Here is a 72,089-nt window from a genome sequence, read left to right on the forward strand (position 1 = left end):
GATGCTGCCCAATATTTGGTAGATTCGGAACTAGTAACAAACTAGTCGAGGGTAATGGATAAGGAAATAACTCCTATGAGTACTTGGGTCTAGATATGGAAATTGGAAAGTCATAGGTCATTAACCTTAGTATTACTTTCATTTTAAATAGGTTCAGGAGACGACGAGGCGAACGTGTAAGAGTAATCCGTAAGAGGTATGTGAAGCTATCCTTCTTTTCTTTTGGCATGTTTTAGACTTAAGTGATTGATATGCGGAATGTGGGGATAATTCCATTCATAGAACTCCAAGTATGATTCATAATTCTTATTCACTTTTTGATGGTAGAATTCCTATACTAGTTGAGTTATTGCCTCTCAAGGCTTCTATATGATGGAGAGTAGTAAGTATATGAAGTTATGTCCTTTCTCTTGGCGTGTTTTGGCATAAGTACGTAAAGTTACCCTTATTTCCTCTTGATATGCATTTGACATAAGTGTGGTGCTATGATGGTAAGGTAATTCAATAAAAAGGTTATGATACCAAGCCCATGACGGGCTGGGTACGATATATGTGAATGATGACTCCATGAGGAAAAGTAGAGACTATGTAAAGCTTATTCTTTCTCTTCTTTTGGCATGTCCTAATTGTAAGTAAAATATGATACAAGCTCGTGGGTAATGCCACTCTTAAGTCCTAAATGTAATTTGTATCTCTTATTCACTTCTGAATGTCAAACTCTTGTAGTAGGTTGAACTACTTCTCTTGAACTCCATAGGTTGAGAAGTACTAGATACATAAGCTCCTAGTCCTAAGGATGATGTGACGAAGGGTATCCCTGATTCTATAAACTGTTAGTATTACTTTAGTACATGTATAGGTTTCCCGAGATCCTAAGTGAAATAGGCCTTAATGGCATTTAGAAGGCACTCGAGATGGCTATACTACTATTCTGGTCCTTAGACAATAGCTTGATCTTCTTACATTGTCGAGTCTCTAATAATGATTTAAATTGTATATGGTTACCAACTACCTTACTCGTGTATACTATAATACATCTTTCACCGAGTCCCATAAAGGACCGGGTACGGTATATGATGATTATGACACCGAGTCCCATAAAGGGCCAGGTACGGTATATGATAATTATGACACCGAGTCCCATAGAGGGCCAGGTACGGTATATGATAATTATGACACCAAGTCCCATAAAGGGCCGGGTATGGTATATGATAATATGATGACACTGAGTCCCATAAAGGACTGGGTACGGTATATGATATACGGATCAGGCCGAACATTCCTCGGTATTACTATATGATATACGGATCACACCGAACGTTCTTTAGCATTATTATATAATATATAGATCGGGCCAAACGTTCCTCGATATTATTATATGAGATAGCACTAATAATATACAGATACTTATGATAACAAAGTGATGTAGTCATTATACCAAGTCCCCAAACGGGACGGGTACAGTACGTGATGATAGTATGTACGACCTTATGTTATAAGCTATCGGTATAGTAAACGATTAGATGTCACACTTGCCCCTGCATCCCTACCCCAACTGTAATTTACTTATGATGTCTATACTTTACATACTCAGTACATATATTGTACTGAACCCACTTTTCTCGGAAGGGCTGCGTTCATACCGCAGGTACCGATGCACACTTTGGGGATCCGTCAGCATAGGATTTCAACTCAGCAGTTCAGAAGCATTCCATAGTGCTGGTGCCTAGTTTTGGTATTAAACCTCGATATATATTTATTTGTTCATGGGTACGGCGGGGGACCTGTCTGGACTTATGTTACTATTCTTACTCTTAGAGTTCTGTGGATATGTATGTGGTTTGTGTATGTGTATGTATGTACAGTTGTGTCAATATGCTACGATAGCCTCATCGGCTTATATATTATCTTGCCTGTTGTCACACTATGACTTAAACAAGAGATAGGTTTACTTATGGTTAGCAAGGGTATACACGATTGTCTAGTTCGGGCACCCATCGCGGCCTACGGGTTTTGATCATGACAGGGTTGTTCGTTCATGTCTAAATATTCAGAATAATCACAGTGTGGAGTTCCTAAGAATTCGTTCAAAGCACAAATGGTAAAATGGATAGTTTTACCTCTAAATTATACCTTATTGCTACTAGACAATTCTGTATTCTAATTAGCATAGAATTCTCGAACAAGAGTCAAATTGTACTCACCTAGGTCCTCAAAGATGTATTGAAGACCCAAATTGTACAGTATTTCATGAACTTTGGGAAATTTCGCTTGCAGTCTGCGCTTGTTGACATATTCATCACCAATGTATTTCACCTCCTTTTGGGTTTCAAACTATTTCATCCCATGCTCCTCTATCGTTGACTTGCCGAACCAGTGTGGTGGAATTCTCGAACTTGTTAGTTCCGCCGATGAAGAATTTCCTTCTTTTTGGGATCTTTTGTTACTAAATCCTCTTTCTAGTTGTTTGACTCTAGGTTCCATTGAAGAAGATGAAGAAAGAGTTTATAGAGAGGGAGAGTCGGATTTGGACAATGGTGGGTGTTTAGTAAAGAAGAAAAAGTGTTGTTTTGGTGGTTTTTAGTAGTTGTGTGGGATAATGTAAATGGTGAAGAATAGTTTTTATAGGAAGATTGGTAGTGGGAAGATGAAGAGGAAAGGTTGTGGGAGAGTGAAGGTCGGAATAATGGGGTAGTGGGAGGGTTTTGGATGTTTTAAAACGTTTATTTGTGCATTTAAACCCAAACCTGACACTGACGCATTTGTGACACGGCACTCCAGCATCACACCTACTTACAGAAAATCTAAAATCAGGCTTGGCACGGCGCACCAGTATCATGCCCGTGAATTACCCCTTGGCGCGGCACGCCTGCAGAGTTCCAAACTTCTAGGTTTTAAATTTTTTCTTCTTTTTTCTCTGAATCGGCTCCTGTCTATCTGCACATTAACTACACTATTAGAAACGCAAGCACGGTGGGTTGCCTCCCACCTAGCGCCTTAGTTTTGGTTGTGGCACGATGCTTTAAGTATTTCTAACAAAATTTGTTCACACAATCAAAATCTATTTTAAAAGAAAATTTACAAACTTCAAGTACTATGTTACAATATAAATCATGGGTTGCCTCCCGTATAGTGCCTTATTTACCGTTGTGGCATGACCCAGCTGTTGCTTCACTCATTTTCCAGTTCAATGGATTCGTCCACACAGTTAACATCCTCACCAAAGCAATGTTTAACTCTTTCTCAATTTACCAAAAATATAGACGTCTTCATTGCATTCCACAATTCCACAGCTCCATGTGATGTCGTAGCACTACTTTGAAAGGTCCACTCCATTTGGATCATAACTTTCCAAGAAAGATCTTGAGCCTAGAGTTGAAAAGGAGTAACTTTTGCCCTAGTTCGAAAGTTCGAGTGATGATATGTCTATTATGCCATCGCTTTGTTTTCTCCTTGTAGAGCGTGGCATTTTCATAAGCATGGAGCCTAAATCTTCCAACTCGTGCAATTGGTCAAACCTCTTCCATCCTACAAACTCTTGATTAAGATTAAGATTCTTGATTGCCCAGTATGCTTGATGTTCTAACTCCACTAGCAGGTGACATGCTTTACCAAATGCCATATGGTAAGGGGAGGTCTCAATGGGTGTTTTTTATGTTGTTTGGTATGCCCAAAGTGCCTCATCTAACTTCTCTGACCAATCTTTCCTTTGTGCATTCACAGTCTTTTGTAATATCTGTTTATACTCCTATAACAAAAACACCACCTTTTGTTGTTTCGGAATTTCATCATGTTGTGGCGTAGCACCTATTTAGTATTCACTTGCAACCCTTTCATCAAATGATAAACTAACACCACCCTGTCCCTTGTCACATCAGACATGTGTTTACCGGGCAATAATACACTATAAATTTTTTTAACCACACCCTAGACTCGCAATTTAGATGCACATATTGCAATGTAGAGTGTCTCCTAGTGTCTTTCACCCTATCCCATCATGCAGCAGAATTAACACTGCACAAGGTGTGACATAAGTCTCTATATGAGGGTTGTTCCTTCATGTCTAAATATTTAGAATAATGACACTGTGGAGTTCTTAAGAATTCGTTCAAAGCACAAATGGTAAAATGGATACTTTTAACTCTAACTTCTACCCTATTGCTACTAGACAATTCCATATTCTAATTAGTATAGAATTCTCGAACAAGAGTCAAATTGCACTCACCTTGATTCTCAAAGATGTATTGAAGACCCAAATTGTACACCATTTCATGAACTTGGGGAAATTTTGCTTGCAGTCGATGCTTGTTGACATATTCATCACCCATGTATTTCACCTCTTTTTGGGTTTCAAACCATTCCATCCCATGCTCCTCTACCGACGACTTGTCAAACCAGCGTGGTGGTAGTCTTGAAATTGGTGGTTTTGCCGATGAAGAATCTCCTCCTTTTCGGCATCTTTTGTTACTAAATCCTCTTTCTAGTTGTTTTCCTCTAAGTGCCATTAAAGAAGATGAAGAAAGAGTTTATAGAGACAGAGAATCAGATTTAAACAATGGTGGGTGTTTAGTAAAGAAGAACAAGTATTGTTTTGGTGGTTTTTAGTAGTTGTGTGGGATAATGTAGGTAGTGAAGAATAGTTTTTATAGGAAGATTGGAAGTGGGAAGATTAAGAAGAAAGGTTGTGGGAGAGTGACAGTCAAAATAATAGGGTAGTGGGAAGGTTTTGAATGTTTTAAAATGATTATTTGTGTATTTAAACCTGAACCCGACACTGACGCATTTGTGATGCGGCACACCAACATCGCACATACTTGTAGAAAATCTGAAATCAGGCTTGGCGCGGCGCTCCAGTATCATTCCCATGAAAGGCTTCTATTGTTTACCCCTTGGAGCGGCGCGCCTGCAGAGCGCCAAACTTCTAGGTTTCAAATTTTTTCTTCTTTTTGCTCCGAATCGGCTCCTGTCTATATCCACATTAACTACACTATTAGAAATGCAAGCACGGTGGGTTGCCTCCCACCTAGCGCCTTAGTTTTGGTCGTGGCAAGGCTCTTTAAGTATTTTTAACAAAATTTGTTCACACAATCAAAATCTATAAAGAAAATTTACAAACTTCAAGTCCTATGTTACAATATAAATCATGGGTTGTTTCCTATGTAGCGCCTTATTTACCATCGTGGCGTGACCCAACTATTGCCTCACTTATTTTCCAATTCAATGGATTCGTCCTCACGGGTAACATCCTTACCAAAGAAATGTTTAAATCTTTCACCATTTACCAAAAATGTAGATGTCTTCATCGCATTCCACATTTCCATAGCTCCATGCGATGTCGTACGCACTACTTTGAAAGGTCCACTCTATTTGGATCACAACTTTCCTGGAAAGATCTAGAGCCTAGAGTTGAAAAGGAGTACCTTTTGCCCTAGTTTGAAAGTGCGAGTGATGATGTGTTTATCATGCCATCACTTTGGTTTTTCCTTGTAGAGCTTGGCATTTTCATAAGCATGGACCCTAAAGTCTTCCAACTAGTGCAATTGGTCCAACCTCTTCCATCCTACTAACTCTGGATTAAGATTAAGCTTTTTGATTGGCCGGTATGATTGATGTTCTAACTCCTTTATGGATTCACAGTCTTTTGTAATATCTGCTTCACCTCTCTCTTGGATACCTCGACCTACCCACTGGTTTGCGGATGATATGATGTAGCCACTTTATGCCTCACCCCATACTTAGCTGAGAGATTCTCTACTATTTGATTTATGAAGTGTGACATTCCTTAGCAACCAAGTCGGACACCCCTGATATGAATTTACTTGTTCGAGCACGTGGAACGACAACCATTGAAGGAGAATACTTGGATAGCTTAGTAAACTTGAGGGCATAGTCCCTCATCCCCATATTACCTTGTCGAAGATTTATGAACTCCAACACTTTAGCCTCCCTTAACTTAATTGGGAAAACGTGATCAAGGAAAGCAAGTTTGGAAGCTTCCCATTTGATAGGACCTTCATCCACCCTCTTCGACTTCTATTGAGTATACCATAGTTGAGCAACACCTTTGAGTTGGTAAGCCGCCAACTACGCTTTTTATTCCGAAGTCACCCCCATAATACTCACTATCTTGTAGACCTCATCAATGAACTCTTGAGGATCTTTATCAACCTTTGAGCCATGAAATTCTGGAGGATTCATTCTTGCAAAGTCCCTTACTCTTGAGGCTCGAGTAGGAACATTACAAGGAGCCACGACACCTTGGTTGGTCACTACTCTAGCTAGCATAGTGATAGTGGTTCAGAACTACGTCTTAGTCATTTGATCCAGTAGAGGACCATTGTCTTGAGGAGCCGGGGGAGCTTGAGCTTCATTAACATTCTCTCCCCTTGGAAATGGTGGCCTTCTTGGAGCCATTTTTCTGAAAATCGCAAAGAAAGATTGTTAGGGAAAAGAAGTCTTAACATAAACTCTATAGCACGACATGGATCATGAAAGAAAGTGAGAATTCCTAAATGTCTCATAGCCTCCTACTCATAAGTGTGGCGCGCTTCACACCCATGAATAAGACTCTACTTGATACGGCATGTTGGATACCCTAGGACACTTGGAAAACCTTATGCTCTGATACTAAGTTTGTCACGACCCGACCTAGGACCTAGTCGTAAACGAAGATCAAAACCCCGAAGGGATACGACCAAGCCTCTTGTACATAACGTAAGCATACATAAGGTGAAATATAAAAGCAAAAACATCATAAGAGAGTCTAAATAATGAATTGAAATATGAAAATGTCTTATGACAACATAGACACAAACATACGTCCAACTAGATGCCTCTAAATATGAGTATGGGCGGGGGCAAAGACATGTCCTTAGCTCACCCTCAATACATAACATAAGCAAAAGTCTTTTGATAGGAAAGCAGTAAGTAAGTTGAAACTAGTACCCGATCAATGAGGACTCACCACAACACCTTCGAATAGGAATGTCTACTAGTTACGTGGATGATTAAGATATTCAACCTCAAACCCTGCATTAGTATGTTGGAATGTACTAAATATGAGGGCGTGACATGCAACATAAATCATGAAATGCAACGGTCAAGTAAAACATGTGATAAGATGGAATACATAAAGTCATGAGAAAATCATATTGACCAAAGCATTTAAAAACATAAATTCAAGTCATAACATACTCAAGAAATCATAAATATGTGGGATAGGAACCATAACCTACAATAAGACCATGTAATCTATAAGATGGAATCCGATGATACCCACATCGAGAAGGAGGAGGCTACTTTGCCAGGGTAGAATCCTAATCATGAACATGTGCTATTTGTGGATCCTCTGGCTAGGCAATAAAGATAACCTACGGTGGTACGTAGTGTATGAGACATGAGGCTACTACTAAGGCTTTTGGTAGGGCCCCCACCTCAAGTCCACACGGTGCTAAGTTAAATTCCACGGAATACATACATAACATAAGATCATAATATCATATATCATAGTCATGATCATAGACTTGAAACCATAGAGTAGGTCAATCTCATAACATACTTGTAATGTGAGAATTGTCCTTTCATCATTACAATCATATTTTCATAATCCATATCATTAGGACTTAGGTCACCATATAGGATCCTAATTCACCTTAATTCATAACTTGTATATAATTCCATAATTTGAGACATACTTATAATTGATGATCATAATGGAAATACATAGTCATAATTAATACTTTAAAAATTCATGACCATAGCTTGTACTTGAAATTTGGGTATAACATGGATGCATGATCAATTGACTTGAAATTCATGAAATTAGCTTGAAAATATGCATGATCATAAACTTTATATCAGACCATACATAATTCATATAGATAATATCCTTTAGAAGTATAAATTAAAAATACTTTTTATTTACATCATGAACCCTAGAAATGAAAATAGGAGAATTAATAGAAAAACTCTTCAATTTAATTCAATAACCATCAATTTATATCAAAATAGTCCCATAATTATTCTTTAAATAAAAATTCATGCAATTGGAATAGAGATCACAAAATCCATAAAATACCATACTTTAATTTGATCGAAAACCTTGAGAAATTGATTGGGCTTCATGGATGAAAGGATCCATGAATCAATACCACATAACTTGAGTGAGAACACTAATTAATTTGGAAGAACTTGAGAATTTTGATGGAGAAATTGAGTAAATTTTCTTGAAGTTTTCAATAGAAACCCTTGAGAGCCTTTTTGTAGAGAGAGAAATATTTGATAGATGTATTGTAGTAGAATGATTAGAATTAGAGGTTTAGGTTAATTTATAGAGTTGAATTAGGTCCTAAAACGTCTAGGTTCATTAACTAATAATTTGGAAAAAGTCTAAAACGCCCTAAAAAACTAAATTCGGTCAGAAAACCTTTCCAGGTCCACGACGTGGTCCTATTGTGGACCACTCAGCCATAAGCTGTCCCCAGGTCCGCGACGTGGTTCTGTCACGGACCACACTGTTTTATGGTTTCTTCAAAAATCTATGGGTGCAAAAAATCCACCGAGACCATTTTTCATCAGTTTTTAACCCCCTAATTGATATTCCGAACTCAAATTTTCCCAAACAATTAAGAATAATGTGTTACATGAGCGGCCTATTTCCAAGGAATTCTTGAGGTATTTTGTAGGCATTTTTGAGGGGTGTTACAAATAGTTGTGGGATCACTAGGTCTTCATAGGTTGTAATGTAGGATGATGGACGGATAAGAACTATTATTTGGTAACGTTCCAAAGCACTTCCATACATTACACTTATCAATTGTTCCACTTCAACCACCCATTTAAGCTTACCCCTCCTTATTGCTTACTTTGTCTCTCAAACGTTTTCTCTTTTATATTTATTACAAGATGCATGTCTGTTTCAACATCAATACCCTATTGCATAAGCTTCATATTCTTTTATTATTTTGCTCCTCATTTGTTTCTTTTTCAAAGCGCTTAGGATTTTGAATCAGATTAATGGCTTCAGATAATATGGGGATAAGCTACATAATATGGCTGCCAAAGAAAGTTTCAAGTCTCAATAGGGTTAACTAGGGATTAAGCATTTTGTTTAGGCACAAAACAAGGTAAAACACAAAAACCAAGGGTATCAAAGAATTTCCTACTTCATTTCCTAAACTCTACAATCTTTATTTTATTTCTCATACACACCGGACAAGTTCTAGCTATCAATATATATGCACCAAATTCATCATATCCTCACACACACATGGCACATGTACAATCAAAGAGTGATAATCACTGATTTCCAACTACACAATCATATGAATTCAAATTAAACATGTATCACTTGAGTCAAATACAAGAGCTTAGGTGTCTTAAACTAGTCATTTTATTCCATACCATGCTTTCATTTTATACAAACAGACACTAGCTTAGACTTAATTTTTTTTTGTATGGTTCAGAAAGGACTCTCCTTTGCTAAAGAACTGCAAACTACTACCAAGGAACGCAATAGCAGAATCTATACACAACAATCCACACACTCTATCCCTCTTCCACCCCACACTTAACAATGCATTGTCCTCAGTGCACATAAATTTCATAACTGAAGAGTGAAAGAGGGAACTTCCTGAATAGCTTAATCTTCATCACCGCCATTAGCAGCGGCATTGTCATCCACAATCATAAGGGCGGTGGCCACATCGTCTTGCTCCTCATTCTCATCATCACCGCCCATCTCATCAAGCGTGGACTCATCATCATCCAAGGGATCCTAAAATACTGGGCCCATCTTACACATGTATATGACACTATCATGAGACAATAGCGATCAACTAACTCTGCCATCTCTTTGTTTGTCGCTCGACGACCACGTATACACAACTACAACTCAGCCATACCAAATATCTTTCCCTTTCAACTATCATCTCATGCTTGTCGATCCGCAGTTAATAATACAAGTCCATGAGCAGTTTCTTGAGCTTTAATCTTTGTTAGATACACTAGATTACACAACAAATATGGAACTCTAGGTGCGCTAAAGTCATGCACTTTCTCCTCAACTCCCTTAGATGGAAACAACCGAGTGATTATACTCCTATAACAAAATTGCCACCTCTTGTTGTTTCGGAATTTCATCATGTTGTGGCGTAGCACCTATTTAGTATTCACTTTCAACCCTTTCATCAAATGATAAACCAACACCACCCTGTCCCTTGTCACATCAGACATGTGTTTACCGGGCAATAATACACTATAAATTTTTTTTAACCACACCCTAGACTCGCTATTTAGATGCACATATTGCAATGTAGAGTGTCTCCTAGTGTCTTTCCCCCTATCCCATCATGCAGCAGAATTAACACTGCATAAGGTGTGACATAAGTCTCTATATGAGGGTTGTTCCTTCATGTCTAAATATTTAGAATAATCACACTATAGAGTTCTTAAGAATTCGTTCAAAGCACAAATGGTAAAATGGATACTTTTAACTCTAACTTCTACCCTATTGCTACTAGACAATTCCATATTCTAATTAGTATAGAATTCTCGAACAAGAGTCAAATTGCACTCACCTTGATCCTCAAAGATGTATTGAAGACCCAAATTGTACACCATTTCATGAACTTGGGGAAATTTTGCTTGCAGTCGATGCTTGTTGACATATTCATCACCCATGTATTTCACCTATTTTTGGGTTTCAAACCATTCCATACCATGCTCCTCTACCGATGACTTGTCAAACCAGCGTGGTGATAGTCTCGAAATTGGTGGTTTTGCCGATGAAGAATCTCCTCCTTTTCGGCATCTTTTGTTACTAAATCCTCTTTCTAGTTGTTTTCCTCTAAGTGCCATTAAAGAAGATGAAGAAAGAGTTTATAGAGACGGAGAATCATATTTGGACAATGGTGGGTGTTTAGTAAAGAAGAACAAGTATTGTTTTGGTGGTTTTTAGTAGTTGTGTGGGATAATGTAGGTAGTGAAGAATAGTTTTTATAGGAAGATGAAGAAGAAAGGTTGTGGGAGAGTGACAGTCAAAATAATAGGGTAGTAGGAAGGTTTTGAATGTTTTAAAATGATTATTTGTGTATTTAAACCTGAACCCGACACTAAAGCATTTGTGATGCGGCACACCAACATCGCACCTACTTGTAGAAAATCTAAAATCAGGCTTGGCGCGGCGCTCCAGTATCATTCCCGTGAAAGGCTTTTATTGTTTACCCCTTGGAGCGGCGCGCCTGCAGAGCGCCAAACTTCTAGGTTTTAATTTTTTTCTTCTTTTTGCTCCGAATTAGCTCCTATCTATCTCCACATTAACTACACTATTAGAAATGCAAGCACGGTGGGTTGCCTCCCACCTAGCGCCTTAGTTTTGGTCGTGGCACGGCTCTTTAAGTATTTCTAACAAAATTTGTTAACACAATCAAAATCTATTTTAAAAGAAAATTTACAAACTTCAAGTCCTATGTTACAATATAAATCATGGGTTGTTTCCCGTGTAGCGCCTTATTTACCGTCGTTGCATGACCCAACTATTGCCTCACTTATTTTCCAATTCAATGGATTCATCCTCACGGGTAACATCCTCACCAATTCAATGGATTCCATATTTCCATAGCTCCATGCGATGTCGTACGCACTACTTTAAAAGGGTCCACTCTATTTGGATCACAACATTCCTGGAAAGATCTTGAGCCTAGAGTTGAAAAGGAGTACCTTTTGCCCTAGTTCGAAAGTGCGAGTAATGATGTGTTTATCATGCCATCACTTTGGTTTCTCCTTGTAGAGCTTGGCATTTTCATAAGCATGGACCCTAAAGTCTTCCAACTAGTGCAATTGGTCCAACCTCTTCCATCCTACTAACTCTGGATTAAGATTAAGCTTTTTGATTGGCCAGTATGATTGATGTTCTAACTTCTTTATGGATTCACAGTCTTTTGTAATATATGCTTCACCTCTCTCTTGGATACCTCGACCTACCCACTGGTTTGTGGATGATATGATGTAGCCACTTTATGCCTCACCCCATACTTAGCCGAGAGATTCTCTACTATTTGATTTATGAAGTGTGACATTCCTTAGCAACCAAGTCGGACACCCCTGATATGAATTTACTTATTCGAGCACGTGGAACGACAACCATTGAACGAGAATACTTGGATAGCTTAGTAAACTTGAGGGCATAGTCCCTCATCCCCATATTACCTTGTCGAAGATTTATGAACTCTAACACTTTAGCCTCCCTTAACTCAATTGGGAAAAAGTGATCAAGGAAAGCAAGTTTGGAAGCTTTCCATTTGACAGGACCTTCATCCACCCTCTTCGACTTCTATTGAGTGTACCATAGTTGAGCAACACCTTTGAGTTGGTAAGCCGCCAACTACGCTTTTTATTCCGAAGTCACCCCCATAATACTCACTATCTTGTAGACCTCATCAATGAACTCTTGAGGATCTTTATCAACCTTTGATCCATGAGATTCTGGAGGATTCATTCGTTCAAAGTCCCTTACTCTTGAGGCTCGAGTAGGAATATTAGAAGGAGTCACGACACCCTAGTTGGTCACTTCTCTGGCTAGCATAGTGATAGCGCTCCACATTAGTCACTTGGTCCGATAGAGGACCATTGTCTTGAGGAGCTGGGGGAGCTTGGGCTTCATTAACATTCTCTCTCTTTAGTAATGGCGCCTTTCTTGGAGCCATTTTTCTGAAAATCGCAAAGAAAGACCGTTAGGGAAAAGAAATCTTAACGTAAACTCTATAGAATGACATAGATCATGAAAGAAAGTGAGAATTCCTAAATGCCTCATAGCCTCCTACTCATATGTGTGGCGCGCATCACACCCATGAATAAGACTCTACTTGATGTGGCATGTTGGACACCCTAGGACACTTGGAAAACCTTGTGCTCTGATACCAAGTTTGTCACGACCCGACCTAGGGACAAGTCATAACATAGCGATCGAAACCCCAAAGGGATAAGACCAAGCCTCTTGTACATATCGTAAGCATACATAAGGTGAAATATAAAAGCGAAAACATCACAAGAGAGTCTAAATAATGAATCAAAATATGAACATGTCTTTGACAACATCGACTCAAACATACGTCCAACTAGATGCCTCTAAACATGAGTATGGGAGGGGGATAAGAAATGTCCTTAGATCACCCTCAATACACAACATAAGAAAAAGTCTTTTGATAGGAAAGTAGTAAGTAACTTGAAACTAGTCCCCGATCAATGAAGACTCACCACAACACCTTCAAATAGGAACACCTACTAGTTATGTGGACGATTAAGATCTTCAACCTCAACCCTGCATTATGAGACCAGTAGGCAAAAAGTATGCATTAGTACGTTGGAATGTACTAAGTATGAGGGCGTGACATGCAACATAAATCATAAAATGCAACAGTCAAGTAAAACTTGTGATAAGATGGAATACATAAAGTAATGAGAAAATCATATTGACCAAATCATTTAAAAACATAAATTCAAGTCATAACATACTTAAGAAATCATAAATATGTGGGATAGGAACCATAACCGATAATAAGACAATGCGAGCTATAACATGGAATCCGATGATACCCACATCGAGAAGGAAGAGGCTACTTTGCCAGGGTAGACTCCTAATCATGAACATGTGCTATTTGTAGATCCACTAGCTAGGCCATAAAAGCAACCTACGGTGGCACGCAGTTTATGGGACATAAGGTTGCTACTAAGACTTTTGGTAGGGCCCCCACTTCAAGTCCACTCGATGCTAAGTTAAATCCCACGGAATAAATATATAAAATAAGTTCATAATATCATATATCATAGTCATGATCATAGGCTTGAAATCATAGAGTAGCTCAATCTCATAACATACTTGTAATGTGAGAATTGTCCTTTCATCATTACAATCATATTTGCATAATTCATATCATTAGGCCTTAGATCACCATATCGGATCCTAAGTCACCTTACTTCATAACTTGCATGTAATTCCATAATTTGAGACATACTTATAATTGATGATCATAATGGAAATACATAGTCATAATTCATACTTTAAAAATTCATGACCATAGCTTGTACTTGAAATTTGGGTATAACATGGATGCATGATCAATTGAATTGAAAATCATGAAATTAACTTGAAAATATGCATGATCATAAATTTTATATCAGACCATACATAATTCATATAGATAATATCCTTTAGAAGTATAAATCAAAATACTCATAATTTATATCATGAACCCTAGAAATCAAAATAGGAGAATTAATAGAAAAACTCTTCAATTTAATTCAATAACCATCAATTTATATCAAAATAATCTCATAATAATTCTTTAAATAAAAATTCATGCAATTGAATAGAGATCACAAAATCCATAAAATACCATACTTTAATTTGATCAAAAACCTTGAGAAATTGATTGGGTTTCATGGATGAAATGATCCATGAATCAATACCACATAACTTGAGTGAGAACACCAATTAATTTGGAAGAACTTGAGAATATTGATGGAAAAATTAAGTGAATTTGCTTGAAGTCTTCAATGGAAATCCTTGAGAGCCTTTTTATAGAGAGAGAAATGTTTGATAGATGTATTGTAGTAGAATGATTAGAATTAGAGGTTTAGGTTAATTTATAGAGTTGAATTAGGTCCTAAAACGTCTAGGTTCATTAACTAATAATTTGGAAAAAGTCTAAAACGCCCTAAAAAAAACTAAATTCGATCAGGAAACCTTTCCAGGTCCACGACGCGGTCCTATTGCGGACCACTCGGCCATAAGCTGTCCCAGGTCTGTGAGGTGGTCTTGTCGCGGACCACACTATTTTATGGTTTCTTTAAAAATCTTTCTTCCATTCTACGGGTCCAAAAAATTCACCGAGACCATTTTTCCTCAGTTTTTAACCCCCTAATCGATATATCGAACTCAAATTTTCCAAAACAATTCAGAATAATGCGTTACATGAGCGACCTATTTCCAAGGCATTCTTAAGGTATTTTGTAGGCATTCTTGAGGGGTGTTACAAATAGTTTTGGGATCACTAGGTCTTCATACGTTGTAATGTAGGATGATGGACGGGTAAGAACTATTATTTGGTAACGTTCCAAAGCGCTTCCATACATTACACTTATCAATTGTTCCACTTCAACCACCCATTTAATCTTACCCCTCCTTATTGCTTACTTTGTCTCTCAAACGTTTTCTCTTTTATATTTATTACAAGATGCATGTCTGTTTCAACATCAATACCCCATTGCATAAGCTTCATATTCTTTTATTATTTTGCTCCTCATTTGTTTCTTTTTCAAAGCACTTAGGATTTTGAATCGAATTAATGGCTCCAGATAATATGAGGATAAGCTACATAATAAGGCTGCCAAAGAAAGTTTCAAGTCTCAATAGGGTTAACTAGGGATTAAGCATTTGGTTTAGGCACAAAACAAGGTGAAACACAAAAACCAAGGGTATCAAAGAATTTCCTACTTCATTTCCTAAACTCTACAATCTTTATTTTGTTTCTCATACACACCGGACAAGTTCTAGCTATCAATATATATGCACCAAATACATCAAATCCTCACACACACATGGCACATGTACAATCAAAGAGTGATAATCACTGATTTCCAACTACACAATCTTATGAATTCAAATTAAGCATGCATCATTTGAGTCAAATACAAGAGCTTAGGTGTCTTAAACTAGTCATTTTATTCCATATCATGCTTTCATTTTATACAAACAGACACTAGCTTAGACTTAATTTTTTTTGTATGGTTCAGAAAGGACTCTCCTTTGCTAAAGAACCGCAAACTACTACCAAGGAATGCAATAACAGAATCTGTACACAATAATCCACACACTCTATCCCTCTTCCACCCCACACTTAACAATGCATTGTCCTCAGTGCACACAAATTTCATAACTGAAGAGTGAAAGAGGGAACTTCCTGAATAGCTTAATCTTCATCACCGCCATTAGCAGCGGCATTGTCATCCACAATCATAAGGGCGGTGGCCGCATCGTCCTGCTCCTCGTTCTCATCATCACCGCCCATCTCATCAAGTGTGGACTCATCATCATCCAAGGGATCCTAAAATACTGGGCCTATCTTACATATGTATATGACACTATCATGAGACAATAGCGATCAGCTAACTCTGCCATCTCTTTGTTCGTGGCTCGACGACCACCTATACACAACTACAACTCAGCCATACCAAATATCTTTCCCATTTAACTATCATATCATGCTTGTCGATCCGCAGTTAATAATACAGGTCCATGAGCAGTTTCTTGAGCTTTAATCTTGGTTAGATACACTAGATTACACAACAAATATGGAACTCTAGGTGCACTACAGTCATGCACTTTCTCCTCAACTCACTTAAATGGAAACAACCGAGTGATTATACTCCTATAACAAAAACGCCACCTCTTGTTGTTTTGGAATTTCATCATGTTGTGGCGTAGCACCTATTTAGTATTCACTTGCAACCCTTTCATCAAATGATAAACCAACACCACCCTGTCCCTTGTCACATCAGACATGTGTTTACCGGGCAATAATACACTATAAATTTTTTTAAACCACACCCTAGACTCGCTATTTAGATGCACATATTGCAATGTAGAGTGTCTCCTAGTGTCTTTCACCCTATCCCATCATGCAGCGGAATTAACACTGCACAAGGTGTGACATAAGTCTTTATATGAGGGTTGTTCCTTCATGTCTAAATATTTAGAATAATCACACTGTAGAGTTCTTAAGAATTCGTTCAAAGCACAAATGGTAAAATGGATACTTTTAACTCTAACTTCTACCCTATTGCTACTAGACAATTCCATATTCTAATTAGTATAGAATTCTCGAACAAGAGTCAAATTGCACTCACCTTGATCCTCAAAGATGTATTGAAGACCCAAATTGTACACCATTTCATGAACTTGGGGAAATTTTGCTTGCAGTCGATGCTTGTTGACATATTCATCACCCATGTATTTCACCTATTTTTGGGTTTCAAACCATTCCATACCATGCTCCTCTACCGACGACTTGTCAAACCAGCGTGGTGATAGTCTCGAAATTGGTGGTTTTGCCGATGAAGAATCTCCTCCTTTTCGGCATCTTTTGTTACTAAATCCTCTTTCTAGTTGTTTTCCTCTAAGTGCCATTAAAGAAGATGAAGAAAGAGTTTATAGAGATGGAGAATCATATTTGGACAATGGTGGGTGTTTAGTAAAGAAGAACAAGTATTGTTTTGGTGGTTTTTAGTAGTTGTGTGGGATAATGTAGGTAGTGAAGAATAGTTTTTATAGGAAGATGAAGAAGAAAGGTTGTGGGAGAGTGACAGTCAAAATAATAGGGTAGTGGGAAGGTTTTGGATGTTTTAAAATGATTATTTGTGTATTTAAACCTGAACCCGACACTGACGCATTAGTGATGCGGAACACCAACATCGCACCTACTTGTAGAAAATCTGAAATCAGGCTTGGCGCGGCGCTCCAGTATCATTCCCGTGAAAGGCTTCTGTTGTTTACCCCTTGGAGCGGCGCGCCTGCAGAGCGCCAAACTTCTAAGTTTCAAATGTTTTCTTCTTTTTCCTCCGAATCGACTCCTGTCTATCTCCACATTAACTACACTATTAGAAATGCAAGCACGGTGGGTTGCCTCCCACCTAACGCCTTAGTTTTGGTCGTGGCACGGCTCTTTAAGTATTTCTAACAAAATTTGTTCACACAATCAAAATCTATTTTAAATTTTTTTTTTACAAACTTCAAGTCCTATGTTAAAATATAAATCATGGGTTGTTTCCCGTGTAGCGCCTTATTTACCGTCGTGGCATGACCCAATTATTGCCTCACTTATTTTCCAATTCAATGGATTCGTCCTCACGAGTAACATCCTCACCAAAGAAATGTTTAACTCTTTCACCATTTACCAAAAATGTAGACGTCTTCATCGCATTCCATATTTCCATAGCTCCATGCGATATCGTACGCACTACTTTGAAAGGTCCACTCTATTTGGATCACAACTTTCCTGGAAAGATCTTGAGCCTAGAGTTGAAAAGGAGTACCTTTTGCCCTAGTTCGAAAGTGTGAGTGATGATGTGTTTATCATGCCATCACTTTGGTTTCTCCTTGTAGAGCTTGGAATTTTCATAAGCATGGATCCTAAACTTTTCCAACTCATGTAATTGATCCAACCTCTTCTATCCTACTAACTCTGGATTAAGATTAAGCTTCTTGATTGCCCAGTATGCTTGATGTTCTAACTCTACTAGCAGGTGACATGCTTTACCGAAGTCCATCTTGTAAGGGGAGGTCCCAATAGGTGTTTTGTATGTCGTTCGGTATGCCCAAAGTGCTTCATCTAACTTCTCTAACCAATCTTTCCTTTGTGCATTCACAGTCTTTTGTAATATCTTCTTCATCTCTCTGTTGGATACCTCAACCTGCCCACTAGTTTGCGGATGATATGCTGTAGCCACTTTATGCCTTACCCCATACTTAGCTAAGAGATTCTCTACTATTTGATTTATGAAGTGTGACCCTCCATCATTTATAATTGCCCTAGGAGTGCTGAATCGAGTGAAAATGTGCTTTTTCAGGAACTTGCTCACCACTTTAGAGTCATTCGTGGGAAGGGCCACGGCTTCAACCCATTTGGACACATAATCCACTGGCAGTAATATGTATTGATTCCCACATGATGATGAAAATGGGCCCATGAAGTCCATTCCCCATACATCAAAGATTTCAACCTCCAAAATGTTGTTCAAAGGCATTTCGTATCTTCTTGAGATGGTTTGGTCACAGTTCTTCACATATATTGTGGCATCTTTAAACAAGGTAGGCTAGAAGAAACTAGATTGATATACCTTATGCGAAGTGAGCTCTCTGCCATGATGGCCGCCATATGTTGATGAATGGCAATTATCTAACACTTGGTATACCTCTGCTTCTAGCATACATCTCCTAACCATTCGATCAACACCTCACTTTAATAGATAAGGTTTGTCCCATATATAGAACCAAACATCATGCATAAGCTTCTTCTTTTGTTGTGAGGTAACATCAGGAGTGAACACTGCACTAACAATGTAGTTCACAATATATGCATACCATGGGAGTTCTTGTACCTCTATTGCTAACAGTTGTTCATCTGGAAACTCCTCCTTTATCGACTTTTTCTAAACCACATGGGACGAATCCTCTAATCTTGATAGGTGGTCTGCTATTTGATTTTCGTATCCCTTTTTATCTTTGATTTCAATATCGAACTTTTATAGTAATAGAATCTATCTGATGAGTCTTGGCTTGGCATCTTTCTTGTTGAATAGGTACCTAAGAGCTGCATGGTTAGTATAAATAATCAATTTTGTCCCTACCAGGTAAGATCAAAATTTATCGCACGCATAAACCAATGCCAGCATTTCCTTATTTGTGACCGTGTAATTGGCTTGAGTAGAGTCAAGAGTCTTGCTAGCATAATAAATGGAGTGAAAAATTCTCTCCTTCTTTTGTCCCAGAACTTCTCCCACTATTGTGTCGCTTGCGTTACACATTAACACAAACGGTAACTCCCAGTTAGGAGCTATCAGGATGGAGGCTTTAATCAGCTTCTTCTTCAAGAGTTCAAAGTCCTGCAAATATTTATCATCACAAATAAAATTTACCTCCTTTTCAAGTAAACTGCACATGTGTTTGACAATCTTTGAAAAATCTTTGATGAATCATCGATAGAATCAGACATGACCTAGAAAACTATGAACTCCTTTCACTGAAATTGGTGGTGAAAGTTTCTCAATCACTTCTATTTTAGCTTTGTCTACTCCAAACCATCTTTTGACACTTTATGTCCTAACACAATACCCTCTTTTACTAGGAAATGATATTTCTCCCAGTTTAAGATGAGGTTTGTTTCTTCACACCTTGTGAGTTCTTTCTCTAGATTTTTCAAACATAGATCAAAAGACTCTCCAAAAACTGAAAAGTCATCTATGAAAACCTCTACACACTCTTCCACTATATCATTAAATATAACAATTATGCATCTCTGAAAAGTGGCAGGAGCATTGTAAAGACCAAATGGCATATGCTTGAATGCAAATGTCCCATATAGGTATGTGAATGTTTTCTTTTCCAGATCCTCTGGTGCAATGGTAATTTGAATGTAAACTAAATACCCGTCTAAGAAACAGTAGTAATCTTGGCTTGCTAACATGTCAAACATTTGGTCAATAAACGGTATAAGGTAGTGATCTTTCCTTATGGCATCATTCAACTTTCTGTAGTCCATACATATGTGCCACCCAATTACTGTTCTTTTGGGGATTAACTCATTTTTCTCATTAGTCACTACAGTCATTCCCCCTTTCTCTGGTACATACAGAACTGGGCATACCCATTTACTGTTAGAGATTGGGTATATTATGCCTGCATTTAGCCACTTAATTATCTCTTTCTTCACAACCTCTTTCATGATAGGGTTCAACCGGCATTGTGGTTGTGCACTAGCCTTATGTCCTTCTTCCATGAAAATTCTATGCATGCACAAAGCAGGGCTGATACCATGAAGATCAGCCATTTCCCATCCAATTGCCTTTTTGTGCCTCTTTATCACCTCAAGTGCTGCTGTGACCTGTGCCTCAGACAAAGCAGATGAAAGAATTATAGGTAAGATATTATTCAGTCCAAAAAAAACATACCTGAGATGTGCTAGCAATTGCTTCAACTCCAATTTAGGAGCTTCTTCCAGAGAAGGCTTTGGTGAAGGATCCAATTCTCTGTTCAAAGGTTCTACATTCTTCTTCCATATGTTGATATTTGGCATATCAAGCACACTAGCTAACTCTTTAGCTTCATGTCCTCTTCAATATCTTGAACCATCACGACTTTTTCTAATGTATCATTGGCTATAGTGCATTGAGCTAAGACTTACTCATCGATGTTGGTTACAAGAGACAACTCTTCATAGACTATAGGCAACTTCAGTGCATGATATACATCAAACACTTTCACTTTGTCATGTGCTCTCATAGTCAATCTACCTGTAGCCACATCAATAAGTGCCCCGCCTGTTGCTAAGAACATGAGTCCTAAGATAAAAGGAACATCAGGGTCAGGCTCAAAATCTAAAACAACAAAATTAATAGCAAAGATGAGGGGTCCCACTTGTACTAACATATCTTCATTGATACCGTCAGGTCTAGCTACAAAACGATCAGCTAACTGTAATAAAATAGTGGTTGCTTTAGGTTCTTCCAGACCTAATTTCTCAAGTATAGATCTAGTCATCACGTTAATACTAGCACCTAGATCACAGAGACCTCTTTCATTACTGTACTTACCAATAGTTACCTGTGCTGTGAAACTACCTGGATCTTTTTGTTTAGTTGGAAGTTTAACTTTGTTCTAGATTCTTGAACTACACTCTTCAGAGAGTGCCATTGTTTCAAATTCAGCTAATTTTCTCTTATTGACAACAATATCTTTGACAAACTTGACATATTTTGGGATTTCCTACAAAACATCAATCAAAGGTAAATTAATTTGCACTTGTTTCAACAAGTCTATGAACTTTGCGAAACACTCCTCTTTTTTCTTCTTTTTAAACTTTTGTGGGAAAGGGGGAGGAGGTTTTGTTTTTGGTTCCTCATCTACTTTTGATCCACTGGGTTTACCTTCTTCCCCAATTTGCTCATTGCCTTTCACCTCTGTCGGTTTAGCTTTGGGAGACAATTCAGCGAGGGGGAGACTACTGCGAGTACTCACTACATTCATGTGTTTGGGATTTGGGTCAGTGTTACCTGGTAAACCCCCTTGTTGGTGAGAACTGTATACATTTTCCAATTGCCTCAGATATTTTTCTAAATTCTGAGTAGCTAACTGATTCTAATGAATATCTGCAGCTAACTTACCTGGTCTATCACGATCTATTTCAACATGTCCTCCACACTCATGCTTCCTCATTTTTCTTATCCTTGATTATCTTGACTTTGATTATTGTATCCTTGACCATAATTATTATAGTGTTTTCCACCGCCTTGTGGTCTGTATTGAGTCTGCCCTTGTTGTTGGTTTTCCTGATTTCCACCCTACGAGAAGTTAGGATGGTTTCTCCAATTTGGGTTGTAAGTGCTTCCATAGTTATGGTTGCCACCACTCCTAGGTGCATTCCCAACAAAATTTACTGACTCTGGATTTGCTCCATAATATTCAGCCACATGTTAACTGATTCCACATACCTCACACCACATGTGTTGTTGCTGAACCATGCTCACTGAAGCTTGATGCTGTCCTTTTACTAAAGTATTGAAATGCGTTGTCATCATATTTTGCATTTCTGCAATTTGTGCTGTCAATGCAGTTACCGCGTCACCTTTTATCATGCCTTCTTGATTTTGAACAACAGGTTTAGCATTTCCTCTATTCCACTCTGGGTTTCCTTGAGATATGCGATTAAGCAACATATATAGCTCATCATAGGTTTTCTCCAATGCTTGTCCACCTGCAGCAGAATCAAGAAGAATTATGGTATTGGGTTCCAAAGCTTCTATGAAGGTATAGACCAACACCTCATTAGCTTGATAATGGTGAGGGAAACTAATGAGTAACGATTTAAATCTTTCCCAAGATTGGTACTAATTTTTCCAAATTTTTACTTAAAGCTCAAAATTTCAGCCCTCAACTTAGCCTTCTTCCTCGAAGGAAAGAACCTGATAAGAAATTTGTGAGCCAAATCGTTCCATAAAGTGATTGAATTTGGTGGTTCCGACTTCAACCACCTCTTTTCTTCCCCCAATAAAGAAAAGGAAAACAATGTTAACCTCACATAGTCTGAAGATACCTCATTAGGCTTATATGTGTCGCTAATCTCTAAGACGTTCTGGATGTGAACTTGAGGATATTTATGAGTTAAACCTATAAACTGCCTATTAGAGTGCAACAATTGCACCATGTTCTATTTTAATTCAAATCTTTCTCCAGTTGGCGGTTTCTGAATGCTAGAAGTGATATTTGCTGTGAGTGGGACTGCCACATCACGTATTGTCTGGCTATCATCTCTACATGGACCTCCTCTGGCAATACCTCTCCTTCCAAGTTGTGATCTTTCGCCAGATTTAGTTTATGTATTAGGTTTTGTGCAACCACTGATCGCCTTTTTGCTGAAAGAATCATTCAGGCTCGGATAATGGATCTACAAGCTCCTTGTCCCTATCTAGTGTAATGTTTAAGTTACCTGCAAAAATTCACAGCTAAGACCAAGTTGTTAAAACTAGGACAATCAATATAGAAATTTAATTGCCTAATTTTAAAGGTCCTTGGCAACGGTACCAAAAACGTGTTGTGTCTACGATTGCTCATGCAAGTGTACGTAGTCTCTCAAGTAGTAAAGCGACTCTTTCAAGCTAGATATCGAACCCACAGGGACCTTAATAAGGCAAACTATATCTTTCCAATGACTACACTAATTGTGATTGTGAGATGGATTTGAGATAATTTGTTAATGGTTTTGGATTGTAAGAAAATTTTCTACAAATAAAAACAGTGAAGTAGTTACATATATTAATTAGATTATGAAAAATTCTAGGGCTATAGCATAATGTGAATTCAAGCTTACTATTCTTCGATCTCAGTCTCTGATGGGTTATTCAATTACTGATAAAAAGGGTTATTAATCCAATCATGTTCTCCCCACCTATAATTGTCTATCTTCATCGTCAACTTAACTACATCGTTGAGCGGGATAGGCATGAAACAATAAAGATGCATTTAATCAAACATCCTTTATCATAACCAAACGTGGTATATAGGTATGTCTAACGAGCATCCTATATACGAATCATCCTAGGATATTCTAGTATGAATGCATTCTTTCCATTCTTTGATCTATCTACTTGTCCTCTTCCGAATTAAAGGTAGACAACACATATATTTTAATGTCGGACAAACATCAAAATCATATCCACAAGAATGCAAGAGTAATTAAAATCAATAACCCATCATCAACCAAACTCAAATAATATTAAACCATGACTTCGTTGCTATAGCCCAAGAATTTGGGTGCTTAGCTACTCATTCTCAAATGAGATAAATAACTACTTAACTTCATACAAATTAATGAGAAAAAGAAGAGAAGACAAAAAAGAACCTAAGATGCTTGTGTTCTCCTTGCTCTTTCTTCTCTTTTCCGCCTCCAAAAACGCAACTCTCCCTCACAAGCCCTAAAAAATCTATCTAAAGTTCTTTTCCTTCAATTACTATCGGGCCCAGAATAATAAATAAATGAAAAGTTGTTGGCACTGCAGTGGTGCGGTGCGCTAGTATCGCACCATGAAATTGCCTCTGTAGTTTGTATGGTGACGCGGCGCGCCAACATCGTGCCTCCAGAGAATTTGCTATTTTCCTCCTGGCGCAGCGCACCAATATTGTGTCTAGAATGAGCCTCTAAAGTTTGTATGCTAGCGCGGCGCCAACATCGCGCTTGTAGGGAAATTTTCTCCCTTATTTCTTGTGCTTCTCCAAACTTCCTGCATTTACTTAAACACCTACCTTAATTTGCACTTGATAGGTATTTCATTCAAAACACACCAATTATCTCCAATATCTTATTAAAAATGCCTAACAAATATAGGAAAACACGGTACATGGGCTCATAGATGCGCTCGAGATCAGCTACCTACTCAATGAATGTCTAAACATGCTTCTATTAGTCTAAATAGGGGCATAAAACAACCTCCTATCTCACCCAATATAAAAGATAAAAGTAATAATGGAAGAAATTAAGCTCATGTTGGTTACGCGCTCGAAACATAAGGACTCACTAATCAAGTAACAACAACAATAAACAACTCTATCCATGAGCGGGAGGATACACATAATCTCGTACCCTAACTTATGATATAATGTAGGCAAAAATATGCGTTAGTACAGGAAATACACTTGGCAAAAGTATATGTTAGTACATGAAATACACTAAGTATGTGAGAAGAAAGCATGAACAATAATAATAGGACATAAGCAATATGAACATGGGACACATGACCAATGTCTTAAAACATTAGTAAAACCTTTAAAACATCTGCACATCATATCATAATCATGTGATCAATTTTTCATCAACATCATGAGAACTTATACCTTTTCATATATGTGTGGGATAAGACCTTAACCGACATATAATACCATGCGAACTATAACATAGAATCTGATGTAACTCCTACATTGAGAAGAGAGAGACTACTTTCTAAGGTAGACTCCGTGAGAACATCTTAAACTTGAGCTATTTGTGGATCCACTAGCTAGGAATATTGGAAAACCTATACAGGTAATGTAGTTAGGGACTAGAGGTTGCTACTACAGTTTCCTTTGATCGCTTCTTGAGATTCCATGCCAAACCCCACCTCAAAGTCCTCTCTATGCTTAGTCGTTATCCCAATGGAATAATAAGTCATAGTCATAACGTCATTAGGAAAGGTAATAATAGACACCAATCCAATATAATAAAAATAGTCATAAGAGTAGCTCATTAACATGATTGATTCATACAAGAATGAGAAAACATTTTAATCCTTATGAATCCGTAATTAGGTGAGAAAATATTTCACCATATGTAACATGAATGTGTGAGGAAAAATCATCACAACCTTTATACTTTCTTTAAATATCATTGAAATCATAATTCATCATCATTATTTACTTTCATGAATTATTCATAGATCCTTGATAATCATTCATCAATCATTCATAAAAATCCTCTATAAATCATGATCATAATTTCTCAAATCGTACTTGAAAATAGAACATGGCATGGGTCCATGAAATTCAACTTGAGATCATTCAATATAAATTGAATTGGCATAACTAGATCAATAAAAATAAAATAAATCATAACCGAGATGACCCGATGCAATTTTATAAGAATTAAGGCTTAGAAGTAGAATTCATAATGGAGAATTGAAAAGAACCTCGGAACTCTATGGATGGAAGTATCCATTAATGAATTTCCACCTACCTTAGATAAATTAAAGCCCTAAATGCACTTGAATTGGAGACTTGGACTTGAAATCCCTTGAAGCTTGCTTGAGGAAGAAGAAGACCTTGAGAGAAATATTCTAGAGAGAAAAATTGTGTTTAGGGTGAATGGGAGTGAATGAGGGAGTTAGGAAGTTTAGTGTAGTTAATAGAATACGATTTATACCAAAAGAACTAAAACATTAATGAACTTATATAGAAAAGACCAAAATACCCCTTTAAAATAACTGGACAGACTCCTAAATTAACCATCTTCAAGGTTCGTGAAAGGCTCCACATGCCGTGGAGTGTTCCGTGAAAAATGAATTGGCCAAGGTTGGCATGGGAACCATGATTAGAGGGAATAAGATCCTTGAAGATCTTGACAGTCCATGAAGGCCCTCGTAAAGTTCACTCGTTTCAATGATTTTAAGGGTTAAGTTCCACGGACTACTTTATAGTATGTGAACATCTATATGGGTTGTGAACTTGGTCGTGAACCCTACCTTATTCATTCCTTTTTCCTATCACTTCCACATGACACCTTCACGGGTCGTGATTCCTTTCAGGTCCATAAAAGGGTCTATCAACTTGCTTTACTTAGACATCTTTTCTAGGTGACTTCCACGACTCCTTCCCATGGGCCATGGTGTTGTTACGGACCGTGAAGGTCCTCATGAACTTTATCTAGTTAAACATTTTTTATATTTCCTTCTTAATCTCCATTTTTAACTTTTCAACTTTCGTGGACTTACACATTGAGTGAGCTAGACAGGACAAGGGTTAACTTTGGACAAAAAATACTTTATGAGTGTCCTCCACATCTCTAGTGTAGGCTCGGGATATGACAAACTTTTTATTCGAGCACAAAGTTTAAGAGTCCTAGGGTATATATGAAGCAGAGTCTAGTAGATTCCTTTTCAATGTGAAGCGCACCACATCTACAATAGGGAGGCTACATGATTTAGTAATTGTTTCACTTCTTTCATACTTAATCTCGTGCTATGCTATTTAACTTTATGAAAATCTCCTTCTATTCATGCATTTCACGATTTCAGACCATGTCTTCAAAAAAAACTTTGAGTTAGAGGAACATCATTGAGGATGAGATTCCACAATCGTAAAAAATATAGACCCAAAACCAAGCCCGAGCTACTACAATGAGAATGACATCCATAATGGGACCCAAGGAGTTCCACATAGTTCTCAGCTATCTCTATGCTAACCCAGATAATGGTTGCACAGTTTGGTCATTAGAGCACTCTAATGCCCAGCTCTAGTTATCAAGAGCCATCTGCTTACAACCAAATTAGAGATTTTCTTAGAATGAACTCTCCATTTTTCACTGGGTTTAAAGTTGAGGAACATTATCAAAACATTATTAATGATGTGTGGAAGATACTAAAAGCAATGCATGCCATACAAATAAAGGGAGTTGAACTTGTCTCCTACTAGTTGAATGATGTTGCTAATGTCTGGTACAACTAGTAGGAGAAAAGCAGAGGTGAGGAAGCTGAGTCTCAAGTCTGAGATGAGTTCAAGAGTGAATTCCTAGACCACTTGTAAAGTTGACAAGTCGAACGAAAGGAAAACTACCAGAGAATTTGGAATGACCCCAGGTCTATGAGTTATCTTATGACTCATAGAGATTATTACGAGTCATAAAGAAGACTCATAGAAATGGGGTTAGTGTTGAAAATTAGAAAAGGTAGGGAGATAAGTTGACGAGTCAAATGATGACTCATAGAAAAAATAATGACTCGTAGGAACTTACAAGGTTTGATGACCTGCAGATGCCCACCCTCAGAACCCACTCTACGACTTAAGTAGAAGAGTTGAATACTCATCGAAATGGGTCGCACAAAAGCTTCAGAGACATGATTTTCAGGGGGCTTTCCAAAACCTGCAGGACGAGCCATCTTGACGACTTATCACTATTCCTACAACTCGTAGAGTCCCAATTGTATGTCAAAAATTTGGAATTTAATGAAGGGTATAAGGGTCTTTTCTCAAGTTCGATTCAATAAACCTAGACAATTTTGTGGCCAAGTTCAAAGTCTATATTAACCCAATTCTTCAACTTCCTCTCCTATTCAGTTCATTTTTCAAAATTTCCCTAAGGCAAGACTAAGCAAAATTCTCTCAAGCTTCTCCTACAAATTCAAGTTATGGTTTCAAGTTCATCAATGTTCTTCTTCAATTTCTGAGATAATTTCATCAAGATATGTGGGGATTTATCAATGGATCATTATTTAAGGTAGATTTTAATATGTTAATTGATTCTTGTTACCTTATTTAGTTTAGACAGATTGTTACTTATTTAATTATGGTAAAACTTTTAATTATTTGATTATATTAATTGAGGAATTTCCTTCTTTTGATTGATTTTTAGAATATTCCCCTCATCAATTCTTTTATTTGACTCTATGTTTTATAATATATAATGGATATTGCTCTTTCATTTTTGGGAGGACAACTTTACATATTACAGAGTCTTCACACGAAAAAGATCATAGTTTATATAGTTTATTACTTGAGATTTTTAGTACATTTGAACATCAAAATATATAGCACTTTGGCCTATTCTGTCTCTCTGTTGTTGGCCTATTCTGAGCTAAAAACATCATCTTTGACACAAGCATTGCTCGGAATCCTTGAGATTCTCGTGAACTTGATGTGTCAAAGATTTGGTACTGATTCTATAAATTTGAGTTATTTTTTACTTACTTCTTTTAGACTTTCTGGATCTCTTATTATTAATCTACGTCCAACCGGTTAGTTCTCTTAAATGATTCACTTAATAATATATGTGTTAGTTTTGTTCATCTTTAAATTTTGTATTATTCGAGAATTTGAAAATGTCGAATGATTTAAGCATTTTATAGGAGGCATCCAGGTTAGTCCTATATCTATCTCTATATATGTATGTTTATATGCGGATATGTATATGTTATCACCTTCTCTATTTAGAAAGCTGTGTGATCATTGTATACTGTTCGATATCTTGCTTGTATTTCTTTAATGGTTCAATAGGTTTTGAACTAAAGTTCAAGATACGAAGAGTTCGCCTAGATGGGGAAGCCAAAATTTTATTATTTTATTTTAAATCTTTTGTTTATAATTTGTATTACCTTATTTACTTTCTTCTCTATTCAATTTTGTAATAATTTTTGTAAACACTCTCTATAATAATAATAAATAATTGGGGACTTCCAAGGGGGGAAGGGAACCTACGTGCTACTTGCATTTATTTTATCCTTATTATAATCTATGTGTGTGTGCTATAAATTAACTGATCATAGATATTAAAATCGTATGCCATTACATATAGACTTAGATTTGATTTTTAAAAGTAATGGACATCTTCACATGCTCCGGCTAAATAAAGAGATTCTGCTTCTTATTGTTATCATAAATATTGCCTAATATTCTATATGGTTATACATTTAAAATATATTATCAAATTTTAAAAAACCCATTTTGTGTGTAGTAAATAATTTATCCAACTTCCTCATATTTTGTTAAATCACCAATTCTTATGTCATTAAAGGTTTATGTTTAATGGCAGATTCCGTATTAACTTATGTTCGCTTAAAAATCATGTCTATAAGTATCATGTAATGAATCTAGCATATTAATTATTAAATGTTATGTTCATAGGACTTAATAAATATTCTTTCTATGTTATAGAAATCATGTCTATAGACCTCTAAATATTTTAGCATGATCATGTCTATATGTTTTGTATAATAATTTCAATGTAATAATTAGTTAGATATCATGCTCATAAGACTTAATTTATTATTCTTGGCATGTTAAAACCATGCCTATAGCTTTAATAAATCTTCAGCATGAGATGTTATTTAGAAATCAGGTATATAGTGTTTTAAGAAATTACTAGCATGTTGTTTTATACATAAAATACGCTTAAAGGGTTGATGTATATTTTAAAATCTCACTTCACATAGAAATCATGTATAATAATTACCAGCATGTAATTAAGTAGAAATCATGCCTATAACATTGTTGGAATTTGGGTTGGGTAGCTTAATGGTATATCTTAGGTGTTAGAAATTATGCTTTAGACTTGTTATCAGGCTTTTTGGGTATCAGAAAGCATGTGTATCTTGTTGTTATTTTTTGATATTGTTAGGAGAGATAAATGAGCATGTTGTTGATATTTTGGCCTTAATATAGGTTTTAACCCTGCTTTAGTTACCCCGGCGTCGCTCCGGTGGACTTAAATCCTTATAGCGGGCTAGTGCCTGGTAGTTGGCCTTAGCTAGGGGATACCTTTCTCTTAATAACACCCTCATCGATAACTTGGTATAACCATGACTTCGAGATGCATCGGCAATACTAGATTTCGTGACTATTTGGCTTTGGCTCCGGCTCTAGTTTTGGCGGCATATCAGTTAACATATTAGTAAGGAGATTCTCGGTACTGTTGTAGTCTAGTTGGGAAAAAGAATATTCGACACCATGGGATAGATTATCTGTGAGCATTTGGGTACCCAGTCCCGGCCTCTATTTTGAATTATCGGAGAGCATCTAGGTACCCAGCCCCGGCCTCTGCCGACTTGCTAGTATGACGAGCATCTGGGTACCTTATCCCGGGCTTGGCCACAATGGAAATTCGGGCGAGTATCTAGATCCTAGTCCTGGCCTCGACCCCTAAGGCACCCCTAGTTCGTTGACTCTTGGAGATTTTGGGTTTGGAAATGATACAGTTTTTCGGTTCCTGACCTCATAGATTCTTGGTTCCTAGCCTTGGTAGTTATAGCTGTTCTGTGTACTCGGTGAGCTTATGGGTTTTTTTGGGCCCCTACTGGGCTTATGAGGGCCCATTTGAGTATAGTTAGATGTAGCCCTCATAGATAGTACTCTTTTCACTTTAAATTCTTATGTTGATTCCTATTTAGGCTTATTCCTCTTTTTCATATTATTTTCACCTTTTTTGCTCAGTTGGCCTATGATGCCTACTGGGTATATGTTATCTTGATACTCATACTGCACTCTGCATCTACTTTCGTGATGTAGGAACAAGTACCAGCTACCGCCATGGATAGATCGAGCATGTTATAGTTAGCTTCGAAGACTAGGGTGAGCACTTGGCATTTTTGGATCTTTTCTATCTCCTTTAGTATGAATGGCCAGTCTTTTGCCTTTTAAGACTAGCTAGTTGTTATATATATATTTCTAGTCCACTTTCGGGATATGTACTCAACTTTTATTCTATAGCAGCTCTATACTTGTGACTTCAAGATTATGGGAGGGATATTTAGTTATTTATATCATGTTTAGTTTACTTTCGCTTATTCTTTCTGCTTATCTTTATAATTCGGAACTCTTATTTAGGTTTTGCCTTCAAACCCATTACTTGAAGTTTCGGGTTGATCGGTTGATTTTTCTACTAGTGGGTTATAGTAGGTGCCATCATGACTAAAGAAATTGGGTCATGACAAATTGGTATCAGAGCTCCAGGTTCATTGGTCTCACTTGTACAGAGCTAATATCTAGTAGAGTTTTGTGGATGGGTGCGGAGACGTTCATAACCTATCTTTGGGAGGCTATAGGATGTCGTTAGGAATGTTCTCTATGTTGTATCATTTTGTACAGTGTTGTGTCCTATTGGTTTCCTGAAATCTTATTTGATCCACTCTTTTACAGGGATGGTTCATACGCGTAGTACCACTAGTCGTGATGACGCACCAGGGCCTAGCATTCCTAGAGGCCAACCTCGTGGAATAGTTAGGGGAGAAGCACCAGCTCTCGATCTAAATATAGTGCTTGAGCATGTAGATGAGCACCAGGATGCCTGTATTCCTCCTCAGCCGAAGGGGCCACCACGAGAAACACAAACTCTAGCTGCACCAGTTATGACCCCAGCACTACAGGCAACAATTGCGTAGATCCTCACAACTATTGGGGTTTTAACACAGGCCCCGACCCTAGCAATGGGCACACCAGTACCGCAGGATCTGCCCGCCCAGCTAGCACCTAAGGTTCGTCCACCTTCACTAGTTGTTTCACCCTTGCCAGGAGTTCTAGAGGTTGTGATGTCATTATAGGAGTAGAAGATGTTAGGGGTATTTTAGAAGTTGTCACCCCCAACATTTTCTAGAGCCATTGATGAGGATGCCATGGAGTTCTTGACTACCTGTCAGGAGAAGCTCCATTTGTTGGATCTTGTGGAGTCCAGAGGTGCCGACTTTACCACTCACCAGTTAAGATGGGCAGTCAGACAGTGGTGGTTCTCTTATTTGAAGTCCAGGACAGCTGGGTCACCACAATTAACATGGGCTCAGTTCTCAAAGGATTTACTCGCTTGATACATCCTTAGGAGTGTTAGAGACTAACTTTGGGATCAGTTTACTTGGTTGGAGCAAGGCCACATAATAATTGCCGAGTACGAGGACAGATTTCATTAGTTATCCTAGCATGCCACTATGATTCTACCTATTGAGGAGGAGCGGGTATGATGTTTTGTACGCTGATTAAGACCTTACCCGAGGTTGGGGATTGAGCACTTGGTTTCTGCGGGCTACTCTTTTTTAGATGTGGTGGATCATACCTGCACGATCGAGATTATTTATCACCAGGCTCAAGGAGGCACCGATAAAAAGCCCAGATATCAGGGTAGCTATAATGGGTCCTAGTTTAAGGGCTATGATAGTTATGAAAGCCCCTGCCAGTGGTTCCACCAAGGTAGGTACTAGCAGGGTTGGTCCATCCGGCTGGTTCAAGCTGCCCTGACAATAGTTGAGGGTAGTCAGCCCCATTTGGGGGGTTACAAGGAAGGGCAGAGGTCAAGGTGATTAGGTCCGCTTCCTTCCTACCATAGATGATTTATCATGGGCCGCTCAACTTCAGAATGCTTTGATTGTGTCTCCCTAGATCACTAGGCTAGAGAGTGTCTTGGTCGGGCTAGACCATTAGCAGTAGTGCCATCTCCACCAGGAGGTATAGTTCAGGGTTAGGGCCATGGCAATGGTCAATAGGGTATTCGGGAGGTCCTAGAGGATGCAGGTTAGGTGGTAGGGTGGATGGTCATGGAGGAGGTCGACATGTCCATTTCTATGCTACTCCAACGACGATAGAGGCTGAGGTATCATATGATGTTATCTCAGGTACCATTCTTATTTGTCAACAGACTGCTTCAGCTTTATTTGATCCAGGTTTTACGTATTCCTATGTTTCTATATATTTTTCTCCACGTCTGGTTATTGCTTATGAGTCACTTGAGGTGTTGTTCCATGTTTTGACCCTGATAGGGGATTCTTTAGTAGTAGATCAGGTTTGTAGATCTGTGCGGTGACTATTTAGGGGTATGAGACTCGGGCATACCTTATTTTACTTGATATGCTAGACTTCGATGTTATTTTGGGTATAGATTGGCTATCCCCTCATCATACAGTCTTGGACTGTTATGCCAAGACCGTTACAGTAGCCATGCCTAGCATTCCCCCGGTCTTATGGCAGGGTACTTATAGTCGCTCATCGACTATGATCATATCCTTTATGCGGGCTTGGTGGCTAGTTGCATCCAAGTTCTTGGCCTACTTAGCATATGTCTGTGATATGTACAGCGAGGCCTCTACTATTGATTCAGTCCCTATGGTTAGGGAGTATAATGATTTCTTTCTTACAGACATACCTGTCCTACCCCAGAGAGAAATATTGACTTTTCCATAGATTTGGAGTCGGGCACTAAGCTTATTTCTATACCACCTTACTGCATGGCCCCTGTAGAGCTCAAGGAGCTCAGTGTACAACTTGAGGATCTTCTAGGTAAGGGCTTTATTCACCCGAGTGTGTCGCTATGGGGTGCACCTGTCCTATTTATTAAGAAGAAGGATGAGACTATGCGGATGTGTGTTTATTAGAGGCATCTGAACAAGGTGACAGTGAAAAACAGTTACCCCATGCCTCGTATCGATGATCTGTTCGACCAACTTTAGGGTGCAGCAGTTTTTTCTAAGATTGACTTGAGGTTCGGCTACCACCAGTTGCAGATTAGAGCAGCCGATATTCCTAAGAATGCTTTCCGGACTCTTTATGGCCACTACTAGTTCCTTCTGATGTCTTTTAGGCTTACTAATGGCACCGCAGCTTTTATGGACCTTATCACTTGCGTATTCCGGACTTATCTTGACTCCTTCATGATTATATTCAATGATGATATAGTAGTATACTCGTGGAGTAGAGAAGAGCACATATAACATTTGAGGGTTGAGCTCCAGACTTTAAGAGACCAACAACTTTATGATAAATTCTCAAAATATGAGTTTTGGTTGGAGTCTGTGGAATTTCTGGGACACGTGGTGTCTAGAGAGGCTATCAGGGTAGATCTGGTAAAGATTGAGGCTATTCGTGGTCGGGCTAGGACCACATCTATTAGAGTGATTCAGAGCTTCATTGGATTAGCTAGGTATTATAGGCACTTCATCAAGGGTTTCTCCACCATTGCATCCCTATTAACCTGTTTGACCTGCCAAGATATTCTCTTTGTGTTGTCCTAGGAGTGTGAGTGAAGCTTTCAAAAGCTTAAGGATTTTCTCACTATCGCTCCTATTTTGAATCTTTAAATTGAGAGAGAGATCTTTTCGGTATATTGTGATGCTTCTAGTATGGGTCTTGGGTGTGTACTTATGCAGCGGGGTTGAGTTGTTGCATATACTTCTAGAAAGTTGAGAGTGAATGAATGTAACTACCCCTCTCATGACCTAGAGTTGGCAGCTGTAGTCTTCGCACTCAAGATATGGAGGCACTAGTTATACGGAGTACATTGCGAGATATATACAGATCACTGCAGCTTATAGTATATTATGAGTCAGAAGGATCTTAATTCTAGAAAGCGGTGCTGGATTAAGCTACTGGCTGATTATGACATCTCTATCCTCTACCACTCGGGTAAGGCAAATGTAGTAGTAGATGCATTGAGTAGGAAGATAGAGAGTATGGGTAGTTTAGCCTACTTGTCTTCTGCGGAGCGACTACTAGCCTTGGATATCCAGTCTTTCGCTAATAGGATTATCAGGTTGGACATCTCAGATTTTGAACCCAATTTGGCTTTTCTGAGAGCTCGATCATCTCTACTGGACTAGATTCTTGGCCGACAGTTTGAGGATGGGGCATTGTTAGAGCTTCGAGAGTTAGTATTGAGAGGTGGGGTGGCCAGGATTCTATAGATTCATATGGGATACTATGGCTTGATGGTCACTTTTGTGTCTCTAGAATTGGAGACTTCATTCAGTTGATCCTTCGTGAGGCCCACGATTCCAGGTACTCTATTCATCCGGGCACCGCGAAGATGTATCAGTATTTGAGAGAACATTACTGGTGGTGTGGCATAAAAAGAGATAAATTTTTAGTGTGTATGTTACACCCCACCTTTTTTTTAAACTCGGAATGTCTCATAAGTTCCTTGGACATTATCATGTGAGCCGAATACGCTACGACGCTATCAAATGACTCTAAGGAAGGGAGAATGTGATACCCCATAGTAGAGAAGGTTGGAAATGGAGTCATAAGAATCCGGAAGGAATTGGAGGCCAAGTAATGAGTCGTAGGACTCGATTTACCTACATAAGCTACTAACTTGGAAGTCTTACATACTTAGGCTATTGGAGTACGTACCAAGCTTGTGTAGCATGGGTTACATAGGCTCTTAAAATAAGACGAGATTACGAACCTATGAGAGGGAGCAAAAAACTAGTTTCCGAACTTACGAAAGTCAAGCAAGCAGGTGACAAGCAAGCAGGTGACTCACCTGCTTGCTTGAGGGGGTGGACCCCGCTGCCACATGGTTACATGTGATAGGCCGCATGAACCTAGGTGGCGTTCTAGGGGCTACCACGTGTCACCCTAAGGGGATGCCACGTGGCAGCTTATTAAAAGGTGGATATATGTGTGTGGATGACTATTAAGTCATTTTGAACTCAAAAATAAGTCCAAAACATAGAGAGAAAAACATTGGAAGAAGAAGAGAAAGGGGCAGCCATGGTTTCTAAGAATTTAAGGTGAGTTCTTCATTTTTTCTCCGCGAATTAATTATCTACGGTGTTTCTTAAATACGTGGGAGTGTATATATGTATATTGGGATGCTTATGGAATCATTTATTCAGCTTAGAACTTGGAAGAGATAAGGAGAAGTGGAAGGAAAACCTTAGGAACAACAAAGAGGGAGCTACGGGTTTGGGAAACAAAAGAGGTAAGTTCCATTTTCGTTCCATAAATTAATTACTTAGCGTATAATAAGATGATATGGAGGTATTAGTAGTATAAAATTAAGGTTTTTTACAGCAAAAATTGGACAGCAAGCTGTCACGACGTTACAACGCGCTAAAGAAAGTTACGAGGCACAATTTCGGCAAGTTCTAGCCAATTTCGGGAAAGGTAAGTTCTTCCCCTCTAATTTGAAGTTTATGATATTAAATTAGGGTGTATTACACGCCTTATGGGCTGCTTGAAGTTAGTTAAAAGGTTTGAAAAGTTCGGCGTTCGAAATAAGCGAAATTGGATTCACTATGGTTGAATTATCGTCGAAATAAAGTATTGCTCTTATGAGGTGCTGCTACAGGGCTGTGGCTTGTTGTTGCAGGGCCTAAATATGTACTAGTGGGGGTTAGGGTGCTGCTGTTCGAATCCACATGACCCCCCGTTGTTTATAATTAAAGGCATTACAAAATAAAGGCTAGACGCCCTATTGTGATATCGTATTTTTGAATAAGTCGTTTGGAGTTTATGTTGTATATTATTGGTGTGAATTGTTGCAGGTTGTTGTTTTTGGTTGGCTGTAGGTCTTAGGGACCTAATTGGAAATTTCGATAGGGAACATTATAGGGGAGGTGCTGCCCAATTTTCGTTAACACCTTAACAAACTAAAGAACTAGTCGAGGAAACAACTAAGGAAATGGATTTCATGAAAACTAGGGTGTAACCTAAGATGCTGGAAAGCTAAGAGTAGTTGATATTCATATTAGTTTCATGTTGAATAGGTCAAAGGACAGCGAGGCAAACAGGATAAGGAATAATTCAGACAAGGTATGTGAAGCTTCTCTTGGTATGTTTTTTGTATAGGTATGTAAAGCTTATCTTTTCTCTTTTGGCATGTCTTAGATGTAAGAAAGATATGATATGAGCTTTGGAGGTAATTCCATTCCCAGGTTCTGAATATGACTTCAGGACCCTCACTCACTTTTGAATGTTTAAACTTTAAAATAGTAAGCTACTATCTTTGAGTCTTCTATGTGAATGTGTAACAATTGATTCGACTAAGCTCTTGTTTGTAAAAAAGAAAGGCTCTGAGATAACCAATGCTCGGACTGCTATAAGATATTTCACTTTGGTATACATCTAAGATTTCTAAAAACTCCTTTTTACATAGTCCTTAGTGACAGTTAGAGAGTATACGTCAGATACCTTCTGCCTTGATCCCCAGGTGAGGGTTCACTTGATGACTTCATTGAGTCTCAGATAATGATTTAAACTGTGTTTTGTTTCTCACTACTCTACTTGTGTATACTGTAACACTTCTTCTCCGAGTCCCAGGCCAGTCATCAGATTCGTGCAATTCACTACATTGTTCGCCGAGTCCCTCGCTAGAGGGCCAGCATCCGTATGTATATATATGATGTGTTGTAATAAGGCGAGGATGGCCTGGGGCCTGATACTGATACTATATGATGTGTTGTAATAAGGTGACGATGATTTGGGGCCTGATACTGATACTATGATGATGTGTTATAATAATGTAGCGATGGAACGGGGCCTGATACTGATATTACATATATGATTCACCGGACCCCTGATGGGGCCGGCTATATTGAAAATTTGAGCATGTATATTTTTGTGATTCACAGAGTACTGGTACATATTTCTGATTTGATAATTGGTTCCCCTACTTCTCTATTTTGGATATACCTCCAGTTGTACTATGTTATGTTTTACATACTCAGCACATATATCGTACTGACCTCCCTTTCTCGAGGGGCTGCATTCATGCCCGCAGGTACAGATACAGGTTTTGGGAGTCCGTCAGCTTAGGATTCCATGCAGCTTAGCTGGGAGAGGCTCCATTGTATCAGGGCCTAGTTTTTGATACTGTCCACCAATGTATAACATTTGTTTGCCCATTCGGGGGTACGGCGGGGGCCCTGTCCCTCCATATGTTGTCATTTATATTTTTAGAGGTCTGCAGACATGTATATATGGGTTGTGTATGTCAGTTTGATTTAGCTTATACGATATACGTGATTATGTTATGGCAGCCTTGTCGGCTTGCGTGCCCTGTCATGTTGTGATACAAATGAAAAGGGCTACAGGTTTATGAAAATGTTATCACCCAGTGGAGCTCTATTGCATGATATTATCTTATTTATGATTCAATGTGACCACAGCTAATAGATATGTACGGGGGGTCCAAGTCGGACCCCAGTCGCGGCTTATAGGGTTGGATTGTGACAAAAGTAGTATCAGAGCAGTTCGTCCTTGAATTGTCTGTAGACCATGTCTAGTAAAGTCTTGATTATTGATGTGTTGTGTGCCACATCTATAAACAAGAAGCTACAGGACATTTAGGATGTTACCGTTCTTCTACATCTGAGATCGTACTTTAGATCCGAGTCATAGGAAAATTCCTTATACTAATCTTGGATCTTAACAAAAGGACGACATCAACCGAAGGAAGTAATTGACGATATGGGATGTCACAAAGCATGTAGGTAAGTAAAGTAAAGTCACGAAAGATATCTATCTGTTTGAGTAAGGTATGGAAGTAATATTGAAATGTAAAGTTGAAACCAAAAAGGAAAGCAGACAGGAAGTGCAACAAATGCAGTTTGAAGTTGGACGTATGAGGTGAGTCCATTATTTTTTTATTATTATTGACATTGAAAGCCCTGTGTGGCTGCGATATGAGATGATATTGACAGCCCTGTGCAGCTGTGATAGGATATGAATATATATATATGTGTTGGCCCTGTGAGGCATTGTTGGTATTTTCTGCGTGCAGGTTGTGGGATAGTAAGAACTGTAGAGGAAACCCTGCAGAAATTTTTCTAGGACAAGAAAACGAAATGAAGCATAGACTTTTAGTATGCCTTAAAAATTGATACCAAGTACCCCTATTGTGTTTAACTAAAGCTGTAAGAGGTATCCTTCAGTTGCCGATAAGGGGCACCCTTTTCACTTGAAGAATTTTATTTCGGAGGAATAAAAGCTTATTTAAGTAGAAAGTTCGGACTACGGTATCTCTAGCCGTATTTGTACTGTAGGAATATAAACAGAGGGCTCAGGATGAAGGATAAGATGTCCCGCGAATGAGTTTCACTCTTTTTGGAAAAAATTTCAAGCCCTTAACTCCTAATTGTAAATTAGATGAATTGTTCATAGCTCGAGGATAAACTCAGAAGAAGACCAGGTAGGTCAAGTACTAAAAGAAGTACTGTGATGTTTAAGAGGTTTTGATTTCTTCCAACAATGGTTGGAAAATGATTTATGATAACAGTTTATAGTTCTCCACTAACTAATTGGGGAAAGAAATTCTAACAAAAGTACCTCGAAGAGATGTCAGGAACCGAATATATGTACGAACTAAAATGGGGATATTTAAATATGAATTGAATAGTGTAATACGAGGAAGCAGGGATAAAGTGGGACCACTAGTAAGGTGCACTTAGTATGCGTTGACTAAGTTAAAAGCCTGCGTTGAGAACACAGTGAGAGCATGGAGCTTAAGATACAAAAAATGACGCGTGTGCACAACGTCGCCCTGAGAATAGTGGAACCTGTCAAGGACGAGGACAATTTAGGAAATAAATGGTGCAACCCACCTTCACTCCAAGAAATAAAGGATACAGGTTGGGACAAAGCTACTACTTCGAGAAAACCTGAAATAGTTATCGTCAGAATATTAGCACTACCTAATTGAAATTGGAACGACTATAAGTACAAACAGAGGAAAGTACGAGTACCCTCTAAAGAGGGGAAGTTAATGAGAAAATGGCAAAAGTAGAAGGAGGCAATTGATATGGAAATATATTTGAGATGGACGTCTAAACTTCAATAAGATATCTTGCCGGACCAAGTTAGAAAGGTCTGGAAGCCGCCAATAATTGAATGGAAGCCAGAACGCTACATAAGGCAGCGTTAAGAAGTTTTTGACGAGACCCTGAATAATATAACACTAGAAGGCGGCTGCATATAAAAATAGAAGAGTGTAACCATGAAAGGATACCAACCAACTTAAGAGACATTACGAAGGATAATGACAGCATGCTAGACCAAAAGCCAAAACGTTGGTTATAGAGTTAGTTGCAAATGATGTTGCGATAGATAAATAACCAAAGAAAAAGGAATAGGAAGCCTCCTATGGTAGAAAATGAGGAGAACACAAAGTGAATAGAGGATAGTGGAGCTAAAGGTCTACGCCGATACTGGATGCAAGATAAGAGATGAAAGGACAGGGCAAAACATAAAGACTCGTGAGACAAAGCTAAGGTAAATCTGGAGCTAAATTGAGTGCCCCACACATTATGTCAAGGATTACAATGAAGCGCGACACGAAGACTTCCCAAAGAGGTCACCCATCCCAGTATTACTCTCTCCCCAGCATGCTTAACTTCTAAATTCTGATGGAACTTAATGCATTAGTGCTGGTGTGATCACGCGAGATGGAAGAATCAGAACTAGCGACGGAAAAAACGACATGAGATTATGTTCCTGGAATACTATACGTTACGTTGAGGGTATTGTAAAAAGGATTTAATCAAGACAAGAAGGATTAGCTAACTGTTAACTGACGACGCACTCAAATGCCACAGCTCTTCAACATAGAACCAATTAATGAGAGGAAAACCGCAGAATGACTATATGGGCCAGTGGGCGAGGGAATTTCGACACCACTCAGCAGCCAACTCTGAGGGCGAAAAAGCAAAACCCAAAAGGTAAGGGTACTAGCTAATGTAATTTACGAATGACAGGAAGCAATACCCAAGGTCAAAAATTCCACAATATGACCGGACTACAAGACTCACTTCGCACTCCAGCTCCAGATGAATCTGGAGGGAATGTTACATGTGAATTAACGATATTAGTCCCTGCTCCTTCTATCCAAGGTTACCTGCTCTGCCGAGAAGGTGTATAATTGTAGAGTAAAAGAGTGGTAGGACCTTACGGAGTCCCCACAACTATTGTCCTAGGCAAGGGAGCCCAAGTTGTAATTAACTACCGAGAGATACAAAGATAGGTTAAGCAAAATTATGAGATGAAAATTAGTGCTACGGGCGGAGTAAGACATGGCCACGAGTGGACCAAAGATCTACCCTGACATTGAGGGTAGGATAAGGGAGAAAAAGGCAGGGTAAAATGTGAGAACTAGCGAGGTAACGCTAGGATACTTCTTGTACCCTCTCATAATCTTGTAAAGGTAAAGAATGACACAAGATAATGGGTCTAGAAGGTTACAAGCGGAGGTAAGGGAAATAGTGAAAGAGTTTAAGTAAGACTGACTGAACTAGCTGGTTATTACAGGATAGCGAGCTTCTATGCCAAAACTCTTTTAGAATTATACCAGATCATGCTAGACAAAGCACAGAATGACTACGAGAGACATTATATGAGGGGACTGCAGCATTATTCGGTAGCCAACCCTAAGGATTGGAAAAAAAGAGAAGAAGGACCCAAAAGATCGAATGCCAGTTAAAGTTCTGAAAAGAGTCAAAAAGGACTATACGACGCTAATGGCTCCCAAATTATTAACATCGTTATGAACCTATTTTGTACTCTGTAAGAGTAGGGTGCCATATGGGTTATTGTGAGTAGGCTAATAAATCAACCCATTTGCTTCCAATCAAAGAGCACCTATACAGCTAATATTAGGTAGAGTTATACAATATGGAGGTAGTAAGGTTCTGTGAGGTTTCCCTAGCTAATATCTTAGATGGAAGAACTTTAATTAAGATTAACATTAGGACATTAGTCCACGAAAAGATCGGGAACACAGGTAGGTCTTAGTACCCCAGTTTTTCCCTCGAGCTGCTGAATAGACTCAGCATACTATCAGACATTAGAAGATATATTGCATACTAATATGGTTGGCTTTAAGAGTAACTGAGATGATCGCCCACCACTTATTGAATTTGCCTACCAGAAGGGCTACTATTCCAGCATTCAGATGACCCCCTACAAGATGTTGTAAGGCAAAGTGTATAAGTCCCCCTATTGGGGAAAAAGACTAAGTTGGTAGGCCAAACATGATTAAGCAAACTATTGACTAACAACCCAGAGTCGGTAGAAATGATATACAGATGATCGACATCGACATACAGAGTTTAAATCGATGATTGGACGTTCATAACGGAGTCACCTAGAAAAAGAAATTTAACCCAAAATATATTAGACTGTATCAAGTTACTCATAAGGTGGGCAATATGGCTGGTAAGTTGAGCTTACCACCTCATTTGGAAACTATACGCCCAGTCCCTCAGATAGGAATACTTCGCAAAGATACTAACGAGCCACCCATAGTATATTCCATAGATAAGGTCAAGGAGATGGAATCCTGTGAGGAAAAAACCTATCGCCATCTTAGATTAGCGAACTGGAAGATTGTAGACTAAAGACATGCCTTCCATCAAGATACGATGGAAAAACCAAAACCAGAAAGAGAATGATCGGGGAACTGAAGAGAACATGAAATACAAGTATTCGCACCTGTAACCGATATTTACAGGTAACCCCGATTCCGAAAACACGTATATGAAGTACTGGTATGGAAGTATGGGTTAAGAAAATAGCAAAGAATCTCCCTACGATTTGTATAAGGTGCTAAGAGAAGTTTTGTCTAACATTCGGGGACAAAAGTTCTAAAGAGGGGAAGGATGTTACACCCCACCTTTTTTTTAAACTCGGAATGTCTCATAAGTTCCTTGGACATTATCATGTGAGCCGAATACGCTACGACGCTATCAAATGACTCTAAGGAAGGGAGAATGTGATACCCCATAGTAGAGAAGGTTGGAAATAGAGTCATAAGAATACGGAAGGAATTGGAGGCCAAGTAATGGGTCATAGGACTCAATTTACCGACGTAAGCTACTAACTTAGAAGTCTTACATACTTAGGCTATTGGAGTACGTACCAAGCTTGTGTAGCATGGGTTACATAGGCTCTTAAAATAAGACAAAATTACGAACCTACGAGAGCGAGCAAAAAACTAGTTTCCGAACTTACAAAAGTCAAGCAAGAAGGTGACAAGCAAGATCCTCAAGCAAGCAGGTGACTCACCTTCCTTCTTGGGGGGGTGGACCCCACTGCCATGTGGCGACATGTGAAAGGCCGCATGAACCTAGGTGGCGTTTTAGGGGCTGCCATGTGTCACCCTAAGGGGATACCATGTGGCACCTTATTAAAAGGTGGATATATGTGTGTGGATGACTATTAATTCATTTTTAACTCAAATATAAGTCCAAAACATAGAGAGAAAAACGTTGGAAGAAGAAGAGAAAGGGGCAACCATGGTTTCTAAGAATTTAAGGTGAGTTCTTCATTTTTTCTCTGCGAATTAATTATCTATGGTGTTCCTTAAACACGTGGGGGGTGTATATATGTATATTGGTATGCTTATGGAATCATTTATTCAGCTTAGAACTTGGAAGAGATAAGGACAAATGGAAGGAAAACCTTAGGAACAACAAAGAGGAAGCTACGGGTTTGGGAAAAAAAGGGGTAAGTCCCATTTTTGTTCCGTAAATTCATTAATTAGCATATAATACGATGATATAGAGGTATTAGTAGTATAAAATTAAGGTTTGGTGCAGCAAAAATCGAACAGCAAGCTGTCACGATGTTACAACGCGCTAAAGAAAGTTCCGAGGCACAATTTTGGCAAGTTCTAGCCAATTTCGGGAAAGGTAAGGTCTTCCCCTCTAATTTGAATTTTATGATGTTAAATTAGGGTGTATTACACGCCTTATGGGCTGCTGGAAGTTAGGAAAAAGGTTTGAAAAGTTCGGCGTTCGAAATAAGCTAAATTGGATTCACTATAGTTGAATTATCGTCGAAATAAAGTATTGCTCTTATGAGGTGCTGATGCAGGGATGTGGCTTGTTGTTGTAGGGACTAAATATGTACTAATGGGGGTTAGGGTTCTGCTGTTCGAATCCACATGACCCCCCGTTGCGTATAATTAAAGGCGTTACAAAATAAAGGCTAGACGCCCTATTGTGATATCGTATTTTTGAATAAGTCGTTTGGAGTTTATGTTGTATATTGTTGGTGTGAATTGTTGCAGGTTGTTGTTGTTGGTTGGCTGTAGGTCTTAGGGTCCTAATTTAAAATTTGGATAGGGCACATTTTAGGGGAGGTGCTGCTGCCCAATTTTCGTTAACACCTTAACAAACTAAAGAACTAGTCGAGGAAACGACTAAGGAAATAGATTCCATGAATACTAGGGTGCAACCTAAGATGCTGGAAAGCTAAGAGTAGTTGATATTCATATTACTTTCATGTTGAATAGGTTCAAAGGATAGCGAGGCAAACAGGATAAGGAATAATTCAGACAAGGTATGTGAAGCTTCTCTTGGTATGTTTTTGGTATAGGTATATAAAGCTTATCTTTTCTCTTTTGGCATGTCTTAGATGTAAGAAAGATATGATATGAGCTTTGGAGGTAATTCCATTCCCAGGTTCTGAATATAACTTCAGGACCCTCACTCACTTTTGAATGTTTAAACTTTAAAGTAGTAAGCTGCTATCTTCGAGTCTTCTATGTGACTGTGTAACAATTGATTCAACTAAGCTCTTGTTTGTAAAAAAGAAAGGCTCTGAGATAACCAATGCTCGGACTGCTATAAGATATTTCACAATGGTATACGTCTAAGATTTCTAAAAACTCCTTTTTACATAGTCCTTAGTGACAGTTAGAGAGTATACGTCAGATACCTTCTGCCCTGACCCCCATGTGAGGGTTCACTTGATGACTTCATTGAGTCATAGATAATGATTTAAACTATATTTTGTTTCTCACTACTCTACTTGTGTATACTGTAACACTTCTTCTTCGAGTCCCGGTCCAGTCATCAGATTCGTGCAATTCACTGCATTGTTCGTCGATTCCCTCGCTAGAGAGACAACATCCGTATGTATATATATGATGTGTTGTAATAAGGCGAGGATGGACTGGGGCCTTATACTGATACTATATGATGTGTTTTAATAAGGTGACGATGGCCTGGGGCCTGATACTGATACTATGATGATGTATTGTAATAAGGTGGCGATGACACGGGGCTTGATACTGATACTACATATATGATTCACCAGACCCCTATAGGGCTGGCTATATTGAAAATTTGAGCATGCATGTTTTTGTGATTCACAGAGTACTGGTACATGTTTCTGATTTGATAATTGGTTCCCCTGCTTCTTTATTTTGGATATACCTCCAGTTGTACTATATTACGTTTTATATACTCAGTATATATGTCGTACTGATCCCCCTTTCTCAAGGGGCTAAGTTCATGCCTACAGGTACAGATACAGGTTTTGGGAGTCCGTCAGCTTAGAATTCCATGTAGCTCAGCTGGAAGAGGCTCTATTGTATCTGGGCCTAGTTTTTGATATTGTCCACTGATGTATAACATTGGTTTGCCCATTCGGGGGTACGGCGGGGGCCCTGTCCCACCATATATTGTCATTTATATTTTTAGAGGTCTACAAACATATATATGTGGGTTGTGTATGTCAGTTTGATTCAGCTGGGTCTACATAATATACGATATACGTGATTAAGTTATGGCAGCCTTGTCGGCTTGCGTGCCCTGTCATGTTGTGATACAAACAAAAATGGCTATAGGTTTATGAAAATGTTATCGTCCAGTGGAGCTCTGTTGTATGATATTATCTTATTTATGATTCAATGTGACCACAGCTAATAGATAGGTTTACGGGAGGTCCAAGTCGGACCCCAGTCGTGGCCTATAGGGTTAGGTCATGACAGTGTATCCCATTGTTTGAGTTGCCCGTAGGTTAAGGTCGAGCATCAGCGGCCTAATGGAGTCTTTCATAGATTACCCATTCTCGAGTGGAAATAGAAATGGATTACCATGGACCTTATGATGGGATTTCCTCTAACACCTAGAGGTAATGATGGTATATGGGTCATCATTGATCGATTAACCAAGTGAGAGCATTTCTTCCCAGTATGGTCCACTTTTAATGCAGATCGTCTAGCTCGGATCTATATTCAAGAGGTGGTCCATCTGCAAGGTGTACTGGTGTCCATTATATAAAATAGGGCATCTCAGTTTACTTCTAAATTTGGAAGCCTTTCAAAGAGAATTAGGCACTCGGGTTGATCTTAGCACGACATTTTCATCCACAGACAGACAGTCAGTTAGAGCGTACTATTTAGGTTATAAAGGATATGCTACGAGCTTGGGTATTAGTGTTCGGGGGTCATTGGGAGCAGTACTTGCCTTTGGCGGAGTTTGTGTACACTAAAAACTATTTTAGTATTCAGATGGCCCCGTTTGAGCCCTTATATGGTAGCCGTTGTCAAAATTTGGTTGGTTAGTTTGATTCTTCAAAGCCTGGGCCGCACAGTACCGATTTACTTCAGGATGCCATATCCAGAGTTTGGGTTATTCAGGATAGGCTGAGTACAGCTCAGAGTAGGCACCAGAGTTATGCTGATCGTTGGCATCGACCCTTGCGCTTGGAGATGGGAGATCAGATGTTCTTGTGGGTGTCTCCTTTGAAGGGCATGATGATATTCAACAAGAGGGGTAAGCTTAGCCCAAGGTATATCGGGCCCTTTGAGATTCTGAGGATAGTTAGAGAGGTTGCTTATGAGTTGGCTTTGCCACTAGCATTTTCAGCTATACACCTTTTTTTTATATTTCTATGATGTGCCAGTACATTCCAAATGAGTTTCACGTGCTTCAGTGTGATTCTATTAAGTTGGATGATCGAACGACTTTTGTTGAGTAGCTAGTTGCTATTCTACCTAGAGATGTTCACCAGCTTCATTTGAAGTCCATCCCTATGGTTAAGGTCCACTGCCGCCATTATTCAATCGAGGAGGCTACTTGGGAGAACGAGCAGGAGATGTGGGAGCAGTTCCCCAGCTTATTTAGCCCTCCAGGTATACCCTTGTCTTTACTTTCGCGGGGGAAAGTTCTTTTGGTAGTGGATGTTTTAATGATCTTGAAGGTTATTTTTTGAATTTTTGTAAAATGACCATTTTACCCCTCTCTTTAGTTTTCTTAAGTCATTTCTGATTGGTACCGGGTGTTGATTTTTAAAAAATCCTATGAAAAGTTAAGTATTTGGAATTTTTGAGTTTTCATAAGCTATAAGTGTTAAAAAGTGGTATTTGGGGCGAACTGGAGTTACAGATCTTGGAACAAAATTTTGTGGATTCCAGAAGCTCCTAAATGTCGAAATTGGCCTAGGAGAGTTTATGGAATCAGTTTTGGAGTTGTAACCAAGATTTGAAGTCTTGAGTTGAGAATTTAAGGAATTTTAGGCCAAGGTTTGACTTTGGTCAACTTTTGGAGTTTCTATGCTCGGAATGGAATTCAATGACTTTGTTGGATTCGGGGATGGTTTTTGGTCTCGAAGAAGTGCTAGCTAATTTTTTAGAGGTCCTAAGCCCATTTTGGTATTTTGAAGGCCTAAAGTTGGCTTAGTTGCGACTTTTTGATTTTCAGGTCAAGAAGACCCCGAATATGAATTCTGATTATTCCATTAGCTTCGTAATGGATAAATTAAGCTAGTAGCATTATTGGCATGACTATCGAGGAATTTGATACGAGTTTGGGGCCATTTGGCCGCTTTTGACTTTGAACGTTAGACTATGGTTGACTTTGATCAACATTCTTGGAAAATGCACTCAGATGAAAATTCTAACAGTGCGGTTAGTTCTGAAATATCGAGTTTGGTCTAAAACAACCCTTCGTTTCTTTCCTAAAGTTTTTGGTCTAATTTCGAGGCCCGTTGTTGAATTTGGCTTAAAATGACACTTGGATGTGGGCTCCACTTTTTATTAAAATGACCTCGTATGACAATTTCAAATGTGCCATTGAGTTTGGAACATCAAATTTAGTGTGCTAGAATATCCATTTTATTTTTATCGAGTTTCAAATGAATTCCGATGGTCCGTTTGGAGACTTTAAATAATACAAAAATCAAAAAAAATTGGTGCAAAAGTGCAAATTTCTTTTAAATTTTTCTCTCAACTTTGAACCCTCATTTCTTGACCTTTTCAAGTCCAAATCTAATGATTCAAGAGTCTATATTCAAGAGATTTTCATGAGGAACCCGTTAGTTAGATCGAAATCTTGAGGGGAGGGTTTTAATTGAGGTAAAATCTGGATTCTACTTGCTACAATGTCCATTTTCGGAATTAATTTTTGAATAATTTTGAGAATTTGTTTATTGGTCTATATAAATCTGATTTTGACAATTTAAGGGTCTAAATTTAAGAGAATTTCATAGGAAATCTGCTGTTAATCTCAGAATCTTGTGGGGAGCTTCGTGTGTGGTAAATTTATAAATTTAGCTACTGTTTTGGCAACTTTCGAATTGAAATTATGTGGAATTTTGGAAGATTGTAGCTTGATCATTTGAACTTCATTTTTTGTGATTTTTGAGGCTAGATTATGGGTTTTTTTGCAAGTAACGTTATGATGTAATTTGTTTGGATTGAGAGGTTCTAGTTTTTCATAATTCGCTGATAAGAAGCTGCAATTTCCATATTTGAGTTCAAATTTTGTGAATTTTTGTTGTATGCTTGTTCCGCATAGTTTTCCACCCCAAATTGTGTTATAGTGTTGATTTGTGAGCTTGGAATGACGTGTAGAATATATTTTTGGGCTCAAATCTAGAATTTCGGACGTGGTTCCCACATACCCCATTTTAGACCCTAAAATTGGTCTATCTCCAAAAATTATAAAATTAGTTTCTAAAATACCGTATTGACATTGTGCTTCTATTTTTGACAGCGTGGTAGCATTTTAAGACCACTCAAAAGGGAAAGGCTCTGACACTGTAATTTGGTGCTTGCTTATTCAACTATAGGTAGGCTACAATTTTTGTTTCTTTAGATTGAGCTAGAATGTGTGAAACCATGTATAAATAGTTGAAATTTGGGTTGGGTAGCTTAATGGTATATCTTAGATGTTAGAAATAATGTTATAGACTTGTTATCAGGATTTTTAGGTATCTAAAAGCGTGTGTATCTTGTCGTTATTGGTCAGTATTGTTAGGAGAGTTGAATAAGCATGTTGCTGATATTGTGGAGTATGTTGGCCTTAATATAGGTTGTAACCCTGCTTTATTTGCCCCGGCATCGCTACATCGGACTTAGATCCTTGTAGAATAGCGTAGCGGGGTAGTGCCTGGTAGTTGGCCTTAGCTAGGCGATACCCTTGCTCTTAATAAAACCCTCATCCATTACTTGGTATAATCATGACTTCGATATGCATCGTCAATACTAGATTTCATGACCATTTTGCTTTGGATTTGGCTTAAGTTTTGGCGGTATATTAGTTGACACATTGGGAAGGAGATTCTTGGTACTATTGTAGTCTAGTTCGGAAGAAGAATATTCAACACCATGGCACCAGTCCCGGTCTCTATTTTGAATTATCGGGGAGCATTCTAGTACCCAGCCTCGGCCTCTTCCGGTATGCTAGTATGATGAGTATCCGGTTAGCTAGTTCTGGCCTCAATCATACTGATGCATTATGGTAGGTATCCGAGTACCCAATCCCAGCCTTGGCCGCGTTGTACATTAGGGCAAACATCTAGGTCCCATTCTCGGCCTCGACCCTCTAAGGCACCCCTAGTTCATTGACTCTTGGAGATTCTGGGTTTGGAATTGATACAGATCTTTGGTTCCTAATATCGCAGATTCTTGGTTCCTAAACTTGGTAGCTATAGCTATTCTGTGTACTCAGTGGGCTTATGAGGGTTCGTTTGGGTTTTTATTTAACTTGAGCATGACTGTCCCTACTAGGCTTATGGGGGCTCAGTTGGGTATAGTTATCAATAGCTCTCGTAGATAGTACTCTTTTTAATTTAGATGCTTATGTTGATTCCTATTTAGACTTATTCCTTTTTTTCATATTGTTTTCACCTTTACTGCTCAGTCGGCCTATGATGCTTACAAGGTACCTGTTGTCTTGGTACTTATACTACACTCTGTATCTACCTTCGTGATACAAGATCGAGCACCTGCTACCATTGTTGATAGATCGATCCAGTTGTAATCAGTTTCGGAGACTAGGGTGAACACTTGGCATTTTTGGATCATTTATGTCTCCTTCAGTATGGATGACCCGTCTTTTGCCTTTAGAGACTAGGCAGTTGTTTTATATATTTTCGATCTACTTTTAGGACTTGTACTTGTCGTTTATTTTATAGCAGCTCTGTACTTGTGACTTTCAGGTTTTAGGAGGGATCTTTAGTTATTTATATCATGTTTTGGTTTACTTCCGCTTATTCTTTCTACTTATCTTTATAATTCACCACTCTTGTTTAGTTTGTACCCTCAAACCCATTACTTAAAGTTCCGGGTAGATAGGTTGTCTTACCTATTAGTGGGTTATAGTAGGTGCCATCATGACCTGAGGAATCAGGTCGTGATAATTCATTAGGTGGCGACTCTTCTCACTTAATAAATCTTTAAAAGAGTTGTCATGTTGTTGCAAACCCATATTGAGAAAAATGATGCGTAACAGTTTTCAGTCAATTGACTATGTATATGAGTTTTAAATTCAATTATGAATTATAATCATGGATTATAATTATGTTCAAGATATATATTTTATGCAAGTTATGAAGATATGTGACCTAGGAACCTAATGACATGGATTATGTAAGTATGATATTGTAATGTTGAAAGGCTAATACTCACATTGCAATTATGTTATGAAAATGAGCTACTGCATGAATGTTAAACCTATGTACAAGTTTTATAATATATGTTAAGTATGATCACTATGTACGTATTCTGTGGGATTTGACTTAGCACGGAATGATGATTTGAGGTGTGGGCTTGACCTACGGGGTCCTTATATAAAGTCTCTTGTCTCATAACTATCTGCCACTATACAATTTCCCTTTTTGTCCTAGCTAGTGAATCCACATATAGCATATGTACATACCAGCCTAGCGGGGTAGAGTCTACCTTGGCAAGTAGATTCTCCTTCCTTTCGTTGTATGGGGAGACATTGGGATTCTATGTTATAGCTTGCATGGTCCTATTGTCGATTATGGTTCTATCCTACATATGTATATGCTCCTTAAATTCTTTTATAACTTCAACTATGTCTCTTAAATGCTTTGATCACTATGGTTTTATTATGACCTTACTATCCTTTTTATGATGTACGTTAACTGATCATTGCATCCTATAATTTATATTGCATGTCATGCACACATACCTAGTACATTCAAACATACTAACGCATATTGATGCCTATATTTTTTCATAATGTAGGGGTCGAGGATCATATTCTTACATGTGGCTAATTGAGCCACTATTCGATGGAGTTTTGGTGAGTCCTCATCTATCGAGAACTAGTTATGTGTTGGTTCTTTTCAAAGATTTTTTTACTTTATTCATGTTTGAGGGTAAGCTCGAGACATGTCTTAGCCCCCATCCCTCTTGTTTAGTAGAGGCATTTGTTGGCCAAAATGACATGGAGTCTATGTAGTCAACTTTACAATCTCTTGTATGATTCATGTTTAGACTCTTTATTATGCTATGTTCCTCTTACTTTACCTTATATATTCTTACGATATGTCAAGAGGCCTAGTTGGATCCCTTCGAAGTATTGATTGTTGTGTTATCACTAGGCCCTAGGTCAGGTCGTGATAAACTTAGTTTCATAGATCAAGGTTTAAGATGTCCTAAGGAGTCCAACATGTCGTGTCAAGTAGAGTCTTATTCATGAATGTGAAGCATGCCACATCTATGAATAGGAGGCTATAAGGCATTTTAGGAAATTCTCACTTCTTTCATGATTTGATTTATGTCGTGTGATAGAGTCTGCTCTAAGACATTCTTTCCCTAACAGTTGTCTTTTGCAATTTTTTAGAAATGCCTCTAACAAGAGCACCTATGCAAAAAGGGGTCAATACTAATAAGGACCAAGTTCTTTTGGCCTTTCAAGAAAATGGTTCCCTACCCGACCAAGTGACTAATGTAGAGTTTCAAACCGCTATTATCATGATAGCCCATGTTGTAGCCAACCAAGGAGTTATGATTCCTACTAATGCTCTTACTCTGGCTTCTAAAGTGAGAGACTTTGCAAAGATGAACCTTCCTGGGTTCGATGGTTCTAAATTTGATGAGGATCCACAAGAATTCGTTGATGAGGTTTATAAAATAGTGAGAATTATGGGGGTGACTTTGGAAGAGAAAGCAGAGTTGGCGGCCTACCAAACCAAGTGTGTTTCTCAAGTTTTGTATACTCAATGGACATTTGATAGAGTGGATGAAGGTCCTATTGATTAGAAAGCCTTCAAACTTACTTTCCATGATCATTTCTTCCCTCTTAAGCTAAGGGAGGAAAATATGTTGGAGTTCATCAATCTTAGACAAGGTAACATGGGTATAAGGGACTATGCCCTCAAGTTACCCAAGTATGCTCCTTCATTTGTTGCCGATCCTCGTGATAGAATGACCCAATTTGTATCAGGGGTTTATGACTAGGCTGCAAAGAAATGTCATACTACCATGCTTGTTAAAGATATGGACACATCTTGGCTTATGAATTTTGCAGAATAAATTGACGGAGAAAAGCTCAAGGAAATGAGGATGAGAGATTTTAAGAGAGCCCGCTATAAAAGTGGCTTCTCAAATGCTAAGACCGGTGGTAGTAGTGGCCATTCTCATAAAGGCCAAGGTTCGTGAAAGAAGTTTGTTAAGAATAAGGTGTCATACCCTAAGGTTCAAGGAGGAGGTGTGAATGCTAGTAGCCTTTTATTTCCAAAGTGTGCAAAGTTTGAAAAGAATCATGGAGGGAAATGCTTGATGAGAATGGGTGGTTGTAATAGATGTAGAAAGATGGGGCCATAGTCAATTTGAGTTCCTTTATGTTTCCAACAAAGGTGGAGAAGGTCGTCCTCAAGGTAAGGTGGCCAAACCAACAACCGATTATATGCTCCTCATGCGAGACAAGATGTTGAGTAGTCACCCAATGTGGTTACAGGTATGTTACAAGTTGTTCACTTTGATTTTTATGCATTACTTGATCTGGGTGCCAACTTGTCTTTTGTTACTCCTTACCTTGCTATGATATTTAATATATGCCCCAAAGTATTATTAGAACCCTTTCCAGTTTATACTCCAGTTGGTAATTTGGTGTTAGCCAAGAGAATTTATAGAAATTGTTTCTTGTCGGTTTTGTATAAAGTTATCCCTTGTGATCTTGTTGAATTATACATGACCGATTTTGACATTATTCTTGGTATGTATTGGCTATATGCTTCTTATGCATCCATTGATTTTAGAACCCATAGGGTTAAGTTTCAATTTCCTAATGAGCCTATTCTTGAATAAAAGGATAATGATTTAGTGGTTAAGGGTCAATTCATCTCATGTCTTAAGGCCCAGAAAATGATTTCCAAAGGGAGAATTTACCATATCGTATGAGTTAGGAATCTTGATTCCAAAACTCTTACTCTTGAATTGGTTCCCATAGTTAATGAGTTTCTCGATGTGTTTCCTGATGATTTGCCCAGTGTTCCTCTCAAAAGGGAAATTGACTTTGGCATAGATCTCCTACCCGATACTCAACCTATTTCTATCCCTCCTTACTATGGCTCAGCAGAACTTAAGGAGTTGAAATAACAATTGAAGGATTTGTTGGATAAGGGTTTTATAAAGCCAAGCATTTCACCATGGGGTTCTCCCGTATTATTTTTTAGGAAGAACGATGGGTCACTCCAAATATGTATATATTACCAACAATTGAATAAGGTCACCGTAAAGAACAAGTATCAAATTTCGAGGATGGATGATTTTCTTGACCAATTACAAGGGGCAAGTTATTTCTCAAAGATTGATCTCCATTCCAGTTATCATGAATTAAGGGTAAGGGAGTGTGATATTCCCAAGATGGTGTTTTGAATGAGGTATGGTTATTTTGAATTTCTAGTCATGTCGTTTAGGTTGATTAATGCTCCTGCTATTTTCATGGATTTGATGAATCATGTTTTCAACCCATACTTGGACATGTTTGTGGTTGTGTTTATTGATGACAATTTGATTTACTCACATAATGAGGAAGATCATATGGGTCAGTTGAGTATTGTGTTGCAAACTTTAAGGGATAAGCAACTATTTTCCAAGTTTAGTAAGTGCGAATTTTAGCTAAGGAAAGTTGCATTTATTGGCCATGTGGTGTCCCGTGATGGGATAAAGTTGATCCTAAGAAAATAGAGACGACAAAGAATTGGTCTAGACCATTGTCTCCTTTGGATATTAGAAGTTTTTGGGTTTGGACGGATACTATAGAAGGTTTATTGAAGGATTTTCGTCTATTGCTTCGCCTTTGACTAGGTTTACCATAAAGAAAGTGAAGTTTCAATGGTCGAATGAATGTAAGAAAAGTTTCCAAATATTGAAGGATCATCTTACGTCGGCTCCTATTTTGGCATTGACCGAAAGTTCAGATAGGTTAGTTATTTATTGTATGCCTCACGTGTTGGTTTAGGTTGTGTTTTAATACAACATGGTAAGGTCATAGAATATGCTTCTAGGTAACTTAAAATCCATGAGCAGAAGTATCCAACCCATGATCTTTAATTTATGACAATTGTATTTTCTTTAATACAACATGGTAAGGTCATAGAATATGCTTCTAGGTAACTTAAAATCCATGAGCAGAAGTATCCAACCCATGATCTTTAATTTATGACAATTGTATTTTCTTTGATGATTTGACATCATTACCTTTATAGGGTCCATGTTGATGTGTTCACCAACGACAAAAGTTTGCAATAGTGTTTAGAGAAAGGGACTTGAACCTTAGGCAGTGAAAATGGCTTGAACTTCTAAATAACTATGATATGACTGTGTTGTAGCATCTGGGTAAAGCAAATATTATAGACGATGCTCTTAGTCGGTTGTCCAGGGATAGTGTTGCTCATGTTGAGGAAGCTAAGACGGGGTTGGTTAAGGATGTTCATAGATTGTCACGTTTAGGTGTGCGTTTGGTTGATTCTAAGGATTGAGGTGTTCATGTGCATAATGGCTCGGAATCCTCTCTCGTGGAGGATGTTAATGCCAAACAAGACCATGATCCAATTTTTGTTTAATTGAAAAAGTCGATTGTTGAAAAAGACAGTGAGGCTTTCTCCCAAGCAGGAGGGTGGGTACTTTTCTACCAAGGTCATATGTGTATGCCTAATGTGGATGACTAAGAGAATTGATATTGAATAAGGCCCATAGTTCTCGGTATTCAATTCATCCAGGATCCACTAAGATATATTTGGTTTGAGGGAGGTGTATTGGTGGAATGACATGAAAAAGGACATAGGAATGTTCGTGGCTATGTGTCCAAATTATCAATATTTAAAGTTGAGCATAAAAAACCAGGAGGTTTGGCTCAAGACAATGAAATTTCTACTTGGAAGTGGGAAGATATGAATATGGACTTTGTGATAGGTTTGCCTCATACTAGAAGGAAATATGATTCCATTTGGGTTGTCGTAGATCAAATGACAAAGTCGGCATATTTTATACCTGTTAAGCTTTCTTATGGTGCCGAAGACTATACTAAGTTGTATATTCATGAGTTGGTAAAGTTTCATGGTGTCCCCATGTCTATTATATCCGATCGAGGTACTCAATTCACTTCACACTTTTGGAAGTTGTTTCAAAAAGGTCTTGGTATGAAAGTCAAGCTAGGTACCGTATTTCATTCTCAAACCGACGGACATGCCGAAAGAACGATCCAAACTTTGGAGTATATGTTGAGGGCATGTATTATTGATTTTAAAGGAATTTGGGATGAGTATTTTCTTGAGTTTGCCTACAATAATGGTTATCACTCTAGCATCTAAATGGCTCCTTTTGAAGCCTTGTATAGAGGAAGATGTACATCCCTGGTAGGATGGTTTGAAGTAGGTGAGATAGCCTTTATTGGTCCCGATTTGGTAGTATATTGTCACGAACCAACCTAGGGCCTAGTAGTAACACGATGATTGAAACCCCCAAGGACTCCAACTAAGCCTCTTGTACATATCATAAGCATACACAAGGTAAAATAAAAGCGGAAACATCATAAGAGAGTATAAACCATGAATAGTATATGAAGAATGTCACATGACAATATAGACTCAAAACATTTTTCCAACTAGATGCCTCTACTCATTAATATGGGCGGGGGCTAAGACATATCCTTATCTCACCCTCAAAATGAAATATAACAAAAGTCTTTGAAACAATAACAACCTCGATGACTAGTCCCCGATAAATAAGGACTCACCATAAACGCCGTTGAATAAGGAAACTTAACTATCCACGTAGATGAGTATGATCTTCAATTTCAACCCCTACATTATGAGACAATGTAGGAAAAAGTATGCATTAGTACGTTGGAATGTAATAAGTATGAGGGCGTGACATGCAACGTAAATCATAGAATGAAAAGGTCAAGCAAAACACATGATAAGATGGGATAAGCAAAGTCATGAGAAAATCATATTGACCAAAGCATTTAAAAGAATAAATTCAAAATCATAACATACTTAAGAGATCATACATATATGGGATAGGAACCATAACCGACAATAAGACTATGCGAGCTATAACATGGAATTTCATTGTCTCCACATACAACGCAGAAAAGGGGAATCTACTTGCCAAGGTAGACTCTACCCTGCTAGGCTGGTCATACATACGCTATATATATGGATCTAATAGCTAACAAATGAAGGCAACCTACGGTGGCACATAGTTTATGAGACATGAGGTTACTACTAGGGATTTTGGTAGGGCCCCCACCTCAAGTCCACTCGGTGCTAAGTAAAATCCCATAAAATACATACATAACATAAAATCATAATTACATGTATCATGGTCATGATCATAGGTTTGAAATCATAGAGTAGCTCATTTTCATAACATTCTTGTAATGTGAGAATTGTCCTTTCATCATTACAATCATATTTGCATAATTCATATTGTTAGGCCTTAGGTCACCACATTGGGACCTAAGTCGTCTTTCCATAATTTACATGAAAATCGTCATTTGAAACATACTTATAGTATATGATCACAATTAAAATACATAATCATAATTCATACTTGAAAATTGATGATCATAGCTTATACTTGAAATTAGGGTAAGACATGAATGCATGATCAATTGATTTGAAAATCATGAAATTGACTTAAAAACATGCATGATCATAAACTTTGTATCAGATCATACATAATTCATAGATATAATATCATTAGGAAGTATAATTGAAAATACTCATATTTTACATCATGAACCCTAGAAATCAAAATAGGAGAATTCATGGGAAATTTTTTCAATTTAATGCAATAACCATCAATTTATATCTAAATAGACTAGTGATCATACTTTAAATCATAATTCATGCAATAGGAATAGAGATCATAAAACCCATAAAATACCATACTTTAATTTGATAGAAAACCTTAAGAAATTGATTGGGCTTCGTGGATGAAAGGATCCATGAATCAATACCCATATACCTTAAGTGAGAACACCAATTAATTTAGAAGAACTTGAGAGTTTTGATGGAGAGCTTTAGTGAATTTACTTGAAGTCGTTAATGGAGTGCTTGAGAGTATTTTATAGAGAGAGAAATATTTGAGTAGGTGAATTGTAGAAGAATAAATAGAATTAGGGGTTTAGGTTAATTTATAGAGTTGAATTAGGTTCTAAAAATATCTAGGTTCATTAGATAATAATTTAGAAAAAAAAACTAAAATGCCCTTACTAAAAACTAAATTTGGCCAAAAACACATTGCCCGGTCCACGACGCGGAGGCAAGTACATCCGCGATGCGGACTTGTCTCGAACCTTACTGGTTTACGCAATTCCTTGATAAATGCGTATTTTGATCTACGGGTCCTAAAAATCCACTGAGACTATTTTCGTATAATTTTTGACCCCCTAATCGATATTTCGAATTCGGATTTTTTAAAAAGATTAAGGATAATGCATTATAGGAGCGGCCTATTCCCAAGGCATTCTTAAGACACTTGTGAGCATTTTGAAGGGTGTTACATAGATACATTATAGAAGGTAAGGATCATAAGAGAGAGATTGAAGACGACTCAAAGTTTTCAAAAGTCCAATTCAGACATTAGAAGAAGAGAGCTTGAGTTTTATGTGGATGATTGGGTGTATTTGAAGGTTTCACCTATGAAGGATGTAATATGTTTTTGTAAGAAAGGAAAATTGAGTCCTAGTGTCATGACCCAAGCCTAGGGCCTAGACGCGACACCGTGAATGAGACACCCAGAGGTACCTCACCCAAGCCTCTTAGCATTCATTTAGCTTTTCATAAGTAATGACATTCAAAATTAGCAGGAATGAAAAGGAAACTGGACTACAGGAAATACCATAGAACAAGATTCATTAACAACTTCAAAACATCATCTATTTATCTAACGATACCTCTACTTTCCATAGACTTGGTGGGGGCTAAGATATATCCCTAGATCACCCTCAAATGTAGCGCCAAATATGCCAAAAGATAACCAAAGTCTATACAAGTCATAAGCAAGAAAATAAATAGAATGTCGTTCCCGTAACATGGGAACTCATCAACTAAATAGCCTTCAATGATCAAACTAGCCACGTGGAGGAGAATGTGGAGCAATACCTGTCCCTACATGGAGATATCATGTAGGCAATAGAGTATGCGTTAGTACTTTGAATGTACTAAGTATGTGAGCAATGCAATGCATCTCATCATAATGTGCATTTGATCAATTTAGAAAACATACTAAGTAAATAATTAAATCATGATAGTAATTCATGAACAACCTCAATGCAATTTGTAAACCATAAGTGATGTGAAAATATAAACACTATAATGATAATCATAAGTCAATGTAAGAAGTCATTTCCCTTATAAAATGCCATAATACAATAAGGTGATACAATGGGCCATTTTAAAACCATGAAGTCATTTGAAATACTATTTGAAATCATGAGACTTGGCCAATGCAATATAGGAACCATCATGAATAATAAAAGAACTTAAACACTATAATAGAAATAATGAGTTATTATATGAGAACATGTACTTTGAAAATACAATGAATTGTAGCGAAGTATACTATAAATCCTTTGGAAGAAACTTTTAATCTTGTCAGAGCACATACTTTACCTTGTGCGAGATAATGATATAGTAATAAATAACTTAAACATTTTGAGAGAGACTTTTTACCTTATTGTGAGAGCAACCGTTAACCGACATAAACCATGTGAGCTATAACATGTAGTCCCAATTTTACCCCAACATCGGAAAAAAGGGGGAGACTACTTGCCAAGGTAGACTCCTATATGCCTAAGTGGATCCACTAAGCTATTGTGTTAAATGGGTACTCACCCCTAGTTCTTAGACTCGGGTACTCACCTCTCAAAGATTTGGGTATTCGCCTCTAATCCTTTTATACCTATGGTGGCAAGTAGTTCTCATACATGGGTATTCGCCCCTAGTCCAACTCGGTGCTAGGTAAGTTCTCAACAAAATAGACAAATCATAAAACATAAAGTCAACATCATGTGGGAGGGGCCATATCTACTACCTATCCACTATTTATAAAACATAATCATAAAATAGCTCCTTAATCATTAATTAGGTGAGAGATCCTCCATCAACATTCTTAATTAACTCGAATTTCATCGTTTGTTCATTCTACTCCCTTTTTGATCATAGACATTGCTTTCAAAAATATTCATTTGGAATCAAAAGCTTCAAGTTAAACCTCATTGAAACATAGTAAAACTAGGTGGATTCTACTCAATTCATCTTTAAAACATGCTTTTCAAAGAACCATCCAATAACATTATCGATTGACTCAATTCAAAGCATACTTCAAATAACCCACCATTTATTTCAAATATCCATAATAGCTTGAGTTAGGAAATTACTTTAAATTTGACTATTTATGCAATTGAGTAGTAATATATGGTTATTTGAAATAATATCAATAATTTGAACCATAACATAGAATTTTGAGAAGGATTGAACAATACTCATTTGAAAATTCATAAATCCAAGATAGAATATTAGGGCATTCATAGGTAGTACTCAATTTCTTGCAATTTGAGTCAATAATCATAATTTCAATCATGCTAAAAGAAATTATAAGTACCCATAAAGAATTTATACTTGAAATCTAAGGAATCAGTTGGAGAGGGTTTTGGGCTCCATGGGTGGAAGGACCCATGGATGAAGAAACCCACATACCTTAGAGTGAAACTTTAATATATCTTGATTCTTAGTCTTTAATGAGGAGCCTTGAATTCTTTGAGTTTGAGAAAAAATTTGGAAGGGAAGATTTGAGATTGAGAAGGATGAAGTTTAGGGTTTTGGAGAGGTGAAAGACTGAAAAATGACCCCCAAACACATTCAATCTCGTATATGTTTATTTAGGTAATTGTCCAAGATGCCCTTGATCAAAAGAGTCTGAAAAATGGGTTCAAAACCCTATAGGTGCTATAGTGGTGTGCTGCGCCAGAGCCAGAACTACTGCAACTAATTTTTGGGTGCATTTCTGGTGCGCTGCGCCAGGCCTGAAATTGCTGTAGTGATAGTCTCTAGTAAAATGGTCATAACGTTTTAATCCAAACTCGAAATAAGGTAACCTTGGTGGAGTTGGATAGAAGACTCAGAGGGATTTAATTTGATAGGTAATAAGACACCTAATTCATTATATACTAGGAGATATGGTCATTTAAAGTTGAAATATTTCAAACTCATATGAAAACTTAGCCGATGGAAATTCTTTGGACTTGGCTTGGTGTTAGAGATACCTTATAACCCTAAAACACATCTAATAAAATTTAAATATTTAGGAATTGATCCTAACTCATATATACAACTAGAAGTTATTAAATTTGATCCTATATGCATATGAAGAATGGTTCAGGTCTTGATGTAGAAATTTTTGGGGTGTTACAATATCTCCTCCTTGGGAATATTCGTCCTCGAATGAGAATCATTAGCATAGAAGGGGACATGTCATGAGAACTAGTAACCCAACATGAACAAAATGACACTCGTAATACATAAAACATGAGATCTTTAAACTTAGTATAAAACATGACTTTAAAATTAAACTTCATGAACATGCATGCATATGAGGACTTAAGAAAACTGAAACATAGGAGTCTTAATCATTTGAGTATGAATAACTTAGTTCATTAGGCTTGAGTAGAATGAAAAAGATGAGTGTAACATTTCATCATATCTGTTTCCACTTCCTATGTAGCGCTTTCAACTTGTTGATTTCTCCAAAGAACTTTGACCTATGTAACTTATGTTTTCCTCAATATCTTAACTTTTCGATCCAAAGTTTCAACCAGAACCTTTTCATATGTCAAGCTCTCTTCAACATTCACTATATCTAATAGGAAGTTGACACTAGGATCACCCACACATTTTCTCAACATAGACACATGGAATACTAAATTAATCGAGGCAAACTCCAATGATAAATCAAGTTCATAGGCCACCTTACAAATATACCTTAGGATCCTACACCTCTATAGGAAAATTTTATCCCAAGAGTACTACTCCTAACAACCAGATTTAATCAAACCTAGAGGCCTAATCAAGAAGCACCCAATACACCACACACTCACCCACATGCCATCAACAACACATTCAAGCCTAGTTCTACAACCACTCCAATACACTCATCCTTAACAAGAAGTCATCAGTAGCCTACTATAATCACTCACATATCTACAACCATGTATTCAAGCCTACTATTTTAACCACTTTATGGCTCCCTTGAAGTCAAAATCACTTAAGAATTTCATGCCTACCTTTGCATCTCTGCATCCACATTTTCATTAACTCCTACCAAGATAACACTAATATACTCTTACCTATCTATTGCACACAATAAGATCTCATCTATCTCTTCCTCCAGGTCCATAGCATTAATTAGAATAAGCATACTTCAATCATCACAATACGGAACACCTTGTCCTTCTTTATATATCATGACTCATCTAATATCATTAACCTCAGAACACATAACCAACCTTGATAACTAGGTACTCTATCTCCCCCTTGGAAAAAGACTTCTATTTTCTTATCTTCCACCAATTTCTTCAACTCTACTAATGATGGATCAAGACCTTGTTTTGACTTAACACCCACCACCAAAGATAATTCAAACCCAATTTGCACCACCATCATTAGAACTACTCAAAAGAAGGACTTTCGGAGTTAACATCTGAAACCCTCACAATATGATAAATGTAACCCTTAGAAATTAATTTTTGGGCCTTAAGAAAAGAAATGAACTTAATTGGATGGTGTCGCCACCGAACCTTAACTATAAGTATGGACCTTGAACGAAGCTGGTGAACATCTCTGACTAATATAGCAACTAGCTCCTCAACAAAGGTCAGGCGATTATCCATCTCAAAATAATCATATCAAAGCACGTGGGACTCATTTGGAATATACCAACGTATTATAGAAACATGGAAAACTAGATGTATAGCCAAAATTCTGGAGGGAGATCCAGCTCATAAGCAACCTCTCAACCTCTTCTTAGAATCTCAAACGGCCTTATATACCTAGGCTAAGATTACCCTGCCTGAGAAATCTCATCACACCCTTGAAGGACGATACCCCGCAAGAATACATGATCCCCAACCTCAAAGTATAAAGGTCGGCACCTCGGATCAGCATAACTCTGGTATCTACTCTAAGCCATCCTTAGTCTATCCTAAATAATCTGGACCCTAGCTAAGGCATCCAATAGTAAATCAGTACCGTGTGGCCCACTCTTTGAAGAATCGAACTAACCAATCGAAGTGCGACAATGCCTACCATATCAAGCCTTGAACTAGGCCATCTAAATACTAGAGTGGTAGCTGTTGTTGTACAAAAACTACACTAGAGGCAAGTACAAACTACAATACACAAGCTTGAAACTGTTACACCCCATACTTTTATACTTTGGAATGCGTTCTTAAGTCTTTTGAAAGGCTCTTAAGTTCTTGGAAGGATCGTAAGCCTCTTAAGTTTCTTAAGGTTTCCTAAAGTTTCTTAAAGCTTCTTAAAGCTTCTTAAGCCTTTTTAAGAACTCTTAAGCTTCTTAAGAGTTACCATGTGAGCCGGGTAATCTATAACGCTATCAAACAACTCTAAGGAAAAGAGAATGCGATACCCCATAGTAGAGAAGATTGGAAATAGAGTTATAAGAATCTGGAAGAAGTTGGAGACCAAATAATGAGTTGTAGGACACGACTTATTTATGCAAGCTACCAACTTGGAAATCTTACATACTTAAGCTACTGGAGTATATACCAAGATTACGTAGTAAGGATTACATAGTTTCATAATATAAGACAAGATTATGAACCCACGAGGGGGAAAAGAGAGTGCCATGTGGCAGCATGAGAGAGTGCCACATGGCATTAGTTGGAGCAAGAAGAAGAGAAGAGAAAACTTAAAGCTAGAGAAAGAGAGACTATATATGTATTCTTTATGACTTTTATCCCATCATTATCTTTTAGTTCATCTTTATCAAAAGAAAATTCCAGAAAGAACAAGAGAAGAGAAAACTTGAAGCTAGAGAAAGAGAGCTACGGTTTTAGGGAGAAAAAGGTGAGCTCTCCGATTTCGTTCCATGAATTAATTATATAGGGTATACAACAAGGGTATGTAGGTGTTATTAATGTAAATTTATAGTTTGAATAATCCCCAAAAGGATAGAAAATAGCCACAAAGTTTTAATCGTGCTGAAGGAACTTCTGAGGCAAGTTTCGACGAGTTTGATGAGTTTTTGGAAAGGTAAGGGCTTCCCATTAAAATTGGGGTTTATGATGTTTTTATGAGGTATATTATATGTATTAAATAAGGTTGGAAGTATAAAAATTGCATAAGGATGCTTGATGTTAGAAACAAACTAAATTGAAGTGGTTATAGCTAAATCGAAGTCGAGTAGTGGGTTTTCGTTGTGGTGCTGCGGGTGCAGCTGGTTTGGTTTCGTGTTGAAGGAATTTAAAGTGTTTTAAAAAATGGTGTGTGTTCTTCTAGTTTCAGCCACACGACCCTCTATTTGGTATGGTTAAAGATTTTGTGAAATAAAGATTAAAAACTCTATTTTCGTATCGTAGTTTTGAGCTAGTTGTTTGGAGCCGTATTGTGTAATATTGAGGTGGTTTACTTTTATATATGATGCTGCTTGTTTTTCTTGGTATGGTTGTTGGAATTGTGTCCGTTTTGAAACCTCGGGGATGTTGAAGTTACAGGGGAAATGCTGCCTAATTTTCGGTAGCATCAGAACTAGTAACAAACTAGTCGAGGGTAATGGATAAGGAAATGACTCCTATTAGTACTTGGTTTTAGAGTGGGTTATTGGAAAGTGAAAGGCTATTAATCTTAGTATTAATTTCAAGTCAAATAGGTTAATGAGGTATCAAGGCAAGCCGGATTTCAATTAATCCCGAAAAAGTTATGTGAAGCTTACCCTTTCTTTCTTTTGGCATGTCTTAACCTTAAGTGATTGATATACGAAATATGGGATAATTCCATTCATATAACCCCAAGTATGACTCATAAGTCTTATTCACTTCTCGATGGTAGAATTCCTATACTAGTTGAGTTATTGCCTCTTAAGGCTTCTATATGATGGAGAGTAGTAAGTATGTGAAGTTATTTCCTTTCTCTTAGCATGTTTTTACATAAGTATGTAGAGCTACCCTTCTTTCCTCTTGATATGTCTTTGACATAAGTGTGGTGCTATGATTGTAAGGTAATGCAATAATAAGGTTATGATACCGAGCCCATGGCGGGCTGGGTATGATATATGTAAATGATGACTCCTTGAGGAAAATTAGAGACTAGGTAAAGCTTATTCTTTCTCTTCCTTTGGCATGTACTAATTGTAAGTAAAATGTGATACGAACTCTAGGGTAACTCCACTCTTAAGTCCTGAATGTAATTCATATCTCTTATTCACTTCTGAATGTCAAACCCTTGTAGTAAGTTGAACTACTTTCCTTGAACTCTATATGTTGAGAAGTACTGGGTGCAAAAGCTCCTAGTCCTAAGGACTATGTGACGATGGGTATCCCTGATTCTATGAACTATTAGTATTACTTTAGTAAATGTCTAGGGTCTCCGAGATCCTAAGTGATATAGGCCTCAATGGCATTTAGAAGGCACTCGAGATGGCTACACTACTATTCTGCTCCTCAAACGATAGCTTAATCTTCTTACATTGTTGAGTCTCTAATAATAATTTAGATTGTATATGGTTACTCACTACTTGATTCGTATATACTATAATACATATTTTACCGAGTCCCATAAAGGGACGGGTATGTTATATGATGATTATGACATCGAGTCCTATAAGGGCCGGGTACAATATATGATAATTATGATACCGAGTCCCATAAAGGGCCGGGTACAGTATATGATATCTATATCGGGCCAAACGTTCCTCGTTATTACTATATGATATTTGGATTGGTCCGAACATTCCTTGACATTACTATATAATATCTAGATCGGACCGAATGTTCCTCGGCATTACTATATAATATCTGAATCGGGCCAAACATTCCTTGGCATTACTATATGATATCTGGATCGAACTGAACGTTCTCGGCATTACTATATACATGGATCGGGCTGTACATTCCACAATGCTAATAATAAATATGTTTATATGATAACAAAATGATGTAGACGGTACACCGAGTCCCTAAAACAGGACGGGCATAGTACATGGTGGTAATATGTATGACTTTTTTTATACGATGCGAGTATGGTAATGGTTAAATATTATACTTTCCCCTTGCATCCCTAATCTCCTTATGAAGTCTATGCTTTACATACTCAGTACATATGTCGTACTGACCCCTCTTTTTCGGGGGGGGGGGGGGGCTGCGTTCATGCCCACAGGTACAGATACACACTTTGGGGATCCTTCAGCGTAGGAGTTCCACTCAGCAATTCAGAAGTGCTCTATTATGCCGGAGCCTAGTTTTGGTATTAACCCTCAATGTATATATTTATTTGTTCATGGGTACGGCGGGGGCTCTGTCCCGCCTTATGTTACTGTTCTTACTCTTAGAGGTCTGTGGACATGTATGTGGGTTGTTTATGGGTTGTATATGCATGTATGTACAGTGGTTCCTATGATAAGCCTCGTTGGCTTATATGTTATCTTACCTGTTGATGTGCTATAACTTAAACAAGGGACAAATTTACTTATAGATAGTAGGGATATATGCGAGTGCCCAATTCGGGCACCCGTCATGGCCTACGAGGTTGGTCATGATAAAAGTAGTATCAGAGCGGTCCTTCTTCGAAATGTCTACAGACCGTGTCTAGTAAAGTCTCATTTATCAGTGTGTTGCGCTCTACACCTATAAACATGATGCTTTAGGGAATTTAGGATGTCACCTTACCTTCATATCTAAGATCGTGTGATAGAGCCTAGCCATAGAACATGAAATTCCTTTTTCTAACTTTTGGTTTTAGCAGAAGGACGACATCAACTGGAGGAAGTAATTGATGACATTGGAAGTTACAAAGCACACATGTAAGCAAGGGTATGAAAGATATTTGTTGGGTAAGGTATTGACACATGATTGAAATGTAAAGTCAAAAACTGAAAGGAAAGTAGACTGGAAAGTGTAACAGATGCAGGTTGAGTTGAACACACGAGGAAAGTCCATCATTTTCATACTATTATTGATATTGAAAGCCCTATGTGGCTGTGATATGATATGAATATATATATATATATATATATGTTGGCCCTGTGAGGCATTGTTGGTATTTCCTGTGTGCAGGTTTTGGGGATAGTAAGGAGTATAGAGGAAACTCTGCCAAAATTTCCCAGAACAAAAAAAAAGGGGAATGGAACATAGATTCTTAATATGTCTTGAAAGTTGATATCGAGTACCTCTATTATGTTAAACTAAAGCTGTAAAGGTACCCTCCAAGTCATCGATAAGGGGCACCCTTTTTACTTGGGGAATTTTATGTCAGAGAAACAAAAGCCTATCTAAGCAGCAAAGTTCAGACTAAGGTATCTTCAGTTGTATTTCGCCTTAGGGAAAGCTCATGTTGAGGGGCAAGATGCCCGATGATGGAGTTTCATTCTTGTTGGAAAGTACAGAACCCTCAACTATTATTTGAGGACAAGATAAGTTGTTCACAACTCAAGAATAGATCTAGAGGGATTCCACGTAAGTCAAGCACTAAGGAGCACTAGGATGCTCATTAGATTTTAATTCTCTGCTGGTGGTGATTGGAATATGCTTCAGGATAACACTTTATTAGCCCTTCATCAACTAATTGAACATGGAATCTATGGGAGGAAATTCGAACAAAAGCACCCCATATAGATGTCATGAATCGAATATGCAAGTATGAGTTTAAAGGTGTGGTACAACAATACAGGGATAAGGTAAGACCGCTAGTAAGGCGCACATGGTATGTGTTGACTAGATTAAAAACATGTGTTGGGTACACAATAAGGGCAAGGGGCATAAGGTATAAAGGAATGATGCGTGCACACAATGTCGCCCTGAAAATAATGGAACCCTTGAGAGACAAAGATGGCAAACTTAAGAAATAAATGGTGCAACTTACATTCACCCCAAGAAATAAAGGATATAGGTTTGGAGAATGCTACTACTCCGAGAGAACCTTGGATAATTATTATCGGAATACAAGTGTTGCCTAATTAAAATGGGAACGACTATAACTGTGAATTAACCTTTGACAAAGATAAGGAGAATGTGGCCTTGGATGAGTTGTAGATGAGATATCACATTATGTATAGGAAGGCTCTCGTCACCTCGTGATTTAGTCAAGGCTTCGCACGTGGGTAATCACGTTATAATTTGTAAAAAAAGAGGTGCATGTGATATAGTACGAAGTAGATAGGGAGATGAGATTAGACAAATTTGAGACTGGACATAGAGATATAGAGCAAGGTATAAGCGGATAAAGGTATAAGTACCCCTTAAAGGGGGGAAGCGGGTAAGAGAAATGCAAGGGTGAGATGGAAACAATGGACACTACAACATATTGGACATGGATGCTTAAACATCAATAAGATCCCTTGTTGAAAACAGTTAGAAAGGTCTGAAAACCACCAATAATTGGGTAGAAGTCAGCATGGTATTTAAGGCGGTGTTAAGATGTTTTTTGCAAGACCCTGCACGACATAATATTAGAAGACGGGTGTGTATAAAAAGAAAAAGGTACGACTAGGGAATGGTATCGAATAACTCAAGAGATCGTATGAAAGATAACGATACCATGCTGGGCCAAAAGCCAAGATATTGGCTATATAATTGGTCACAAATAATGTTGTAATGGATAAATAACCAAGGAAGTGGAACAGAAAACCTCTGATGATAGGAGGCGAGAAGAGAAAATAGTGAATAAAGGAAGAGAAAGAAGTATGATACGATGGGATGAGCGAGTTTCAATGTAAATAAGATAAATACAACAGAATGATCTAGGAAACGAAAAGGCTACATCCACCTCATATAAGTTGTATCAGAATGGTTATGAAACCTATAAATATGTATATGTTACGTATAGGGCCAAGTGAGTAAGTAGATGATAAAAGGAGTAAGGGTTCAAGAAGGACAATATAGTTATGATGTTTTGGACAAGTTATAGAGAGATGCAAAGAGGGGTTAAGCCAAACTACCAAAATGGAATTAGTACTAAGGGAGAAATAAGACATGGTCATGGTGGAACTAAAGATCTACCCTGGTTGTTATACCCCGTACCTTTATGCTTCAGATCGTCTTTTTAAGCTTCTTGAAAGTCATCCCGTAACCCAGATTATATATAACATGACTAAATAACTCTAAGGAAGGGAGGACGTGACGCCCTGTAAGAGTGAAGGTTGGAAATAGGCCTATAAGAATTTGAAATGAGTTGGAGGCCAAAATAACAAGTCGTAGGACTCGACTTACCTACGTAAGGTACCAACTTGGACGACTTACATAACTAAGCCACTGGGATACATGTTGAGCTTACATAATAAGGATTACATAGGCTCCTAAAGTAAGATTAGATTACGAACCCACGAGAGACGCGGAAGGAGGCATAGCACCTACTCGGAAGCAAGCAGGTGATGCACCTACTTTGACTAAGTAGGTGATGCACCTACTTGGACCAAGTAGGTGACACACCTACTTGAGGTGGGTCCCACATCACCACGTGGCAGCATGTGATTGGTTGCATGAGGACATGGTTGACTAAGGTTGTGACACATGTCATCTTGCAAAAGGAAATATATATGTGAAGTGATGACTAATTCATCACATTTTCAGCATCTTTCACTTGGAAAAATTGAAGGAAAACTTGAGAGAACAAGAGAGAGACCTACGGGTTTGCCAAGAAAAATAAAGGTATGTTACTCGATTTCTTATCGTGAATTAATTATTTAAGGTATCCTACGGTGATATGACAGTGTTTAACAACATAAAATGTATCATTAGGGAAAAGAGGAGGTTTTTGTTCTTGTTAATAGACCCGTTTTTGAATGATACCGCTGTTAGTAAAAGGGGTATAACTCCTTGTGTGAGGCATTGTTTCAAGTGATTCAAGATTCTTTGGAAATCTATTTCATAGGGATATAACTTTTATTTAGCCTCTAAAATCCAGTTTTGCTTTTATCTGCTCGAAAAAGGGTGGTGAAGTATGGGGGAGCTGCTGCCCAGATTTCATTTTAGAAATTCTACAAGGATTGTTGTTGGTATTTTGGGCATATCGTTTTGTACAAAATTGTTGTAGGTGTGATTCAAAATTGTATGCAACCCTAAGACACATGTATATAACTTTCATTGAGGACACAAATCCTGTTTTCCTCAATTACCCCTTCGAAACTAAGCGACAATACAAGACACTAGGCTGTCCAGAATTCACGTTTTGATAATTTTGGCGAGTTTGACGAGTTTAGGTTAAGGTAAGGGTTTTCCTTTCAATTTGGAGTTTATGGTTTGGTTATGAAGTGTATTATACGTTGTTTAAGTGGCTGGAAATAGGTAAATTCCATAAATATGCTTGACATTCGGAACAAACCAAATTGGAGTTGCTATAGTTAAATTGTAGTCGAAGCAAGGTGTTGTGATTGTGGTGTGTGGATGCAGGTGCGTGGTGATATGTTGCAGGACCTAAAAGTGTTCTAAAAGGGGTGTGGTAGCTGCTGTTTGTAGCCACCCGACCCCCGTTTCATATAGTTAAGGGTTTTGCAAAATGGAAACTAGAAACCCTATTTTGGTATCGTGGTTTCGAGCGAGTCATTTGCAGTTTGTGTTGTATTATATTGGTGTGAACTTCTTATACATGTGCTGCAGGTTATTTTTGTTGGTTTTCTGTAGTTATTAGGAGTGTAATTAGAAATTTGGATAGGACATATTATAGGGGAGGTGCTGCCCGATTTCCGTTAACGCCTTAACTAGTTAAGGAACTAGTCGAGAAGGCGAGCGAGGAAATGAATGTTGTGAATACTCGTAGGTAATATAAGATGCTGGAAAAGTATAAGGTGGTTGATGTTCATATTGATTCCATGTTAAATAGGTTTGAAGGATGACGACGAGAACATGATTAAGAGAAGTCCGTAAAAGGTATGTAAAGCTATTCCTTCTTTTGGCATGTTTTGGTATAAGTATGTAAAGCCTATCTGTTCTTTCTTTTGGGCATGTCTTGGATCTAAGTGAAAAGTTATATGTGTATGAATCTTGGGGTAAATCTATTCATGAGCTCTGAACATGATTCATGATTCATAATTCGTGTTCGCTGTTGAATGTTAAGACTCTTAAAGTAGTTAAGCTTCCATTCCTCAAGTCTTCTATATGCTGAGAAGTAGTGTATGTAAAGTTATTCTTCTCTCTTTTGGCATGAAATAGATGTAAGTGTTGTGTATATGAAGTTTGAATTTATTCAACTCTTAAAACTCTGAGGGTGAGTTAAAACTCTTGTTCACTTCTTACTGATTAGAACTCCTGTAACAAGTTGAGTCATTACTTTTCAGGTCTTCCATGTGATAGGGAGTGGTGCATGTAAAGCTTGTCTTTTCCTACTTCTAGAAAGACTAGACTAAAGGTGCTATAGGACATGGATTTGGATATAGCCCCATTTATAGATTCTGGATGTAACTCATGACTTGTACCCACTTTTGAATGATAAAGGCCTTGAAGTAGTTGAACTACGACCCTTGAGCCTCCTATAGGTTGAATAGTGTTGGGATGTGTAAGCTCCTATACCTAGGGGCTCTTGAACATGCTTTATGATGATATCTAAGGGATGTTTGATATGTTACAGAGTTTTGTGTTCACGTATATGCATTATGATATATATATATGGATTGGGCTGAACGTACCTCGGCATATTTTGCTATGTAAGGATCGGGTTGTACGTTCCATGATAGGTTATGCATTATACGTATCGGGCCATCATACCTCGGCATTATTATGCATTATACGGATTGGGCCATCGTACCTCAGCATCATCATGTAATATATGGATTGGGCCATCGTATCTCGACATTATCATGTGACATATGGATTGGGCCGTCGTTCCTCGGCATGTGCTTTCTATATACATGGATTGGGTTGTACCTCCCAGAGTGCTAATAATATGCATATGCCTATCATGATAGATGATGTGTTTGTAACACCGAGTCCCCAAGTGGGCCAGATACGGTACGTGATAATGGTATACATGACTTCATTTTATGAGATGCAGGTACAATACCCTATTAAATGCTATACTTGGCTTCCTACATCCCTGTTTCAGTTGTGATCTC

Source organism: Solanum dulcamara, chromosome 1, assembly GCF_947179165.1.
Source record: "Solanum dulcamara chromosome 1, daSolDulc1.2, whole genome shotgun sequence".
NCBI classification, from domain to species: Eukaryota; Viridiplantae; Streptophyta; class Magnoliopsida; order Solanales; family Solanaceae; genus Solanum; species Solanum dulcamara.